This window comes from Mytilus edulis, chromosome 6 (genome assembly GCF_963676685.1).
Source record: "Mytilus edulis chromosome 6, xbMytEdul2.2, whole genome shotgun sequence".
NCBI lineage: Eukaryota > Metazoa > Mollusca > Bivalvia > Mytilida > Mytilidae > Mytilus > Mytilus edulis.
The window spans coordinates 92,424,405-92,496,493 of NC_092349.1; the positions used below are offsets into that span (position 1 = coordinate 92,424,405).

A 72,089-nucleotide genomic window follows, 5' to 3' on the forward strand; every position below is an offset into this window, starting at 1 on the left:
GCACTGAACTTACCGTCACAGTCATCTGCTGTCTTGCCTTCTGATACAAAGTCTCCGGAGGTTACCTTAATCCCAGATCTTGGAATAGTAACTGTCATACAAAAAGTAAGCCTTTCAGATGAGATTCCTGCTGAACACTAAAACAGGGTGTTTAAGAAGCATTCCCTGTCCTACGCTTAAAAAAAGGCGTTATAGAAGAGATTACCTGCTTCAAACCAAAAACAAGGTGTAATAGAAGAGACCCCTGTTGCTGATCAGCAACAAATTAATCCTCCGTCGGAGATAACTAGATTTTTTCTACGCAAAGATTTATTGTTCTCCCGGCTAACAAATTTTAATGACCAGGCAGAATCCTTCCATACATAGAAATCTAGCTTTATAAACGCCATAGACGAATTACAAGTTTCGGTCTCGGAACAAATAGACTTACTGATTAAGAAGCTAGAATTAGAAACTGGTAAACATGCCATGAGTATAATGGCATCAAATGCCAACAACCCTACAAGAGACCTACAGAGGTTATGGCAAAGATTGGATGAACGATATGGTACTCCAGAAATGTTGGAAGCCTCTCTCAGGAGTAAATTTGACACATTCCCAACCTTGACGAATAAGGACAACGCACGTCTCTATGAACTGTCTGACATTCTATCAGGAATAAAATACCACAAGGAAAATCCCAAGCTGGGATGTCTGCTAGCTTATTTTGATTAACCGACCGGAATGAAGCCTGTCATTGAAAAACTACCATTTGGACTTCAGGAAAAGTGGATTACAAGGGCGTCTAAGATGGCATCATACAAGTAATTACTTGTGCAAAATGTTTGTACAAGTAAAAACCCGAACAAAATAATATCATGTACACAACATATACACATTTCTAACGTCAAAAGACTTTAACATCTTATTTATTTGTGTTCTTATCAATTTTTAGCTCACCTGGCCCAAAGGGCCAAGTGAGCTTTTCCCAACACTTGGCGTCCGTCGTCCGTCGTCGTTAACTTTTACAAAAATCTTCGCCTCTGAAATTGTAGGGTCAAATTTAACCAAACATGGCCAAAATTATCATTAGGGTATCTAGTTTAAAAATTGTGTCCGGTAAGCCGGCCAACAAACCAAGATGGCCGACATGGCTAAAAATAGAACATAGGGGTAAAATGCAGTTTTTGGCTTATAACTCAAAAACCAAAGAATTTTGAACAAATCTGACAAAGGGTAAAATCAGGTCAAGATCTATCTGCCCTGAAAATTTGAGATGAATCAGACAACCCGTTGTTGGGTTGCTGCCCCTGAATTAGTAATTTTAAGGAAATATTGCTGTTTTTGGTTACTATCTTGAATATTATTATAGATAGAGATAAACTGTAAACAGCAAAAATGTGTTTTTTTTAACGTGGATAATATATTTTATTGCACTCTATTGCTGTTAACAATTTACTTAGTGTACAGCATTGCACTAAGTATCCCTGATATATAAGTTATTAGGTATCCAGGGAGAATATATAATAAAAGTAAATTGATGTTACATTACAATGTTACAATATTTTAAATGATTTCATGTTTACCGGAGAATTTCACTTCCGTCCGATAGTGGTTTTTAATATTAGATAAATGTGCATCGTTTTGGTGGCACGGTAGTATTTGCATTCCAGAATTGAGGTTGCTCCTTTGTGTACCCTACTAGAAAAATATAAAATAATTTTACATACAGATGAAAATGAATTTTTGAGAATTTTGTTAAATTTTGTATTCACTGCACAATAAAAGACCTAAAAGCACTAGTGGCCTTAGGTTTTTAAATATAGCAACAAAAGTAAACGGTCATGATACACATTCAAATTAATTTCTGAATAGTAAAATGAAAGTACTTCAGTTAACTGTGAATGTAGAATTTTTCGCAGTGTTAGAAGTGGGTGAAAATTCTAAAAATGCTATCATTATCCCCTATGGGTCAGGAAATACTATCATGCCACCTTAAACCATCATCATCTTTGTGATTTGGATAATATTTAATTCATAATAATTAGACAGTTTGTTACCTCAAGGTAAGTTGGTTAAAATTATCGTGATGTTTTGAATCATAATCGAAGTTTTAACTTATTTGAAAAAACTGTGGTATTTTATAGTGATACATATAAACACCTCAGGTAAACATGATTATACACAACATCAAAGTGTACAACACAAAGTTGGCAAAAATAAATAATCAAAAGGTAAAAGAAGGAGACAAAAAAAAGTGTGTATTATACAATATTGAATAATATATTATTATTTTTTTTTTAACATGTGTAAGTTGTTAAAGTACATTATTGTCACCTGACACGCTCAAGTCATGTGACTTAATACTTGGGTCATGTGACTTCATTGATATTTGTTATTATTTATGATCATTTACGAAGGTAAGGGTTTTTATGATCAAATTACTGTTTTTTCTTTTAATTACAGTATTGATTTCAACTATTTATTTTATTTCTGCCTTGAATATTTTGAAGATATCTATTTTTGTTCTCTTTGAGTCAGAAATGTAATATGATTTATAGATGGAAAAAAAATATTACAGTCAAAAGGTAGTTAATTTTATAGTAAGCTTCATCATTTATTTTATATCCTACTATAAGATTTTCCATATTAAGAATGCTTTCATTGAATCCTATAAATTTAAGAAGGTTCAATATTTTTGATATAAAATCACTGTTGTAACTGCAGGAAAAATAAAAGTGTTCATAATCTTCTTTTATACTGCAATGATTACACTTATTATCTGTGAGTATTTTCCATTTTACTAATAAATCATTGCATGGAAGTATGAAATGAATTAATTTCCATCTAAACATTTTCAATTTATTGTCAGGTAAGTAGTTAAAAATGAAGTTGAAACAGTTTTCTAGTTTGAAGTAAAGGTTTTTGGCAAACATTTTTTCCAACATTATAACTCCTATAGGTTTCTCCGGTTTGTTTTCATTTATAATAATGTTATAAATTTGTTTTGTACTAATTTTAGAATTGATTTCTTTATTTGCCATGATTTTTAGACTATTTATAGTTTTATTAATAATAACTTTAGTTGTAATTGAATTATCTTGATTTATTATTGTAAACCATTGATTTGGTATAGCTTTTTTAATGCAAGATATCTGCCTGATCCAATCTTGTTTATTTTTTAGTTTCGAAAGTATATATGTTTCTGAGATTAGACCTCTATTATCTATGATATCATTTATGAAATACAAATTGCTTTTTACCCATTCTTCAAAAAATAAACATTTTCCATTTAGTCTGATAAAATTATTTCCCCATTTAAATTGTTTTCTTATTTGTAGAAAGTCATGTGGGTATGTTGACCCACCTCCCTCAACACTAATCCAAGTTTTAATTAATTCTTGGTACAATTCTGACACACCCTTGAACATTGTTTTATCTAGATCATTTATATTTTTTAGATTCATTAGAAAAATGATCAAGTTATTACCAAATTTATTTAAATAGAATCTTGGTATAACTGTACTCTGCTGTAAGAGTTGATCTTTAATTTTATCTCTTTTACCATTCCATATAAAATTGTACAAGAGGGTTTTAAATTTTTGAAGCGAATCTTTTGGTATTACAGTATTTGATGCTTTATATGTTAAGTTTGGTAGAATTGAAGATTTTGTTACTACTATTCTCCCTAATATACTTAGTTTTCTTTTCTTTCAGTTTGCTATTATTTTTTCACATTTCAATATTTGTTTTTCAATATTACGATTTTGACATTCTGATTTATTGTGTCCAAAATAATTTCCCAAACTTTTGATAGGTTTATTACTCCAATTAATATTTTCATATTTTTCTTTGCAGTGCTTTAATTTGCCAAGCCATATTCCTTCAGTTTTAGTTCTATTAAGTTTAAGGCCAGAAAAGTTACCAAATGTTTCAATTAAATTTAATGCAATTGTAATGTCCTGTTTAGAATGTAGAAACAGAGAAGTATCGTCTGCTAGTTGGCATATTTTTAGTGTATTGGTGCTGCTTTCTAGCGTAATTTATAATCCTTTAATATTTCTATTTTCTCTAATTTGTATAGCCATTATTTCTACAGCAAGAACAAAAAGAAACGAATATAGCGGACAGCCTTGTTTAATACCACAGAATGCTTTAAAGCAGCTTGAAACCCAGCCATTATTAGTTATACATCCCTTACTATCTGAATACATTAGTTGAATCCATTTTAAAAAACTTTCTTTAAAACCATTTTTTTTTAGTGTTTCAAACATAAAGATCCACTTAAGAGAGTCAAAAGCTTTGCTAAAATCTAGAAATAAGACAGCTCCATCTATTTGATTTTCTGAATAGTAAATAGCATCTTGTATCTGTCTAATGTTGAAACCAATGTACCTATTTTTTAAATATCCTTTTTGATCAGAATGTACCAGTTTATGAAGTAGGGGTTTAAGTCTGTGTGCCAAGGCATATGCTAGAAGTTTAACATCATAATTCAAAAGTGTTATAGGTCGATAATTATCAAGCTACACTGTGTCAGTTTTATTTTATAAATGAGTGATATAACGCCTATTATTTGTGTGTTGGACAATTGTCCTTTAGAATAGCAATAGTTAAATGTTGATACTATTAAAGTTTTTAATTCTACCCAAAATATTCTGTAAAATTCAACATTTAGTCCATCTAATCCTGGGGCACGGTTTAATTTCATTTTAAATATAGCTACTGTGCATTCTTCTTCTGGATACTCTATTTAAATCTATTTTTAGTGAGACACAATAATGATCAGTATGTTGCAAAACTATAGGTCTTATATCGCATGAAATGGAGTTTTTGTACACTTCAGGTCCTATTAAAAAATAGTCAATTCTTGTTGCTTCAGATCTATCTTTTCTACACCAAGTGAACTGTTTTATGTTTGTTTTTCTCTCTCCAAACATCTATAACTTTTAATGATTTGATTAATTTGTTAAGATTACAGACTTTTTTTTTATTTTTTATTTGTTTAGATTTATTTTTTGAATCTATTTGAGCTAATATGTCATTGAAATCACCTCCCATGATTATTTGTCCTATGCTATGTTTATCCACCAATAATTTAATGTTTTTAAAAAAGTAATTTCTAGTGTGTGGGTTATTAGGTGCATATAAATTAACTGTAGTTAATATGTTGTCATTAACTTCCATATTTACAAGTAGAAATCTACCTTCTTCATCTTCAAAACTATCAATTAATTTCAAATTTAGTGTTTTTTTTTTATCCAAATTGATAACACCTCGTGAATTGCTTGTTCCGTTACTTAATATAATTTTTCCTTCAAATTCATTTTTTAATTGGGTTGACATATTATTTACAAAGTGAGTTTTAATATGATATCACATTTTTGTTGCTTTTACCATTCTATTAAACTTTTCCTTTTTCAGCTTTTTGTAGTCCTTTGCAATAAATAGAACAAATGTGAAGATTTTTCCAAATTTTCATACGATTGGTAAGTTTGTTTTATATTATTTTCGGAAAGTTGGGGAGTTTCGATTCTATTTTTAGAGACAGTTATCATGACCTGTTTCTGACCTTGATCGAAATCGATCACGTGGTATATATGTGTATAGTTTACAACGTGGATGTCGGAGATATTCTTGTTTAAATTTATATAAAGTGGTAGGCTTTTTACAGATCAGTTCGTTATTTAAGCATTCGTATAAATGACATTCATTTAATAAAGAGTACATCAACAATTCAATAATTGCACAACATTCTCTAATGGTACAAAAAATTATGTACATTATTTCATGTGTCAATATATGGGTCATCATGGTGACTTTGTTTACGACTTTGACATGCAATACAATGTGCACTTACATTCAAAGTTTGAGAAATAAAATTTACCGGAATAACAGTTTAAAAAGATAGAAATGTACAAAGACGAAAAGTTGTGTAGAATAAATATACAGATACATACAATAACATAAGTTAGCTGTCTAATTGAAAATAAATTCTGTAGTATATTACAGTAGTGAATGATAGTTGTTTTCCTATTTATTGTAATAATGATCTGACAATAAATGACAAAAAGAGAGTAAATTCTGTACCTGTCAGGAATATTATGAACAAAATCAGACTGAATTTATTTTGCTTTTAAGCTTTGTTTGAAATAGAATTTTTCTCTCTCTTTTAGGTTTCAAATTATTTGATGATGAATGGTGTGACCATTCCAGTGACAAGTAGTTGAATGACTTTGAGTATTTATCTTTATGGAAGATAACAAACAGTATGAGAAGATGCTGTCCAAATTTACATATAAACGTATGAAAAAACTAAAAATAGATATGTACAAATTCATGTTTTTTTTTATAGTTTCATTTTGGATTTTATATTAAACAGAATAAGTCTACATAGTATTCTGGTCTTTATCTCTGGCATGACGTCTAGGAAGCGGTTTTTGATCTTTTGTTTGCATTATTACGGGTTCCATCGTGTAATTGCTCAGTTGGTGTCACTGGTGACTTATCGATGCCACGGCCTGATGTTGATTTTCCTGGCGTATTGACTTGTTTATTTTCATTTTTTCTTGTTGAACGAGATTCTTGATTTGTGACTTGCATAAATTGCGTCATTTGAGGTTGACCCGTATTCCTGCTTTATTTGACTTGATCAGGTTTAGCTTGTTTGCAAAAATGTTCAGCAGAATAAGATTTACAAATAAGTCAAAATGGTCTGTTGACCCCTTAAGGAGTTATTGCCCTTTATAGTAAATTTTTATCCATTTTTCGTAAATCATGGTAATCTTTTACAAAAATCTTCTCCTCTGAAACTGCTGGGTCAAATTTCACCAACATGGCCAAAATCATCATTAGGGTATTTAGTTTAAAAATTGTGTCCGGTGACCTGGCCAACCAACCAAGATGGCCGCCATAGCTAAAAATAGAACATAGGGGTAAAATGCAGATTTGGGCTTATAACTCAAAAACCAAAGCATTTAGAGCAAATCTAACTGGATTCAATTTTTTATCAGGTCAAGATCTATCTGCCCTGAAATTTTCAAATGAATTGGAAAACCCGTTGTTGGGTTCCTGCCCCTGAATTGGTAATTTTAAGGAAATTTTGCTGTTTTTGGTTATTATCTTGAATATTAATAAGATAGAGATCAACTGTAAACAGCAATAATGTTCAGCAAAGTAAGATTACAAATAAGTCAATGAGACTGAAATGGTCAATTGACCCCTTTAGGAGTTATTGCCCTTTATAGTCATTTTTTAACCATTTTTCGTAAATCTTAATTATCTTTTACAAAAATCTTCTCCTCTGAAACTGATGAGCCAATTTTATCCAAACTTAGCCACAATCATCTTTGGGGTATCTAGTTTCAAAAATGTGTCCGGTGACCCGGCCATCAAATGAAGATGGCTGTTAGGGGTAAAAAAAGAACATAAGGGTAAAATGCAGTTTTTGGCTTATAACTCAAAAAACAAAGCATTTATAGCAAATCTGACAGAGGTAAACTTGTTAAGAAGGTCAAGATCTATCTGCCCTGAAATTTTCAAATGAATCGGACAACCCGTTGTTGGGTTGCTGCCCCTGAATTGGTAATTTTAAGGAAATTTTGCTGTTTTTGGTAATAATCTTGAATATTATTATAGATAGAGATAAACTGTAAACAGCAATAATGTTCAGCGAAGTAAGATTGACAAATAAGTTAATATGACTGAAATGGTCAATTGACCCCCTAAGGAGTTATTGTCCTTTTTAGTCAATTTTTAACAATTTTCATAAAATTTGTAAATTTTTATTAACATTTTCTACTGAAACTACTGGGCCAAGTTCATTTAGATAGAGATAATTGTAAGCAGCAAGACTGTTTAGTAAAGTAAGATGTACAAACACATCACCATCACCAAAACACAATTTTGTCATGAATCCATCTGCTTCCTTTGTTTTATATACACATATACCAAGGTGAGCGACACAGGCTTTTTAGAGCCTCTAGTTTTAGTTCTCATTGACGAAATGAATTATAACAAGTGAGATGGATTGTTATTTTGCACTAAGAAAAGTTCGCGTATGTATACGATCGGTTACTAGCCAAAAACGAAAGCCAAATCTCTGTGGCAACAAAACATCGGAATACCCTCACGGTCATCGCGATGTAAAAAAGCGTCCACGCGGCGAGCTGATTTTGTTCATAGAGATATCGATTTACCAATAGGAAAAGTCATTGATATCAAAAAAGAACTGTTTCCCTTCTCAATACTTTTTTCTATGTTAATAACGAATACATTTTCTGTTTGACAAGATTTGTGATTTATGTTGTATCTGAAGTTGTCCAATTTATAGTCTGAGGCTACTCAGTTGGTATCTTCAAAGTTAGGGACATCAGCATTTGGACATTTTAATTTGTTTGGATCATTGATTTTACCATTTGACCATTTATTGTAATTTGGAACTGTATTGGATTGGATTGTTTGAATGAATGTTTCTTTTAAGTAATGATATGTTTTGTTTATTTCGATATTACCAAGGTGGATATGCTATAGCATTGTGACCAGTATATTATAACCTAATAGGTCGGTAGACGTATTTGCAACCGCATTTAAATTCCGCCATTGCATCATCACTTCAAATAGAATTATAAAAAATAAGATGTGGTATGATTGCCAATAAGACAACTATCCACAAGAGACCAAAATAACACAGACATTAACACCTATAGGTCACCGTTCGGCCTTCAACAATGAGCAAAGCCCATACCGCATAGTCAGCTATAAAAGGCCCCGATAAGACAATGTAAAACAATTCAAATGAGAAAACTTGAACGAAAAACAAATATGTAACACATAAACAAACGACAACAACTGAATTACAGGCTCCTGACTTCGGACAAGCACATACATAAATAATGTGGCGGGAATAAACATGTTAGTTAGTCGGTTAAACCATGTGATTGAAAACATTAGACTGAACAGATTATTAACACTTTCAACTATCATTAGGGTCAAGAAACATTTTTGAAATGATAAGTTCACGTAAGCGTTAATTTTGTCACAGTTACGAAATTTAAGTGAAATTGATCCTAAAACACTAAACTGGTCATGATCTAAGTTTGTGAATTATGTTTGCAGATTTCTTAACATGCATTGTGACGTGTCATCGTAATCATTTTATATTAGAAAACTAAAGCAGTTATATTAGAAAAGTATTGCATTCATAAAATTTTGATATTAAAAAATCATCGCTATGATAAAAGACAAATATCGCATTGATATGTTAAAGTATAGCAGTATCGTTGACTTATAGGTGATTTTAAAATTGAATTAATCTCATTAGCATTCCACTGAAATTGCTACATGATATTAATAGAATGTGTACATCTACCAATGATAAATCGTGCAATTATGTTTCATTTATTCAATAATTCAATTTTCTCGTTTAAATACACCTTGCTTGTTATTACATAAAATTACTTATGAAAATTATACTCCAGACGTATGTTGTGTTTAATTTCACCCTGTTTTAAGAAAAAATCATTACTTTATACCGAGAAATCTGCCTTTCTTCGTACAAATGCTAACATTCGTCTGAAATTTCCCACAATGCAACTCGTTGATATAAGACAATATCGCTCGTTGATATAAGAAAAGTTTTTATCGAATCGCTCCTTCCATAGACTGGTACTGTATTGGTATGAATCAAATGTATGCCATTCAATTGAAGAATTTAAAAACACTGACCGTTTCCTAAGAGATATGTTTGCTTGCAAAAAAAAAAGAAGTTTCTAATTTTCTTTCGAAATTTTATCAAAGGTAACTAACACTAAAGAAATGTAAAACAAACGTGTACATCAATGCTTTTCTTTTTTTCAGATCTGAATATTTCAATTCCTCACAATGAGCTATACACATGATTTACCAATAAAAGAAACGTTCATCGTTCGCTATGGTTAATTTGTCCTTTTTCGACGGTGACGTTCCTTTGACCCTTTATTTTTATTATTAGTTTATTTCACAACGTGTTCGCTACGCATGTGGCTGTGGTTGCATGTTTAATTTTAATAAACATAATTTTTGTATAACTGGTATATTATTTAGTCAGGGATTTCGTTACCACAAAGTAATTAAAAATTTTACTTAATATTTCAATAAAGATATAATGCCATTTAATCATAGTACATCACATCGGTTTTCATACGAAAAAGCGCTCAAAAACAAATATTTCCTTTAGTAGTTGTGAGAAATAATACTGTTGAAGAAAAGATATCTTCGGTATTTATCAACAGTATTCCGTTTTATTTGTCGTTTTTTAAATATTTGAAAACTTCATGTCGCATGCCAACTAAATGAAAATCAGAATAAAAATTGGAATTATGTCAAAGAGACAACAACCCTACCAAAAAGCAGAAAATAGCCGAAGGCCACAAATGGGTCTTAAACGCAGCATGAAAATCACACCCCGGAGTCAGGCCTCAGTTTGCACCGAATTCAAATTGTGTATCAGTTCAGTGAAAATGGACGTCATACTTCAAATGATAATTAATTGAATATTTGAAGAAGCTGATTTCCAATTGTTCTTAATCTAAATATTAAAATATATATTTTTGAATTGTGCTGTTTCTATTTTTACAAGAAGGAATTTGTATGATTTATCTTTATCTTTTATCATACATTACAGACTGAGAATTTTTATTCTTATTTGGGGATTTCTTGATAATGATTCATGCGTTATGAAATTGTTTTAAGGTGGTATGGGAGTCTAAAATAGAAATGATAGAATTTATTCATACTTTGTCAAAATGTAGTATCTATTGATACATGTTCAAAAATATTATAAAAATGATAGGTCACCGTGCATTTTCTCAAGCTACAGGTTGTGACAAAATGACAAATTTTGTATGGATTATACAGGAAAAAACAACATTTTGTGAATAGAAAGTAAACAAAATGATAGAATTGTAAAATAAATTAGGAAAAGATTGCTTTCAGACAATGCTTTGAGAATATCAAAAGAAAAGATAGGGTCACCGTACGTTTTTTCCGGCTAAAAGACAAAATAGGAAAATTTCATGTAGAGTCCTTCAGAAAATGCACTGTTTTAGAGTTACCTCCCCTTAAATTGCCAATTTGAAAATATTTAAAAACAACCAAAAATAATTACACTTGTAAAAATATATTTATTTCTAAGTTATATTCTTATAAATTAGTTCTTTTAAATGAAAATTCACATTAAATATCTGCATTCCTGCGTCAAATTTTGCTAACTTGATAGAAAATATAGACCTTAGATTCTCTGTTTTTTACAATCCAAGATGGCGAAAGACACCCATACCACCTTAAGTAGAAGTTATAGGAGATTAAGTGAAAATACGAGGAATTATTGATGCAATTCCGTACAGAAAAAATGTAGAGAAGAGCTGTTTGTTTGATGTTTATCTACGTGAAAACGCTGCTAGAGATGGGTTATTGTATTTGGAAAGAATACGGACAGAATTTAGAGAAACAAATGCCTAACAATTAGACGTGCAAATTAGAACAGAAAATAGTGAATTGGCATCGATAAAAGGCAAAGTTGACTTTATGTGTATGGCTATCACGAACAACACTTTCACTATGTTCCAATAAGTCCAATGTGGTTTTGGAATCGTGTTTGATAAAGTCAAAGTCAGCATTTTAATCGTATTAGCTCAGTCTACACATGCCAGGTGCATTAGCATTAGGAAAACGTTTATAGAGGCTTTAAATAATGGAATTTGGATAGTAAACATACCATTGTTACGAACGAAATAAAATCAAACCACTCAAATATCGTTATGTTTTTTTTTTTAAAATTAGATCCTTTAATAAATGATTCTTTAGAAATTTACAAACCAACAATTTATTTAAAAAAAACGTGGACTCACAATGAATGACTGATCGGTGCGTGATAAACGTAAATCGAGACTCAAACGGCATCAATAAATTGGAAAAAGTAAAGAGATTCTAATTCTGTTCTCTATTACACACATATATATATATATATATATATCAGTCTAAAGATTTGCACAACGGTACTGATATAAGGTGTTATTATTTAATAACACCTTATATCAGTACCGTTGTGCAAATCTTTAGACTGATATAATTTTTTTTTTTTAATAGTAAATTTGCTGGTTGGTCCTTTTTATAGACTTTTATATATATATATATATATATATATATAAACGCCTAAAAAGTGTACATAACAACACCAATAACACAAAAAGGAACTATAAATGTAATTATTTATAAATATTTCGGATAACAGATATCCTTCGTCAGTCAGATTCTGATGTTAAATGAATCATCTTTAAGTCTTCTTAGATTAAACTTTTACTAAATCTTGAAATTTATACAATAAAAAAGGCAAACCGAACATCAGTTAAGACGCTTGCATCATTGCAAAAATATTTTGAATATGAAAAAAAAAAAAAAAAAAAAAAAAAAAAAAAAAAAAAATATCAGAATTTATTGACTTTCATCTCCGACCACACGTAGAAAATTTACCATCATATATTCAAGACACAACACATTATCTGAAAAAAATGGAATCTTTGAACCCTCTCCCACCTGAAACGATCCTTGTCTCGCTTGATGTTACCTCCCTCTATACTAATATCCCCCATGAGGATGGTATAGAAGCCTGTAGGGAAGTCTGGAACTCTCGTAACACCTTACATCCACCAACTGAATGTCTCATCCAGCTTCTTACTTTGGTATTAAAATGCAATAACTTCACATTCAATGGTGAGCACTTTCTCCAAGTTAATGGAACAGCAATGGGAACAAAGATGGCCCCGTCTTATGCCAATATTTTTATGGGGAAATTAGAACAGAGAATTCTCAATTCTTTTCTTTATCAACCCCTCTCTTGGTTCCGATTTATTGACGATATTGACATGAAGTGGGATAATACTGAACAAGAACTAGATTTGTTTATTCAACATGCCAACGATGCCCATCCCTCAATAAAATTCACATATGAAATCTCTGACTCTAAGATCACATTTCTTGACACTACAACGCAATTGAGGGATGGAAACATATTTACAGATCTGTATTGCAAGCCCACAGACAAACATCAATATCTGTCGCCTTCAAGTTGTCACCCTAAACATTGCACCAAGAGCATTCCCTACAGCCAGGCCATACGAATAAAAAGGATTTGCTCCACCAACGATGTTGCCAAAAAACGACTACAAGAACTTCGCGGTCACCTAAAACATCGGGGCTACAAAAGGAAAGACATTGATAAAGGTTTTTCTCGTGCTAGCAACATCAGCCGAGATGAACTTTTACAATATAAAGTCAAAAAGGTCAACAGGAGGGTGCCTTTTGTGTTGAATTACCATCCAAAATTTGACAACTTGTCTCACCTTATCCGCGAAAGTTGGAAAGATATCGAAAAACATCCTAAACTATCCAAGATCTTTCCCGAGCCACCTGTACTGGCTTTCCGCAGGCCAAAAAGCCTTAAAGACTTGCTGGTGAGAGCTGAGTTATGCTCTCAAGCAGGCTCTTCGTCAGTGGGCTCTTGTAAGGGTTGTGGAAACAAACGATGTCTGACTTGCAAACAAATACTGGATACCCAGACTTTTAACAGTCACTCCACTGGTACAGAATACACCATATTTTGCAATGTTAATTGCAAGACTACAAATGTTGTGTATCTCCTACAGTGTAAATGTGGTAAACAGTATGTTGGCGAGTCAGAACAGCCGTTTCACAAACGAATGAACGGTCATCGTAGCGACTACCAATGCAAGCCAGACCTCCCTCTTAGTCGTCATTTGAGATCCCCTGGCCACACTAAGGCAGATCTCAATCGACTGACCATTACTATCATTGACCACAACTCTGCTTGGTCTAGGGAGGATAGACTTACTCGGGAAAGATTTTGGATAAGAAAATTAACAACTTTGGCACCAAATGGGATAAATGAAAAGATGTAATTCGCCACCATGCAGTGCTTCACATCTGGGTTATATTACTTATTATTACAGTCCCCGTTTTTATTTCTATCCTTACTCATTTCTAAAATATATCTGTTGAATATAACAATCTAATTGCTTAATTTTTTGAGGGATGTACCAAGTACCAAGCCACGTCCAACTATTTTACTTTAGTCAAAATTTGTTATTTTTTTTAAACGGCCGTTTGATTTAAACATCGCAGACTCTAATGTAACTACACTACAGTTGTTAAATCTGAAATATTTAGAAATTTAGACCGTTCAGTGCTGTTTATTTAGAAATAAGACCGTTCAATGCTGTTTATTTGGAATTCTTATTAACGCAATCTTTCTTGTAAAATCATATTTATCGACACTGTTAAAGCTTTAGAAATGTGCTAGTTCATATCGCACATTATTATTTTTATTTAAAACATTTATTTGAACTCTCTGATGTAAATAGTCATATAACCTATTTCATATTCAAAATATTTTTGCAATGATGCAAGCGTCTTAACTGATGTTCGGTTTGCCTTTTTTATTGTATAAATTTCAAGATTTAGTAAAAGTTTAATCTAAGAAGACTTAAAGATGATTCATTTAACATCAGAATCTGACTGACGAAGGATATCTGTTATCCGAAATATTTATAAATAATTACATTTATAGTTCCTTTTTGTGTTATTGGTGTTGTTATGTACACTTTTTAGGCGTTTATATAATTTATTTTATTGTGTACATGTATCGTTACTTGTAACGATCCAGCGCCCTCGTGGGAAAAATCGTTGACTATTATTCAGACGTTTTATATATATATATATATATATATATGTATTAATTCACGCTTTACTTCGGTGGTGGATGAAGTGTTTTTGTAAGACATGATGTACAATACATCAAAGATGTAATGGTATGAGTGCCAATGAGAAAACTCTCCATCCAAGTCACAATTAAAAATAAACCATTATAAGTCAAAGTACGGTCTTCAACACAGAGCCGCAGCTTACACCGCACACCGACCAGGAAACTCCACACTAAAATTTACGACAAAAGTTACGATTTTGCGTTCCCTATTGTTAATGTTCCACAGATATGAAGATTTGGTTTTGAAGTCTGGTTGTACCTGTAGAAAACTTATTTCAAACGGAAAAGGACAACCTCATTTTAACGGAAATGTTGTAAACCATGTCCGGAATTTAGAAAGATCCTTGCAAAACTTATCGCTCCAGTAAATAAACTTATTCTAAAAAGTTAACAATTTAACACTGTAATAAGATTTTTGAACATTGTTTTTATTGGTATAGATATTTTGTTATCAGTAAATTAAAAGCCAATTAAATATTACTAATATTTTATTCACATATACACATTCATGGATCTACAACTTGTCGATACCTGTATCTTGGCATTACACAAGGTAATGTTTTTCTCTGACTGTTCATGACGTCTTTACATTAGATCCATACTGATTGATCATTTAGTCTTAGATGCATGATTGTTTTGTTGTTAGTGGCTTTTAAGTAGCTGTCAGTTAAGTGCGAGTACCCTCAGATATGTACCTTGTGTCTTTTTGTTTTTGGATTTACAAGTACCCGGCCACGTCCACTTGTGTTTGTAGTATTTGTATTTTTATCCATCTGATGAGTGAAGCCTTTTTATCTGATTTTTATAGTTCGTTCTTATATTATACTGTTACACAACTGTCCAAGGTAAGGGGGAGGGTTTGGATCCCAATTTCATGTTTAACCCCGTCACATTCTGCATGTATATGCCTGTCCTAAGTCAGGAGCCTGTAATTCAGTAGTGGTCGTTTGTTTATGTGTTACATATTTGTTTTCTTTCATGTTTTGTACATAAAATTCACCGGTATTTTTTCTCGTTTGAATTGTTTTACATTGTCATTTCAGGGCCTTTTATATCTGACTATGCGGTAAGGGCTTCGCTCATCGTTGAAGGCCGTACGGTGAACCAATGTTGTTAATTTCTGTGTCATTTGGTCTCTTGTGGAGATTTGCCTCATTGGCGATCATACCACATCCTCTTTATTATACTTTAAGCATTTTGTCAGTACATTTTGCCTTTACGTTTAGATACAACAACGGCTAAGATTGGAATATCAAACGACATAAACAAACTTTAATCTTGGGAAATGACAGCATTATATGCCGGTCAATGGGGAATTCTAATGCAATTTGTATGTTACAATTTTTTTCATTGGCTAACAGTTGCCGTCAAATCCACAGTTGACTAGGCGTAACTAAGGATGGACCTGCCATTTTAATTGTTGAATCAACAAATGTTCGATTACTACTATATAATCGAAAATAAAACAACACCTACCTTGAAATCACCGTTTTAATGCAATTTTTATCCGAATTTGAATCGTACAGGTAACGTAAAAATCTCCAGTTTGTAAGTTTTCATTTGTATGACGTCACGTTTAGCCATGACGTCTTTGCGCCAAAATCATTCATGATGTTTCGCGGATTTTTTTTATTTGACAACATTTAAACCTTTTTTTCAAGTTTTATCGTATTATTTCCTTTTGTAATGCACTAGAATCGGAATAACAGTACTGTAATTGAAGAGTTGCCACCGTCATTTTTGATTTGACGGTCGCAAATCTGTTTTACTGTCTCCGCTACGCGTCGCCAGTAAAACTGCATTTGCGACCATCAAATCTATAATTCACGGTGGCAACTCTTCAACTACATACTGTTATTCCTTAAATAGAAAGAAGCTTGTTGCAAGGCTTTCTTCTAAGTTACCGTATGGTTTCATGTTGAAATTAGATTTTTAGTGAGTGAATCTATGTAAACTATGTAAATATACCACAATAGTGAACCCGAATCTTTAACAATACAGGAAACACAAAACTTACCATTTGATACACAGAGCTTCACTGGATTACTTTTGAAAACGTATTCCATTTCAGAGAAACCGCTTTTCATACAACAACGATAATGAGTAGCAGCGTCCTCCCTGTATATATTTTTAATAGTCAAATGTGGGTTTTCCTTTGTGGATAGGCAATATTTTTTCTCTGCTGTATCAATACTTTGAAATTCTTTCCCCTTTTCCTTTTCCCAGTAAATTTCATATTCCTCTGGACAATTCGATATTTTACAATGAATTGAAGCCTCATCTCCAAAATCAACTTTTACATTTTTTATAAGAAACACTGGCTCTGTAAATGCAAAAGTGTATTTTGAAGTGAATTTATTACAACTGTGACTAGTTTACATTGTTAAGATTAAGGAGTGATGGTAGACCAACCTAGTTTTGATAACAAATTGCAGATCGTTTATTTATCCACACACAAAAAGTATTCTAATGTTAAACCGTAGTTGCTTGTGATTGGATACAAATTATTACCATGTCGTCATTAGACAACAAAACAAGAATGTGTCCCCAGTACACGGATGCCCCATCCGCACTATCATTTTCTATGTTCAGTGGACCATGAAAATAGGGGAAAATCTCTATTTTTGAATTACAATTAGAAAGATCATATCATAGGAATTATGTGTACTAAGTTTGTAGTTGATTGGACTTCAACTTCATCAAAAGCTACCGTGAACAAAAACTTTACCCTGAATCGGAACAGACGGACAAATGAATGGACGGACGAACGAAGAGACAAACTAACAAACAGACTGACGGACATACAGACCAGAAAACATCATGTCAATGAATGTGGCATAAAACACATACAAATTTGACAGTTAATGTTCTAACAATATTGTTTATAAGAATTCCTCTAATATATCAAAAATGTCGCCCTCTTCATGATCATAAAGATATTGCACAGAAAGAAAACACTTTTGACTAATTTTTAAAGACATTTAATAAGTGGGAAAAAATGGTTTCTTTTAAGATAAAAGAGTTAAGCGGTTTAAATAAATCAAATATTAAATTTTAGAATTTTGAACTCCAAACTCCTATGTAAAGTCCAGAACATCTTAGAATATTAAACGTTAGACTATATCCACTAACGAAACGAGTGGGAAACTACTGTCATAATTATGACTTTAAACAAGCATTTTCCGATAAAAATAGACAAAAGTCTGTTTAATATTTATATAAGCAAATGTCTGTTTGAAACTTAATTTAAAGGGCAATGTTTAAATGTATTCTGCTATCAGTACAAATGCCAGACAGTTATTTCCGCTAGGGGGTTACAATTTAAAAAAAGATTGCCTCCCTAAAACAAATATGCCATATGGGCTACTTAATCAACATTAATAGGATAGAGTTTACAAAAAATACACATTAGAATTTCTTATATTCAGTGAATATGTTTTACCTTTAAGTTCAACTTCTATTGGTGGGCTTACAATTTCTTCTTCCGTTTTATTTCCATTTTCTGCTACAAATACAACTTTACAAACATAAGAACCAATATCAGCTTTGCCTAGACCATATACATTCAACGATGGGTTGGAAACATTAACTGGTGCGTATTTCTTAGAACTAGACGTGTCCACAAAATTCTTATTTAAATACCAAGTGACACGTTTACTCCCATCAGGTATATGTACCTCTATTTCTAATGCAGATCCATATACCTGAGAATACTTTTCTTTTGATACCACTACCTCTGAAAAGGCAATAATCCCGAAATACATATACAATTAATCTGCAACAGTTAATAAATATACGTTCAAAAAATTGGTTGGTCATTGCATAATGTTATAAGCGCAAATGGCTTTATCACGGCTACAGATATATGGAACATACATTCAATAAAAGATGTGACTTTTTTGAAATTCAAAAGGTCAATTATCCATTAACTATAAATTGAAAACATATTATTATATATGTAGGACTCGGAGGTGCGATTTGAATGATGAAGAGCGATATAACGTCCGGAAGTGCGGTGGTCCTTTCGCTGATGTGCAATGGTCTATATAAAGCTTGATTGTTAGTTTACCAAACATTTCATATTTTCTGCAGTTGCAGTAAAAACATCGGTTAACAATAGTTTAAAAAAAAACCCAAGGATTATAATTTAGTACGCCAGACGCGCGTTTCGTCTACAAAAAACTCATCAGTGACGCTCATATCAAAATAGTTATAAAGCCAAACAAGTACAAAGTTGAAGAGCATTGAGGATCTAAAATTGTAAAAAGTTGTGTCAAATACGTCTAAGGTAATATATTCCTGGGACAAGAAAATCCTTAGTTTTTCGAAAAATTCAAAGTTTTGTAAACAGGAAATTTATAAAATTTATTAATAATTTTGATTCACAGCAGCCGTATTTCATACATGTATATTGTGGGTTTTTTTACCTATCAAGAAGTATTTGCATTTAAACATCTAAACTAGAGCAACATATGCGTGATATTTTAAGTCAAAGGTATTCCGATGCTGTTCAAAACGAACTGGTCATGGTGGAATTTCATTAACTTTGTTATAGACTCACAAGTTATCGATTCCTTGTCACGGTCTCGTTAACACTGGCATTATACAGTTTATTATAAATAACATTATTCCAAGTACTCGCATGTTAAACATGTTCAAAAGTAATGTTGATAATGTGCAATAACATTTCATATATCACCGTATAGAACGCCACATGCGGGTGTCGGCTATGTTTGACACGAGGTGGCAATTTCAAAGAAAAGAAAAACTATCAAAGTAAGTTCAAATATCAAATTTGAATTATGTTAGAAAACCATCTTGTATTTGGTTTAATTCCATGATAATACTTCAATTCTATATAAATATAATGTGACTCTGTACTTCTTCAGGGAAACATGTTTTCTCAATCTAATTACTACATAAAAAGAATGTGTGTTTGTTCGGGTAAATATGTTAGTTGATTCATATTCTTACTGTATTGTAAAATTATAAGTACTGATTGACTTAACATTTACAACATTTGGTTACTGATCGAGAGCTGTCTAATAGCAAAAATATCACCTCTCTTTTCTTATTCGGGATTGCATGAAATGGCTATAGAAAGAAGTATCAGCGTTAACATACACATTCAATAATAGGACGAACTAGGCATCCCATTTTTTAGAATTTTTTTACCTATCACGTTAACTACTATTGGTCGACTTTTGATTTCCTCCTCCATTCCTTTGTCTGTTTGATACACAACTTTACACACATAAGTACCGATATCGTTTTTGTCCAGATCATTTATTTCTAATGATGGTTTGGATGAAGTGACTAGTGCGTATTTTGTAGAACTGGATGTTTTCAACGTCTCCCCGTCACGAAACCAAGTAATACCTGTACCTCCATCTGGTATCTCTACTTCTAATTCAACTTTGGTTCCACATACTCGAGAGTATTTTTCTTTTGTAACTTTCACCTCTGAAAACGCAATTAATCCGACATGAATATATATTTTTTTTTATTAAAACCCATTATCAAGTATGCAATTATCACATGTTTGCTTACAAGTAAGTAAAGATTGTAACACTTCTCCAGACCCTGAATATGTAAAGCAAAATTGTATACGAATGAAAACACATCTGGCGAAAAAAATGATACAAAGTTATTGTTATTTTTTTATCTGGAGGAAAATACTTCTCTGTAATATATTTTCCATTGCCGTGAAATTTTATCTGGGAAGTTAAAATATTGATTAGTATAATAAAAAAAAACTTAATCTTTGCAAATACTATGGATTAATAATATTGTATTTCAATATAAGTTAAATAAGTGAATAAAAAACCATATAAATGTATTATAATGGAAAATAATTTCACAGATTATAATCCCAAAAAATATCCTGAAAAACTGAAATATTTAAAGTAAATGTCATTCTATTAAAAGACATATATCATGAAACATATGAAACAAAACCAGAATTAATTTCTCAGATCTAAATTGATAAATTATCTAATGAATAATTTAATATATAAAACAAGGTAGTAGACTGGTGGTAAAAGTGAGTTGTTTTCAAATCTCAATACGAATAAAATAGTAAAGGGAGAAATATAGTGTTTTGGTACTTGAAGCTAAAACTTTAATCTTTCTTTGCACTGCTTTTACTACTGTTACTATATGTTTTTTCTGTTTTATTATCACCATACTGTTTTTATTTTTTATATTTACTTATAAACAGCGTTTTTGACCAGTATACAATGTAATTTGACTGCACTTCTCAACGGAATCATATTCTTTCTTTCTAATTTATTTATAGAAATAATTTGTGTTTCTTCTTGTACCTATATCACGTGCTGCATTTTCTCACTGTATTGTAAAATAACAAGTTCGGATTGAAAAAACATAGCACAAACCCTGTTTTGGGTACCGGTACCGCCTCGTTTGTAGTTAAAGCAATTCACTCAGTCTGTTTATTGATTTATAGTTATCTGATTAATGAGAATGTATTAACTAAATTTAATCATTGGCCAACTACTTATGCTACTGCTGTACCTGTTTGTGTTTCCATTTTTATAGGAGAGTCAATGATCTTCCCTATTTGAACGGGACCTTAAGTTTGCACGTTCAGATCTCGTTTATTGATTAAAAGAGAAAAGTGAAGGTAAAAAATTTAACTAAAGGAGTAAAAAAAACTACTGAATAAAATGAAACCGGTCACATCGTAGACATCAGCGTCTCCTGAAATATTTGCATCATCAACTATGCGAATCATCACTTATATACATAATCAAAATGTCAATATCGGGAATGGAACACAATCGATATCGGCGAAGTGGTTTAGATAGTGCATCAAAACAACCACAACCACAGTTTACATAGCAAATACGTAAGGCCATATGCTATAGCTTGCGATAATATATTTTCTCAGTGAAAATGATTATCTTATTATTCATTTTGATATTTTTTTTAAATAATATAAAACAAAAATCATTTGATACATAAAAAACATGTTTAACAATGCACAATTAATATAAATTAGTGAGTTCTGTTTAACGGTTATATATTAAACAATCTCCTAAATGTCTTGGATGATCCTCTGCATTTAACTATACTTCATATGGTATTCAGACTGATGGCCGTTTTGTGACCTATGGCTCTGAGTTTCTGTGTCATTTGGTCTCTTGAGACGAGTTGTGTCATAGTCAATCGTACCAAATCTTCTGACTTACCATGCTTAAATATACAATGACTTGAGTGTCTTGTAGAATTCATGGCTGATTGTGGCCTCCAATAAACAGATAATTCATATTTGGGGTTTTCTGCTTAAAAGGGTGTATACAACCACGTATGGTGACCTTTATTTGCTAATATTTACGACACTTGATCACTGATTGAAATCTGTATAATTGGCAATCATATCACATATCCTAAATTATTCGGGATTGTATATTATGCCTATAGAAAATAGTATCAGCGTTAACATACACATTCAATAATAGGACGAACTAGGCATCCCATTTTTTCAGACTTTTTTTTACCTATCACTTTTACTACTATAGGTAGACTTTTGATTTCTTCCTTCTTTCCAGTGTCTGTTTGATACACAACTTTACACACATAAGTACCGATATCGTTTTTGTCCAGATCATTTATTTCTAATGATGGTTTGGATGAAGTGACTAGTGCGTATTTTGTAGAACTGGATGTTTTCAACGTCTCCCCGTCACGAAACCAAGTAATACCTGTACCTCCATCTGGTATCTCTACTTCTAATTCAACTTTGGTTCCACATACTCGAGAGTATTTTTCTTTTGTAACTTTCACCTCTGAAAACGCAATTAATCCGACATGAATATATATTTTTTTTTATTAAAACCCATTATCAAGTATGCAATTATCACATGTTTGCTTACAAGTAAGTAAAGATTGTAACACTTCTCCAGACCCTGAATATGTAAAGCAAAATTGTATACGAATGAAAACACATCTGGCGAAAAAAATGATACAAAGTTATTGTTATTTTTTTATCTGGAGGAAAATACTTCTCTGTAATATATTTTCCATTGCCGTGAAATTTTATCTGGGAAGTTAAAATATTGATTAGTATAATGAAAAAAAACTTAATCTTTGCAACTAATATGGACTAATAATATTGTATTTCAATATAAGTTAAATATTAAGTGAATAAAAAAACATATAAATGTATTATAATGGGAAATAATTTCACAGATTATAATCCCAAAAAATATCCTGAAAAACTGAAATATTTAAAGTAAATGTCATTCTATTAAAAGACATATATCATGAAACATATGAAACAAAACCAGAAGTAATTTCTTAGATCTAAATTGATAAATTATCTTATGATCAATTTAATATAAAAATAAGGTAGTGGACTGGAGGTAAAAGTGAGTTGTTTTCAAATCTCAGTACGAATAAAAAAGTAAAGGTAGAAATATAGTTGCATTACTACAGTAAACAGTATACAGTAATGGAGAAATCTGAGTGTAGTGATATTTTTAAACTTTCTAAATACACAGGATTATCGCATTGGAGCAAGTGACTATTCAAAAAAGAAAAATAAGAAACATGAATCAAAGCAAACCAAGATAACGGAACAAAAACAATTTCTCGTTTGAATTGTTTTACATTGTCTTATCAGAGCCTTTTATAGCTGACTATTCGGTATGGGCTTTGCTCATTATTGAAGGCCGTAAAATTGTTAATGTCTGTGTTTATTTGGTCTCTTGTAGACAGTTGTCTCATGTGCAATCATACCACATCTTCTTTTTTATAATTTCAACAGCTGAATAATATTTACCTGTGATATATATTTGTCTTATTAAATCAAAATTTAAGTCACCTTTTTATATAAATTTATATAAAAAAAGAATAAAGGAAAAATTTCACTATGAAATAGATAACGGAATATAATATCTGTACAATATAAATGGCTCATAATTACCTCCCTTTGATTGATACATTTTGCAAATATGTTCTACCTTGATGACACATTTATAATTATGGTCAGGTATACATCGATTGCGAATACCTTACATAGTAGACAATGGGATTCTATTTCACTAAGTTCTGTGAAATATTGAACGGAAAAAATCAACTGGTAAATACTATCCACATAAGACAGATAGAATTCACTCGCATGGAAGAAATCTACCTGTGAAATACCATGTCTGGAAAAATTTACGGTGACAAATATATAATCCCCAGGATAAAATATCACAGAGAAAGAAATAAACCGTCACAAATACACTCCGAGATTGTTGTGTTTTGGTACTTGAAGCTAAAACTTTAATTTTTCTTTGCACTGCTTTTACTACTGTTATTATATTTTCTTTTGTTTTATTACCACACTAGTGTTTTTATTCTTTAATTTTATGTTTCAGTCGCGTTGTTTACCAATATACAATGTAATTTGACTGTACTCTTCCACGGAAACATGTTCTTTCTCTCTAATTCCGTTATAGAAAGAGTTTGTGTTTGTTCTTGTACCTATATCACTTGCTGGATTTTCTCACTGTATTGTAAAATAACAAATTCGGATTGAAAAAAATTAGCATCCGCCTCATTTGTAGTTTGAGCAATTCCCTCAGTCTGTTTATTGATTTATTTTTATCTGATTAATAAGAATTTATTAAGTTCATTTTATCCTCGGCCAACTACTGCAGCACCTGTTTGTGTTTTTATTATCATAGGAGAGTCAATGATCTTCCCTATTTGTAAAAGATCTTTATTTTCCACGTCAGATCTCGTTTATTGATTAAAAGAGAAAAGTGAAGGTAAAAAATTTAACTAAAGGGTTAAAAAAAATACTGAATAAAATGAAATCGGTCACATCGTAGACATCAGCGTCTCCTGAAATATTTGCATCATCAACTATGCGAATCACCACTTATATACATAATAAAAATGTCAATATCGGGAATGGAACACAATCGGACAATTGGTTTAGATAGTGCATCTTAACAACCACAACCACAGTTTACATAGCAAATACGTAAGGCCATATGCATACGCTTACTATAGTATATTTTCTCAGTGAAAATGATTATCTTAGTATTCATTTCGATTTTTTTTTTAAATAATATAGAAAAAAAATCATTTGAAACATAAAAAAAACTCTTTAACACTGCACAATTAATATAAATTAGTGAGTTCTGTTTAACGGTTATATATTCAACATCCTCCTAAATGCATTGGATGACCCTCTGCATCTAACTATACTCCATATGGTATTTAGACTGATGGCCGTATTGTGACATAGGCTCTTAGTTTGTATGTCATTTGGTCTGTTGTGAGGAGTTGTCTCGTAGTCAATCATACCAAATCTTCTTACTTACCATGTCCTAAATATACAATGATTTGAGTGTCTCGGAGAGTTCATGGCTAATTGTGGTCTCCATTAAACAGATAATCCATATTTGGGGTTTTCTGCTTAAAAGGGTGTATACAATAGCGTATAGTGACCTTTATTTGCTAATATTTACGATACTTGATCACTGATTGCAAGCTGTATAATTGGCAATCATATCACATATCCTAAATTATTCAGGATTGTATATAATGCCTATAGAAAACGGTATAAGCGTTAACATACACATACAATAATAGAACGAACAAGGCATTCCATTTTTTCAGTAAAGTTTTTACCTATCACTTTAACTACTATTGGTCGACTTTTGATTTCCTCCTCCATTCCATTGTCTGTTTGATACACTCCTTTACACACATAAGTACCGATATCGTTTTTGTCCAGATCATTTATTTCTAATGATGGTTTGGATGAAGTGACTAGTGCGTATTTTGTAGAACTGGAAGTTTTCAATGTCTTCCCGTCACGAAACCAAGTAATACATGTACCTCCATCTGGTATTTCTACTTCTAATTCAACTTTGGTTCCACATACTCGAGAGTATTTTTCTTTAGCCACTTTTACCTCTGAAAACACAATCAATCCGACATAAATATATTGTTTCATTAAAACCCATTATTAAGTAGGTATGCAATTAAACTGTTGGCTATCACTATATAAGTAGTTAGCGATGAATAATTACAGGTCTCAAGAACCTGAATACACTCCACGATTGTAGGTGGGTACTTGTAGGTAAAAAATTTAGTTTTCTTTACACTGCTTTTACTACTGTCACTATTTTTGCTTCTGTTTTATTATCACAATAGTGTTTTTTTTACGTTTTGGCCGCGTTTTTGACCAAAATAATGTAACTCTGTACTTGTCAAGGTAAACCCTGTTTTCTCTCTCTTATTTCTGTATATGCAAAAATATTTGTCTGATCTGGTACGTATATAAATTGACTCATATTCTCACTGTATTTCAAGTTATGATTGACATCTTAGATACATAAATAGCAAAAACTGCTCAACCTGTTATTACATCTGGTGTTGCTTCGTTGGTAGTTCAAATCTAGTTAATTGATTGAGACAAATCGAGATGAATAATAAAAACCTGATGGAATCACATACACTAAATAAAAAAGAGATCGGTCGCATTGATCTCCTAAAAACCAAAATGGAAAACAAAAGTGTTTATTAGCGTCCATTCATTTGCGTGATGAAATGTTTAAAACAAAACAGAAGTGTTTTCGTTTTTCAATTTTCATTTTAGTGATCCAAAAAGAAGAAAAGATATGTGGATTTAACTTTGATACACATTCAATAAGAGAACAAACTAGGCATTCCAATTTTTTAGAATTTGTTTTACCTATCACGTTAACTACTATTGGTCGACTTTTGATTTCCTCCTCCATTCCTTTGTCTGTTTGAAACACAACTTTACACATATAAGTACCGATATCGTTTTTGTCCAGATCATTTATTTCTAATGATGGTTTGGATGAAGTGACTAGTGCGTATTTTGTAGGACTGGATGTTTTCAACGTCTTCCCGTCACGAAACCAAGTAACCCCTGTACTTCCATCTGTTATCTCTACTTCCAATTCAACTTTAGTTCCACATACTCGAGAGTATTTTTCTTTTGTCACTTCTACCTCTGAAAACAAAATCAATCCGACATGAATATATTGTTTATTAAAAGCCATTATCAAGTAAGTATGCAATTAAACTTTTGGCTATCACTATATAAGTAGTTAGCGATGAATAATTACAGGTCTCAAGAACATGAATACACTCCACGATTGCAGGTTGGTACTTGTAGGTAAAACATATATTTTTCTTTACACTGCTTTTACTACTGTCACTATTTTTTATTCTGTTTTATTATCACAATAGTGGGTTTTTTTTACGTTTTGGCCGCGTTTAGACCAAAATAATGTAACTCTGTACTTGTCAAGGTAAACCCTGTTTTCTCTCTCTTATTTCTGTATATGCAAAAATATTTGTCTGATCTGGTACGTATATAAATTGACTCATATTCTCACTGTATTTCAAGTTATGATTGACATCTTAGATACATAAATAGCAAAAACTGCTCAACCTGTTATTACATCTGGTGTTGCTTCGTTGGTAGATCAAATCTTGTTAATAGATTGAGACAAATCGAGATGAATAAAAAAAAATCTGATGAAATCACATGCACACTAAATAAAAATGAGATCGGTCGCATTGTCAGCATACGTTTCTACTAAAAAACATGCAGCATTTGCCATACGAATCGCCACTAAATCAAACTGTCTTACAGAACAAATTCGGCAAAGTCGTTTTGACCGTGCATCAAAAGAACCACAAACATAAATTACACGTAACTACAATCCCCTTCCCTTTCATGAATGTGACCTAACGAATTAGACCATTTACCGGATTTGTTATCACATAAGCAACACGACGGATGCAACATGTGGAGCAGGATCTGCTTACCCTTCCGGAGCACCTGAGATCACACCTAGTTTTTGGTGGGGTTCGTGTTGCTTATTCTTTAGTTTTATATTTTGTGTCGTGTATACTATTGTTTGTCTGTTTGACTTTTTCATTTTTAGCCATGGCGTTGTCAGTTTATTTTCAATTTATGAGTGTGATTGTCCCTTTGGTATCTTTCGTCCCTCTTTTACATAGAAATATGTTAGGCCTTAAAATCTAGCTTACGAAGGTACATTTTCTCAAGAGAAATACTTATTTGATTATTCATTTAGACATTTTTAATATATTATTAAAACAAATCATTAAGTGCAAAACACCTCTAAAACGGTTCGTGCACAATTGTGTCCATTCGTTTTTCGTTGTGTTATATCGAAAACAAAAAAATAAAGTGTAAAGTGTTTTCGTTTTTGGTTTTTTGATCGCCTGAAAACCAAAATGGAAAATAAAAGTGTTTATTAGCGTCCATTCATTTGCGTGATGAAATGTTAAAAACAAAACAGAAGTGTTTTCGTTTTTCAATTTTCATTTTAGTGATCAAAAAAGAAGAAAAGATATGTGGATTTAACTTTGACACACATTTAATAGGAGGACGAACTAGGCATTCCAATTTTTTAGAATTTTTTTTACCTATCACGTTAACTACTATTGGTAGACTTTTGATTTCCTCCTCCATTCCATTGTCTGTTTGATACACAACTTTACACACATAAGTACCGATATCGGTTTTGTCCAGATCATTTATTTCTAATGATGGTTTGGATGAAGTGACTAGTGCGTATTTTGTAGGACTGGATGTTTTCAACGTCTTCCCGTCACGAAACCAAGTAATACATGTACCTCCATCTGGTATTTCTACTTCTAATTCAACTTTAGTTCCACATACTCGAGAGTATTTTTCTTTTGTCACTTTCACCTCTGAAAACACAATCAATCCGACATGAATATATTGTTTTATTAAAACCCATTATTAAGTAGGTATGCAATTAAACTGTTGGCTATCACTATATTAGTAGTTAGCGATGAATAATTACAGGTCTCAAGAACCTGAATACACTCCACGATTGTAGGTTGGTACTTGTAGGTAAAACATATGTTTTTCTTTACACTACTTTTACTACTGTCACTATTTTTTATTCTGTTTTATTATCACAATAGTGGTTTTTTTTTACGTTTTGGCCGCGTTTAGACCAAAATAATGTAACTCTGTACTTGTCAAGGTAAACCCTGTTTTCTCTCTCTTATTTCTGTATATGCAAAAATATTTGTCTGATCTGGTACGTATATAAATTGACTCATATTCTCACTGTATTTCAAGTTATGATTGACATCTTAGATACATAAATAGCAAAAACTGCTCAACCTGTTATTACATCTGGTGTTGCTTCGTTGGTAGTTCAAATCTAGTTAATTGATTGAGACAAATCGAGATGAATAATAAAAACCTGATGGAATCACATACACTAAATAAAAAAGAGATCGGTCGCATTGATCTCCTAAAAACCAAAATGGAAAACAAAAGTGTTTATTAGCGTCCATTCATTTGCGTGATGAAATGTTTAAAACAAAACAGAAGTGTTTTCGTTTTTCAATTTTCATTTTAGTGATCCAAAAAGAAGAAAAGATATGTGGATTTAACTTTGATACACATTCAATAAGAGAACAAACTAGGCATTCCAATTTTTTAGAATTTGTTTTACCTATCACGTTAACTACTATTGGTCGACTTTTGATTTCCTCCTCCTTTCCTTTGTCTGTTTGATACACAACTTTACACATATAAGTACCGATATCGTTTTTGTCCAGATCATTTATTTCTAATGATGGTTTGGATGAAGTGACTAGTGCGTATTTTGTAGGACTGGATGTTTTCAACGTCTTCCCGTCACGTAACCAAGTAATACATGTACTTCCATCTGTTATCTCTACTTCTAATTCAACTTTAGTTCCACATACTCGAGAGTATTTTTCTTTTGTCACTTCTACCTCTGAAAACAAAATCAATCCGACATGAATATATTGTTTATTAAAACCCATTATCAAGTAAGTATGCAATTAAACTTTTGGCTATCACTATATAAGTAGTTAGCGATGAATAATTACAGGTCTCAAGAACATGAATACACTCCACGATTGCAGGTTGGTACTTGTAGGTAAAACATATATTTTTCTTTACACTGCTTTTACTACTGTCACTATTTTTTATTCTGTTTTATTATCACAATAGTGGGTTTTTTTTACGTTTTGGCCGCGTTTAGACCAAAATAATGTAACTCTGTACTTGTCAAGGTAAACCCTGTTTTCTCTCTCTTATTTCTGTATATGCAAAAATATTTGTCTGATCTGGTACGTATATAAATTGACTCATATTCTCACTGTATTTCAAGTTATGATTGACATCTTAGATACATAAATAGCAAAAACTGCTCAACCTGTTATTACATCTGGTGTTGCTTCGTTGGTAGATCAAATCTTGTTAATAGATTGAGACAAATCGAGATGAATAAAAAAAAATCTGATGAAATCACATGCACACTAAATAAAAATGAGATCGGTCGCATTGTCAGCATACGTTTCTACTAAAAAACATGCAGCATTTGCCATACGAATCGCCACTAAATCAAACTGTCTTACAGAACAAATTCGGCAAAGTCGTTTTGACCGTGCATCAAAAGAACCACAAACATAAATTACACGTAACTACAATCCCCTTCCCTTTCATGAATGTGACCTAACGAATTAGACCATTTACCGGATTTGTTATCACATAAGCAACACGACGGATGCAACATGTGGAGCAGGATCTGCTTACCCTTCCGGAGCACCTGAGATCACTCCTAGTTTTTGGTGGGGTTCGTGTTGCTTATTCTTTAGTTTTATATTTTGTGTCGTGTATACTATTGTTTGTCTGTTTGACTTTTTCATTTTTAGCCATGGCGTTGTCAGTTTATTTTCAATTTATGAGTGTGATTGTCCCTTTGGTATCTTTCGTCCCTCTTTTACATAGAAATATGTTAGGCCTTAAAATCTAGCTTACGAAGGTACATTTTCTCAAGAGAAATACTTATTTGATTATTCATTTAGACATTTTTAATATATTATTAAAACAAATCATTAAGTGCAAAACACCTCTAAAACGGTTCGTGCACAATTGTGTCCATTCGTTTTTCGTTGTGTTATATCGAAAACAAAAAAATAAAGTGTAAAGTGTTTTCGTTTTTGGTTTTTTGATCGCCTAAAAACCAAAATGGAAAACAAAAGTGTTTATTAGCGTCCATTCATTTGCGTGATGAAATGTTAAAAACAAAACAGAAGTGTTTTCGTTTTTCAATTTTCATTTTAGTGATCAAAAAAGAAGAAAAGATATGTGGATTTAACTTTGACACACATTTAATAGGAGGACGAACTAGGCATTCCAATTTTTTAGAATTTTTTTTACCTATCACGTTAACTACTATTGGTAGACTTTTGATTTCCTCCTCCATTCCATTGTCTGTTTGATACACAACTTTACACACATAAGTACCGATATCGGTTTTGTCCAGATCATTTATTTCTAATGATGGTTTGGATGAAGTGACTAGTGCGTATTTTGTAGGACTGGATGTTTTCAACGTCTTCCCGTCACGAAACCAAGTAATACATGTACCTCCATCTGGTATTTCTACTTCTAATTCAACTTTAGTTCCACATACTCGAGAGTATTTTTCTTTTGTCACTTTCACCTCTGAAAACACAATCAATCCGACATGAATATATTGTTTTATTAAAACCCATTATTAAGTAGGTATGCAATTAAACTGTTGGCTATCACTATATTAGTAGTTAGCGATGAATAATTACAGGTCTCAAGAACCTGAATACACTCCACGATTGTAGGTTGGTACTTGTAGGTAAAACATATGTTTTTCTTTACACTACTTTTACTACTGTCACTATTTTTTATTCTGTTTTATTATCACAATAGTGGTTTTTTTTTTACGTTTTGGCCGCGTTTTGACCAAAATAATGTAACTCTGTACTTGTCAAGGTAAACCCTGTTTTCTCTCTCTTATTTCTGTATATGCAAAAATATTTGTCTGATCTGGTACGTATATAAATTGACTCATATTCTCACTGTATTTCAAGTTATGACTGACATCTTAGATACATAAATAGCAAAAACTGCTCAACCTGTTATTACATCTGGTGTTGCTTCGTTGGTAGATCAAATCTTGTTAATAGATTGAGACAAATTGAGATGAATAAAAAAAAAAATGATGGAATCACATGCACACTAAATAAAAACGAGATCGGCCGAATTGTCAGCATACGTGTCTACTGAAAAACATGCAGCATTTGCCATACGAATCGCCACTAAATCAAACTGTCTTACAGAACAAATTCGGCAAAGTCGTTTTGACCGTGCATCAAAAGAACCACAAACATAAATTACACGTAACTACAATCCCCTTCCCTTTCATGAATGTGACCTAACGAATTAGATCATTTACCGGATTTGTTATCACATAAGCAACACGACGGATGCAACATGTGGAGCAGAAACTGCTTACCCTTCCGGAGCACCTGAGATCACTCCTAGTTTTTGGTGGGGTTCGTGTTTCTTATTCTTTAGTTTTCTATTTTGTGTCATGTGTACTGTAATTGTTTGTCTGTTTGTCTTTTTCATTTTTAGCCATGACATTGTCAGTTTATTTTCAATTTATGAGTTTGATTGTCCCTTTGGAATCTTTCGTCCCTAGTTTACATAGAAATATGTTAGGCCTTAAAATCTAGCTTCCGAAGATACATTTTCTAAAGAGAAATACTTATTTGATTATTTATTAAGACATTTTTAATATATTATTAAAACAAATCATTAAGTGCAAAACACCTCTAAAACGGTCCGTGCACAATTGTGTCCATTCGTTTTTCGTTGTGTTATATCAAAAACAAAAAATAAAATATAAAGTGTTTTCATTTTTTGTTTTTTGATTTCCTAAAAAAAAAATGGAAAACAGAAGTGTTTATTAGCGTCCATTCATTTGCGTGATGAAATGTTAAAAAAACAGAAGTGTTTTTGTTTTTCAATTTTCAGTTTAGTGATAAAAAAGAAGAAAAGATATGTGGACTTAACTTTGATACACATTCAATAAGAGAACAAACTAGGCATTCCAATTTTTTAGAATTTGTTTTACCTATCACGTTAACTACTATTGGTAGACTTTTGATTTCCTCCTCCATTCCATTGTCTGTTTGATACACAACTTTACACACATAAGTACCGATATCGGTTTTGTCCAGATCATTTATTTCTAATGATGGTTTGGATGAAGTGACTAGTGCGTATTTTGTAGGACTGGATGTTTTCAACGTCTTCCCGTCACGAAACCATGTGACACCTGTATTTCCATCTGTTATCTCTACTTCTAATTCAACTTTAGTTCCACATACTCGAGAGTATTTTTCTTTTGTCACTTTCACCTCTGAAAACACAATCAATCCGACATGAATATATTGTTTTATTAAAACCCATTATTAAGTAGGTATGCAATTAAACTTGGCTATCACTATATTAGTAGTTAGCGATGAATAATTACAGGTCTCAAGAACCTGAATACACTCCACGATTGTAGGTTGGTACTTGTAGGTAAAACATATGTTTTTCTTTACACTACTTTTACTACTGTCACTATTTTTTATTCTGTTTTATTATCACAATAGTGGGTTTTTTTGGTTTTTTTTACGTTTTGGCCGCGTTTTTGACCAAAATACTGTAACTCTGTACTTGTCCAGGGAAACACTGTTTTTTCTCTCTTATTTCTGTATATGCAAAAATATTTGTCTGATCTGGTACGTATATAAATTGACTCATATTCTCACTGTATTTCAAGTTATGATTGACATCTTAGATACATAAATAGCGAAAACTGCTCAACCTGTTATTACACCTGGTGTTGCTTCGTTGGTAGTTTAAATCTAGTTAATAGATTGAGACAAATCGAGATGAATAATAAAAAAACTGATGGAATCACATACCCCGCAAATAAAAACGAGATCGGTTGCATTGTCAGCATACGTGCACGTGTCTACTGAAAATCATGCAGCATTTGCCATACGAATCGCCACTAAATCAAACTGTTTTACAGAACAAATTCGGCAAAGTCGTTTTGACCGTGCATCAAAAGAACCACAAACATAAATTACACGTAACTACAATCCCCTTCCCTTTCATGAATGTGACCAAACGAATTAGACCATTTACCGGATTTGTTATCACATAAACAACATGACGGATGCAACATGTGGAGCAGGATCTGCGTACCCTTCCGGAGCACCTGATATCACGCCTAGTTTTTGATAGGGTTCGTGTTGCTTATTCTTTAGTTTTATATTTTGTGTCATGTGTACTGTAATTGTTTGTCTGTTTGTCTATTTCATTTTTAGCCATGGCATTGTCAGTTTATTTACGATTTGTGAGTTTTGTTGTCCCTTTGGTATCTTTCGTCCCTCTTTTACATGTAAAGGCCTTAAAATCTAGCTTACGAAGGTACATTTTCTCAAGAGAAATACTTATTTGATTATTCATTAAGACATTTTTAATATATTATTTAAACAAATTATTTAGTGCAAAACACCTCTAAAACGGTCCTAGCACAATTGTGTCCATTCGTTTTTCGTTGTGTTATATCAAAAACAAAAAATAAAATATAAAGTGTTTTCATTTTTTGTTTTTTGATTTCCTAAAAACCAAAATGGAAAACAAAAGTGTTTATTAGCGTCTATTCATTTTCGTGATGAAATGTTGAAAACAAAACAGAAGTGTTTTCGTTTTTCAATTTTCATTTTAGTGATCAAAAAAGAAGAAAAAATATGTGGATTTAACTTTGATACACATTCAATAAGAGGACGAACTAGGCATTCCAACTTTTTTTTTTTTTTTACCTATCACGTTAACTACTATTGGTAGACTTTTGATTTCCTCCTCCATTCCATTGTCTGTTTGATAAACAACTTTACACACATAAGTACCGATATCGTTTTTGTCCAGATCATTTATTTCTAATGATGGTTTGGATGAAGTGGCTGGAACGTATTTTGTAGGACTGGATGTTTTCAACGTCTTCCCGTCACGTAACCAAGTAACCCCTGTACTTCCATCTGTTATCTCTACTTCCAATTCAACTTTAGTTCCACATACTCGAGAGTATTTTTCTTTTGTCACTCTCACCTCTGAAAACACAATCAATCCGACATGAATATCTTGTTTTATTAAAACCCATTATTAAGTAAATGTGCAATTTAACTTTTGGCTATCACTATATATGTAGTAAGCGATGAATAATTACAGGTCTCAAGAACCTGAATACACTCCACAATTGTAGGTGGGTACTTGTAGGTAAAAAAAAATTTTTACACTGCTTTTACTACTGTCACTATTTTTTCTTCTGTTTTATTATCAGAATAGTGTTTTTTTTTGTTTTTTTACGTTTTGGCCGCGTTTTTGACCAAAATAATGTTACTCTGTACTTGTCCAGGGAAACACTGTTTTCTCTCTCTTATTTCTGTATATGCAAAAATATTTGTCTGATCTAGTACGTATCTAAATTGACTCATATTCTCACTTTATTTCAAGTTATGATTGAAATCTCAGATACATGAATAGCAAAAACTGCTTTACCTGTTTTTACATCTGGTGTTGCTTTGTTGGTAGTTCATGCAATTCCCCCAGACTCCCGCCCCCTTATTTTTATCTTTATAAATAGAATGTAGTAATTACTTTAAAACGTTAACCAACTACTGTTGTACCTGTTTGTGTTTTTATTTGCTAGTAAAGTTAGTGCATCTCCCATAATTTCAAAGATATGTGGATTTAACTTTGATCTCTGTTCATATTTAGTTTGAATTATTTTTTGTTTTATATAGAACAATGTTCTTTTTCTTTCTAGTTTGAAAACCATCGTAATTATTATAAATATTTGCTTACAGTTTTTTTTATCATTCCCGTAGTTTCCCCAAATAATGGTACGTCTTATAGTAGACAAAGTAGACCCCCTGAACTCTACAACGAAATTTGTTTTACAAGCACACGTATAAAAATTGCGGTTTTTATCCAACGCAATTATACATTTGAATGTTGTTTTTAATTTAAAATTGTATACAAATATTATATATATCACAAAAATAAAGGAGGTTGATAAAAGAAAACTATTCACTTCGTCAAAGTTCACACAGCGGTTATAAGACCAATTATAATATTTTAATCGGAGACATAAAAAAGAATTTATCAATCATAACAAAAAGTGACACTGTGCTTGATCTTGTAACTAAAAGTTTTGAAAGGTTAGATGAATAAAAATGATGATTATAAGACCCACCAGCCAAAATTATACAACAATTCAGGCCGAGAATATGTATACGTTATTTAGATTAATTCAAATAGAGTTTTCGCAAGCCATCGGCAGCAGTCTAGAAGAAGATGAGTATCCCAAAGTTCGGCACATTATTGTACGTCCCGTGTTACTTGATTCATATAAAAATTTCCAATATGTGATTTGATTGCTCCATTTTTTTAAATTTTTTTTTGTTTAGTCGCAATTTACAAAACATAAGATTGTGTGACTAATTGGGTTAGATGCGTTTCTTTTTATGTTGTGTCAATAATTAGTGAATTATTTTCTTGCTTTTGACTTTACTTGATGGCAATAAAGATAGTAAGACAATAACAATCAAAACCAAGTAGTAAACAAAGACTCGCAAAACCAAAGGACATTTACATCAACAGTTATAAATAATAAATAAGAAACAACACGAACTCCACTAAAAACCGGGAGTGAAATTATCATTCATAGTCGTGAACTTGATTTTTGTTCAAGCAGTAAATAACGAAATATTATTGTTGGCAAATGTTGGTCAGCAACAGTAAAAAGCAAAAGCACAGGCTTTTGAGAAACATGTGCATGCATCCCTTTTCTTCGTTTTATCAGGGGGGTCTATCAAATCGGAGAGGCTAATCTTCTCTGGGTTTATATCATTTGTTTGATCAAAAAGTTAAATTGGCCTTGACATTGATAATTAAAGATGGCGAAATATATTGTCACATTTTTGCATATTCTCCTGAATTCAAAATGGATTTGGCAGAATTTTTAGGAATTTTGATCCCAAATGCTCTTAAACTTTGTATACTTTATTTGGCCTTATTTACTTTTTTTGGAGTTGAGCGTCACTGATGAGTTTTTTTGTAGACGAAACGCGCGTATATACAAAATTTAGTCCTGGTATCTATGATGAGTTTATTTACAACCACTGGGTCGATGCCACTGCTGGTTGAGATTTATTTCCCAGAGGGTATCACAAGCCCAGTAGTCAGCACTTTTTGTGCCGACATGAATTATCATTGATATGGTTATATTTATAAATAAACTGTTTACAAAAATTTAGAATTTTTGAAATACTAAGGCTTATCTTTCTCAGGCACAAATTACCGTAGCTGGATTTGGCAAAACTTTAGGAATTTTGGTCCTCAATGCTCTTCAACTTTGTAGTTTATTTGGCCTTTTTTACTTTTTTTGATTCAAGCGTCACTGATTAGTCTTTTTGTAGAAGAAACGCGCGTCTGGCGTATATACAAAATTTACTCCTGGTATCTTTGATGAGTTTGATTATACTATTCAGTCCTACAGTACAAGCAGAGATGGAGTAATCGCGAACTCTTTCCACTGATTTTGGAGTATAGCGGTGTCCCCACGCGAAACACAGGTAAAACTCCCAATTTCCTCCCAAAATTATCTCCCAACACCGCGTGGCTCTTAATTGATTTTTTACTCATCGGATGTTTTTAAAATTAACGATGCTTGACAACACATAAAGGCAACAGTAGTATATAGATATAGGAAGATGTGGTATGAGTGCCATTGAGACAAAACTCAATCCAAGTCAAACATTTTAAAAGTAAACCATTCAGTTTAGTATGGCGTTCATAATCACCGAACTAGTATATATATTTGTTTAGGTGCAGGAAAGCTGAAGGACGCCTCCGGGTGCGGGTATTTCTCGCTGCATTGAAGACATGTTGGTGACCTTCTGATGTTGTCTGCTCTATGGTCGGATTGTTGTTTCTTTCACACATTCCCAATTTCCATTCTCAATTTTTATCATTATAGGTCAAAGTACGGTCATCAAACGGAGCCTTGGCTCAAACCGAACAGTAAGCTATACATGTATAAAGGGCTTCACAAATGTCTAGTGTGAAACCATTCCAACAGGAAAACCAACGTTCTAATTAATATAAAAAAAAAGAGAAACGAGAAACACTTATGAACCCCAATAACAAACAACAACCACTCAACATCAGGTTCCTGACTTAGACAGATGCCAATACATGCAGTGGGTTTATTGATATGGTCCACTGTCAACATTTGGCGAAATAGTAGACCATGAAATTAACAGTCACCCAAAGCAAGAATTGAATGTTAAATAAGTCGCTTATCTAAAGGCATAATTTTACTGAAATCTCACAATTTCCACGTAATTCCAGACGAAGTCAATGCAAGTAAAAAAAAATATATCACAACCATTACAAATTCTATATCCATAAATATATGTGCTAAAATAGTCACAACAATGCAATTGCATGTTCATTGGAGCCTCGAACTTTTTTCTATTCTGTCATCTATCAACTAAGAAATACACAAGACATTTACCTAAATAAGACGTAATAATCAAGAAATCAAACAAATTTATCAATATCTCAACAATAAAAGACGCGGTTTTTAAGAAACAATTTAATTTTTTTGGTTTAATTCAATAAAACTCAATAGAAAACTTATTTGCATAACTGTTTCAAACTATATGCTAGAAACACGGAAAATGTATTATAAAACAAAACTTTCATATCACATAACATAACTGGACATAAGGAGAAGACTTTTTGATATCCGGAGGGGTCATAAGGATAGTTTGCGGATTGACTGTCTGTTTCCATTTTACTCTGTTATTACATGCTAATTTTCTTTATGCAGCATAAACGTGCAAAAATTAATTTTCATTGTTTCCTGTCTCATGTAAGGTTTCTCATTTTCAGCGCTCACCAAGCCATGAAACTATTCCTCATGACTGTTCTCTTCGCCCGCCACCCTATTCCCGAGAAAAAATAAATTAATCTGATTGTTGCCCAATAATAAAAAGAATTTTTAATGACAGATTGACAGTTAACCGTCCTTTCAACCAATAACATCTTCAATTTGTCGACCGATTGAATTTCTAACTAATATACATATTCGCATGGATAATGAAATTTCATATATGCACAAACGATTTGAAATACATACAAGTGGAATTTGTCTGTACAATGGGGATTAATTATCGGCTTATTGTGGTAAATTTTCAACATGTATATTATGATCAACAGACAAACATATGTGTTAGTACATAATAATTTAACGAAGCGTAAAGAGTAACAAAATAAAGGCACATACACAGATGATCTTTTTGTTTTCTATATAGCATATATATCTACAACTTCCATGCCTTCAAGTGTTATGTGTAGTTTAAACGATTCTATTTTCAAAAAATGTATGTTTGCAAAAATAAATGGTACCGGATATTTAAATTTATAACGATTGGTAAATTTTTAATTAATTAAAAATACTTAATTCCATCTCGGAAGCCATCGACATTACTCGTTACCTATTTGTACAAACATTTATCGTTCGTATTGTAATCAAATTTGATTGGTTAATAGAAATACCTGTTCACTTCAGGTTAATTTATATACCCTGGTCTTTTCGAATAGTTTTCTGGTCACGTTAAATTTATAAATTCATGGTTTGGAGTACTTCTATGTTGGTTAGTGCTCTATGCATTGTGGTGTCCATACTATTAGTTACTCAGTTGGAAGTTGACAGGAGATTGAATATTCATTTTCTACCAACCTGAATGATGCAGTTGTAATGCCATACGATACGCAAAAGGTTCAACGCATTAACTTCAACTCATTACATAAAACTGGTACTGGTCGGGTAAATCTTTAATAAAGCAAATCTTTGATATAAATGACATAAGGTCCGACAAAAAATTATTAAAGGCTGCACATGAACAATTAAAGGGGTATCAGTTAGTATCCGATTCAGGTCAAACTAGTAGTTTCATTTCGGGAGACTCCGATAGTGTAAGTTCTGTTTTATCAAAAAAGAAAAGGAAAACCCGCAGTAAAAAACACAAACAAAAGTCAAGGAGTTCTGATATTTTTTCTGAAAGTTCTATTTCCGATTGCAAAGATTTAAGTTCCGAATCGGACAGTTATACAAGGAGCATGAAAAGAAATACAGAAAAAACTAGAGAAAGTCGGGATAAGTGGCATCATCTAGACAAAACACAAAGTATCCACATGACTGTCCGCAGTCAAAATTACAATTAGAGTATACTAACAAAAAAGTAAAGTTGGAGGATTTGAAATTCAATCAATTTGTAGCGGGGGAGAAGGAAATAAATGTATCCTGTAAAAGCGACAAAGAAAAGAATGGTCGATGAACTTTAATAAAGAAAATTTCGCATAATTATGAATTGTATGATGGAAAGCTTTGTTATGGTTCTATGACGCCTGGATACGTCGGGTTACATCTATTCTGATGATACTGCAGACATTTAGACTCCTTTATTGGCCAGTTCTGTCAGATCTAGACAGAATAAAACAGGTAATAAATCTTCTAGCATTGTAAAAGCACCTTCTGATTTGTTCTGCTCTGACTTTCAATAGACAAGAGAACATCATATATACAAGTATACATAGGTTATGCTCAATTCATTGACACTAAATATAATAATACATGCATGCTAAAATATAGCAAAATGTCAATTTAAAAATTACCATAATATTCAACTAAAAAAGACAAACATAAATCATAAGTATCGTGTAAGTATTTTTCAAAATATTGCTAAGTTTTTTTTAAAGTTCTACCTGACAGAATGTTAAAAGCTGAGTAATTTGTACTCAGTTAGATTTGCAGTATAATATTGGGGTATACATTTTCTTCTAAGCAGTTTTATTACCTGTTTTTGACATTTGAATAGATAATGAAACTCATCTCCTGTATCATTTCCGCAGAGATGATGAATTCGCGTATTTTTTTGGTATTCCAGACCATCTTCCAGTTTCTACAGGAAATTTTAAATTTGAGCATCTGAATTTTTCTATATAAATCCTATCACACAGCTTCAACTTTATCAAATAAGTTTCCAAACGAAATTCCTGTTTGTAATCTGAATGAAATGAACCTCTTGAAGAGTTATTCATTTGTGAAAACCAATGTTGGATAAATTGATCATTCAGTTTTGGTGAAATAATGATCTTTAAACCCAGTTCATCCAATGAAAGCTGATCTCGCCATATAAAACTAATTCCATTTTCGTCAAATATAGATTTTACGTACGTAATCCATATAAATTTGTTGGGGTATTGAAAATGTAATTTGAGCATTAATTTATGCATAATTGAAGATAACTTGTTAGTCTCCAATGATAATCTGTTCCAAAACAGCACCATTTTACGTTTAATAAAAGTTTCCAAACGGAATCTTCCGAGTTCTCCATACACCATATAATTTGGTGTATTGCTTCTTAATTTCAAAATGTTTTTGCAAAATTGAAGGTGTATTTTCTAAATGCTATCTTTACTTTCAAATCCCCATACCTCTGAAGCATATAATAAAACAGGACTAACCAATGAGTCAAAACGTTTTAGCTGCAAATCGACGGGAATACATATATTTTTTTTATTTTTCGGTATAAAGCATACAAGGACTTCTGTGCCTGATCATGAAGTTTTTTTCGTGCTGTACAAAAGCTACCGTTGTAATTGAAAAGTACCCCAAGGTAGCAGTAGGAATCAACTATTTCAATGTTTTCTCCATATATCACAAAGTTCGGATTTCTTTTGAATTTCGATTAACTAAAAGTCACTGCTTTAGTTTTGCTTGTGTTAATCTTTAGTTTCCCTTTTTTACAATATTCTTCAAAACATACAAGGTTTTTTTGGTAATCCTGCTTCACTTTCAGAAAAAGGATTTTTTTTCTAGTGCTCATGATAAGGTCATTTAGAGGATCACAAGGTACGTGCAACATGTTTGTGCGTCTTAGCTTGTCTATTGAAAGATTTAAAGCAACTGCCACATGCTGAGTTAGATCTATCGTGTCCTCATCATAAGTCATGACTACATGGCAGTACAATTGAGAATGTTTCTGCTCTAGATTGTTTAGATAGTAATAAAGCTTTGGCTAAGTTAACTTTGAAGAAAAATATTACATTTGTTAAAATTTATGAGCAATTTGTTCCAGAAACCAGGAACTATTCATAAAAGTAAATATTTCTGTAAAGATAGATTACATTTAAGTTATTTTGGCGTTTCAGTTATAAGAAATAAAATTGAGAAAGGAAATGGGGAATGTGTCAAAGCGACAACAACCCGACCATAGAGCAGACCACAGCCGAAGGCCACCAATGGGTCTTCAATGTAGCGAAAATTCCTGCACCCGTTGGTGTCCTTCAACTGGCCCCTAAAAAATAAGTATACTAGTACAGTGATAATGGACGTCCTACTAAACTCCGAATTTAACACAAGAAGCTAAAATTAAAAATCATACAAGACTAACAAATGCCACAGGCTCCTGACTTGGGAGAGGCGCAAAATTGCATCGGGGTTAAACTTGTTTATGAGATCTCCAACTTCCCCCTATACATGTACCTCTAGCCAATGTAACAAATTTTTTATAGGTGTAGTTAATCATTTGAATTTATAGAATATTGTATTTACATGTATTTTTTGGTGAAGTAACTTCGTGAAGAACGCTGGGCTAGACCATTACTTCTACATCTGGTTTACCTGTAAACCTGTATAAGTTTGCAGGATTCCAGTAATTGTTGTTTGTATAATCAGGTATGTTTATATTATAATGTAGTTTTTTTCTTTAACACTGAACACTCTATAGTGGCCGTTAGTTTGGTGCATTTATATATTTTGAAAATTAATAGTTATCAATAATATGGACTTTAAATTAGAAATTATTTATGACATTTATTCTGTTTGTATATCCTATTTATTATCAATAATTCATGACTTTCATTTTTGAGAACTTTAATTGTCTACTTTCATTTTACCTTCACTTTGAAGTTCCGTTCACTTTCACTTTCACTTTTACCTTTATTGATATCCTTTTTTCTGTTTTGAATTGTGAACCACAATGACATTGGACCAATGTTAAACTTATAAAGCTGTAGCTTTATCATCCTTTTATGGCAAACGACTATGTAAGTTAAATATTTATTACTTAGGTTTATATTTTGTATGTGTATATTTATCTTTTATGCAAATAAGCTAATTATGAAGTTCTATGGCAAAGTATTTACATTCATTTTTCCTATGATGTTTTGAGTAAGGAACCCCGTTTGAGCTATATTTCTAGTGTTCATGCTAAGGCATTTGTCAAGCTTGAATATAACATAGTACATGCATCTAGTTCATTTGATATTGAAGTGGTTCAATGCTGTTTTTGTATCTACTATACTTGATCAACTATGTAAATTTTAAGCAAGAAAATTACACTTCTACATTGTTGTATTTTTGGTTCAATATGATAGCCTTTCCAAATGTTATAAATTGTTTTCATTCTTGTTGCAGATTTTTACCTGCATACACAGTTGTGTATATACATTCATGCCAGAATAAGGAATACACTTGAATATGAGCAATGGTGTTTTAGTTAACTGTGTGGTTACTATATGCTGAATACTTTAGCGGAATAGGAAAAGGATAGTGTAATTTTATGTCTGAAACGCGTGAGAAGCGTGACCGAATGTTTCAACCAAAGGACAAACCATGTTTGACGACCAGAGTAACGAACTGCGCGAAAAAGGTTAGAAGATTTGGTCTAAAACTGAATATCTTCTGATAACTGTTCCTTCTAGCAACACATTAGAAACAATAAGACAGTTAAATACAGATATTGACAGTCACTATAGAAACTTTTGTCGTCGGTCCGAAGAATACAAAAGTTTCATAGATCTATAGCTGATACAAATGAATCACAACAGTTGATAAGTGATTATAATGAATATTTTGTAACGTGCGTTGCAACATACAGAAAACTGAACTCTGAAATTAGGAAAAGGAAAGCTGACATAGTTGAACAATTATCACAAGTAAGTTGTTCAAATTGAAGTTCAAAAGCAAGTAGAAAGCGGGCAAAGGCAGAAGCCGAGAAAGTAAGACTTGAATTTGTTAGAAAGGAAGGCGAACTTATGAAACAAAAGGCAGCCATAGAAGTTGACATAAACATTGTGAAATAGTAGAGTAAAGTAGCATCAGCTTAAACTGAGGTGCGTATACTTGAACAAGGTGATCAGGAACAAGATTTGAATTCTGAAGTGTGCGATAAGAAGGATGACATAAGTAATTATGTTCATAATGTACATTTAAGAACCGGTTACGTCATTGTTAAATCAACAACCAAACATTCCTTTTGGTTGATCCATCTGCTTTTCAAGCATTCAGTGCACCTGGAGGTGTTCCGCAGATTCCGAGTGTTGTAAATACAGTTTTTGAAAGTGTTTCTCAAATTCCGAGTGTTGTAAATATAGTTTTCACATCACTATCTAGTCAACCAATTGTCCAACCGTCTTTATCACAAAATCCTGTACAAACAAACGCTAAATTTACAAACTATCTTCTATATGATGCCATGACACACATTAATCGATTTATGTACAGAAAGAATTTCTTCTGTTGTGATTCACATACTTTGACGAAAAACCAGAATCGTATGAATCATGAAGAGCATCGTTCCAAAGTGTAATCAAAGAGCTTGGTGTAACATCCTTTGAGGAAATGGATTTATTGCTCAAATGGTTCGGAACAGAATCTTCGAAATTTGCAAAATTCATCCGTGCTGCTAATGCCCATGATCCGCCTAAAGGTCTACAGAGAATATAGAAAGATACGGTCGGCCTGAAATGGTTGAAAGCGCACTGAAACGTAAGTTCAACGCATTTCAAACAATTACAAGAAAAGACTGTGTAAAACTATATGACGGTTGGACATATTAACTAAATTTGAATCTTCTCTGTTAAATCCAAAGTACACAACACTGCTACTACAATTCCTCCTCTGGTATAAATTCGATTTTTGCCAAGTTATCTCACTTCCTGCAAGAGAAATGGACTACTCATGCGTCGTCGTACAAGCAATCTGATAGCATAGCTTTTCCTCCATCCAGTCTTTTCGTAAGTTATATTCGAGACATGTGTGAAATTCGAAATGATCCTGTCTTTTCGTACAATATTGTCAATGCCACTGTTAGTTCTAAACAACGTCCTTCTGTAAAGTTCATGGGACTAGACGTTTCTTCCGAAAGTTCATTTTGGTGCCCACTTCACAAGGCAGAACATAAACTAAACGACTGTCGTGGATTTAGAAATGTCCAATACAAGATCGTCAGAAGTTTCTACGCGAAAAGAGAATATGTTTTAAATGCTGTGAAACAAATGAACATTTTGCCTCCAACTGTACAGTATGTGGAAGCAAACGCCATGCGACACCAATGTATATAGACCGATATAACTAAAAATCGCACACATGCCGATAATGCAAAGCCTCTCACAGCTGCTGGTGGGGAGCTTAGTGAGGACAATGAAACTGTCAAATGTACCACTTTTTGTGGTGAGATCCGGGTTGGTCGGTTCTGCAGAAAGACCGTTTCAGTAGATTTATACTTTCCAAACACACCGAAGAAGTCGACGAGAGGCTATGCTGCCATTGGTCGAGATATACCTGATATTCATCATATGCAAGAACAAATTACTGGAGATAAAGGTGAACCTTTCGTTAAAAGATTACCACTAGGATGGGCGGTAATAGGAGAAGTGTGCTTGGGCAAAGTACATGCTCCAAACAAAATCAGTGTACGTAAAATTTATGTTCTCAACGATGGACGATGCACACGTTCCCACTTTGCGATAACAAAATAAAATAAGTGATCTCAAAGATGCATGACATTTTTGTCAGGACAGCAAATGACAACAAAGTAGGACTTTCTGTTGAAGATTTCGTAAAAATGCTATGGATATAACCGAAGAGCAAATGTTCCACGAGTTCAGAGTGTCAAATCATCACAGAGACTACCTTAAATTTTTTCGGTACCAAGATAATGACTTTTCAAAACCTCTCATCGAATATTGTATGACATCTCACGTGTTGGTAACACTTCTTCCCCTTTTGTGGCTTCTTACAGCCTTCGACAAGCTGTTGCAACTTCATAGGAAGACGTGCGTGCAATCGTATGTAATGATTTTTATATGGACGATGGTCTCCCTTCATTTACCAACAAAGAACAAGCAATCGATCTTGTTTAGAAAACTCAAAACGATCTAAAGACAAATGAATGAATGAATGATACTTTTTTTGTAAAGCAGTAGTTACATGCTATAGCAACACAAACATATTCACATTGTGACACACAATAAACAACAGAGAACAATATAATAAGATATTACAATCGACAAATGATCAGCTTATTAGATTTAATCTAATCTGCCAGGCACATTTCAAATAATTACATAATTTTCCAACTAAAGATCTAGATTTTGTTTGATACAAATACATAAGTTTCGTCACATTTGGCCACGGAACAGTAATATTTTGGTAAAAACTGCAGCCGTACATGTCTATAAACAGGACACACTAAAGTAAAATGGTTCTCATCTTCAACACTTTTCATATAACAGCAAGTACATAATCTGTTTTCTCTTAGTATATTTGTAAAACACCCCACCTCAAAATTTAACGTCATAGTACCACTACGTAGCTTTGTGAAAAAATGTGAATTATAGTTATAATCTATGTAATCTTCAAAACAAAAATATAATTTTAAAATTCTGTACATAGTAAATTTCTCACAATCCTGTATAGATGCAAACCAGCTTTTAGTATATTGATCTGTTAACCTAGTTTAAGTTTAAACATATTTATTCCATCTAATGATATATGTATACCAGACTACTGGTACCATACAAAGTTTAAACCAATACTAAACAATAGGTCACGAACATTAGAAACCCAATTAGTTTTACCAGTATTTGCATCTCTGAGTAACAATATATCGATTTCATACACAATAAGTGGTTTATGAGTTACAATTTTTAACCAGTATTTTAAAACTTTTTGTTTTCTAATTACATTCTTAAATTGACATATAAGATTTCACAAGATTGTGTCGAATGATATTAAGTCATGAAAGCTTTCCCCATTGATGACCTAGGTGAAGACGCAACAAAGTCTAGGTATAACATGGAATCTTTATTCCGATAATTTTGTGTTTCGTGTAAATGACGATATCAAACCTTTAACTTAAAGAGGGCTCATATCTTCAACCAACAGTTTGTTTGATCCTTTGGGTTTCGTATCACATATTGTGATTAGCAGTAAAATTCTTCTCCGTGAAATAGATACATCTGGAACTGACTGGGATGAACCGTTACATTCTGAACATGCTGATAGATGCAACCGTTGGCTAGAGTCTTTGAGATTTTTGGCAATTTGAAATTCCACGAATGATAACTCCTGTATCAATGTCGACAGCGCACCATCTTGAGATTCATATTTTTTGTGATGCTTCCGAACAAGCAATTTCTTCAGTAGCCTATTTGAAATCCGTTAATGAAAAAGGAAATGATTCTTTAGGTTTTCCAATGAGAAAAACAAAACTAGCACCTCTAAAAGGTCACACTATTCCTAGATTTGAACTTTGTGCTGCTGTTTGAGGCGCCGAATTAGGTGAAGTCATATGCGACAACATGAATCTTTTACCGGAGACTTGCTATTTCTACACGGATAGTCAAGTAGTCCTAGGATATATAAGCAATACCAAAAGACGATTTTTTTTACTTACGTCACAAATTGTGTTGAAAAAATACAAACGCCAAATACGTGTCAGTGGTCCTACGTATATATATCAACTGATCTGAATCCAGCTGATGCCGGAACTAGATTTTCAAGCTGACCAGATATGATTCTTGTTAATTGTTGGATAACCAGTCCGACATGTTTCATAGCACATGATGTGATTCAGGACAATTCTTATCCGTTAGTAACACCAACGGAGGACAAGGAAATTCGTCCTTTAGTTTTCATCTGAGAAAACAGTATTTCGAAGTCCAGAGATCGATTGTAATCGTTTACGAATTTTCAAGTTTCAAAGCTCTCATTAGGGCAGTATTGATTTTGAGACATTTTGTCCATACATGAAAATCAACATTCTAGGCAAAAAGTGTCTAAAGACAAAGATAATCCAAAATTGTAAAAGGAGACCAAATCTTTTATAATTCGTCAAATTCATGAATGAGATTTTTAAAAATGAAATTTATAATTGCAACGAACACAAACCAATTTCAAAAGAACGTTCAATGTTGAAACAAGATCAGTTTGTTGATGAGCACGGAGTAAGAGGTAGACTCAAACATTCAGATTTGACACTTGGTGAGAAACATCCGATACTTATTCCTGGTAGTCATCACTTCGCCAAACTTATTGTCTTACATTATCACGAGCAAATAAGACATCAAGGGTGTCATTTAACGGAAGGCAGTATCAAAAGTGCAGGATTTTGGATAATTGGTCTTAAGCGTCTAGTTAAAACTGTTATTTTCGAATGTGTATTGTGTCGTAGATTTCGCAGCAACCTTATGACTCAGAAAATGTCTGATTTACCTGAGGATCGACTGAAATGATTTCCACATTTTACCTATGTTGGAATGCATTGTTTTGGTTCTTGGGACAAAATCTCGTGGAGGAAATGTCAACTCGAAACGCTGGGCTGTACTATTTATTATTGACTATCTATATAAAAAAGGAGATGTGGTATGATTGCCAATGAGACAACTATCCACAAAAGACCAAAATGACACAAACATTAACAATTAAAGGTCACCGTACGGCCTTCAACAATGAGCTTGATTCACTGTGTGTTTTGTCGCCAAATGCTCTGCTGACTACCAAAACTGTTGACTGTAATGAAGACTTTTATCATTTGAATATTCGTGATGTATACACTACTCAATGGAAATTCGTTCAAGTACCAGCTGAACAGTTTTGGACTCAGTGGCGTCGCGAGTACTTACAGTCTTTGCAATCTCAACGAAAGTGGCAACAAACGCAAGAGAACATTAAAGAAGGCGATACTGTTATTCTCAAAGATGGTGATCAGCACAGAAACTATTGACCAATAGGACTTATTGAACATATTTTTCCTAGTAAAGACAACCTAGTTAGGAAAGTGTTTGGTTTGGCCACAGATTACTTTTAAAATGTTTATATCATTGAAAAAGCTCTAAATTATCTCCCTTTGGTGCAAAAATTTCATTTTTGACTTTTAAATTGAAATATCTTTATTAAGTCATCGATGATCTACATTTTTTATAATTGTTTTCAAACAAGCTGTACATAAACTAAATAATTGTAAAATTTAAACGATTTCTGTAATTTCCTTTTTTTTTATTTCGATATTACCAATATTTCTCCTATTAGTTCAACAGAAAAAAAGGATATTAACAAAAATGGATGCTTCTTTCGGAGGCAGATTATGAGCTCACATGAACGGCGACCCCATATTTCTATTTTATATTTCTATTAGGTATAAGATAAAGTTTAATCATAGAAAAAAATAGCAAAATCCTATATTAGAAAAAAAACTTGATTTAGACCTGTTAGCCCCCTTAAACTAATTTTTGAGGGTTTATATGTATTGAAGGCCATATTTTTCTTTTTTTAAGTGTGGTTATAGTTCATATCAGACGGGGAATATTCTGTTTATATATTATATCTATTATCAGTAACTCTTTCATTTTTGAGAACTTTAATTATTTACTTTCATTTTACCTTTATGTGGTTGTATTTTCACTTGAAAAGTTACTTTCACTTTCACTTCACTTTTATTTTTGTTGATATCCTGTTTCCGGTTTTGAATTGTGAACCTCAATGACATTGGACCAATTTCAAACTTACTCAAGCTGTAGCTTTATTGTCCGTTTATGGCGAGCTACTATGTAAGTTAAATATTAATTACTAAGGTTTATATTTGTGTGTACATATTTATTTTTGATGTAAATAAGTTAATTATGAAGTTCTAGAGCAAAGTATTAACATTAATTTTTCCTATGATATTTAGAGTTAGGAACCCCGTCTGAGCTATATTTCTAGCTTAATCATTTGTCAATTTTGAATATTACATAGTACATTCATGTAGTTAATTTGATATTGAAGTGGTTAAATGCTGTTTTTGTATCTACTACACTTGCTCAACTATGTAAATTTTAAGCAAGAAAATAACACTTCTGTTGTTGTATTTTTGGATCAATATGAGAGCCTTTCCAAATATTAGATGTTTTTTTCAATCTTGTTGCAGCTTTTTACCTGCATACACAGTTGTCTATATACATTCATGCCAGAATTAGGAATACACTTTAATATGAGCAATGGTGTTTTAGTTAACTGTATGGTAACTATCTGCTGAGTACCTTAGCGGAATACATATATATGATCGTAAACTTTTATTTATGTCAAAATATTATTTTCATTACTTTTGTGTTGAGTTTTGTTTTATTACATCCAAATGGGAGTGGAGGGAATAGGTAATTTTTTAATTAATTAAAAATACTTAATTCCATCTCGGATGTCTTCGACATTACTCGTTACCTTTCGACATAACTCGTTACTTGTTGTACAAAAAATATCGTTCGTTATTTAATCGCATTTGATTGGTTAATAAAAATACCTGTTTAATTCAGGTAAATTTCATATTCCCTGGTCATTTCGAATAGTTTTACTGGTCAATTCAACACGTTAAATTTACCCACCCTCCAACCCATTTTATTTTGTAATATTTGATTATTTTTGTACCTGCGTTATACCTTATTAAATCGATGAAGTAAGTCTTTTTTTAGATAATGCTGATTGATGAATTTGATGTCCGTTTGGGAGGTTTTTGGTGCATTTATATATTTCGGAAATTGATATTTATTAATAATATGGACTTTAAATGAGAAATTATTTTTGACATATGTATGATTGTAAATTTTTATTTATGCCAAAATATCATTATCATTCCTTATGTGTTCAGTTTTGTTTTATTACATCGAAATGTGAGTGGAGGGAATTAAAAATTGAAAAAAAAACCATGCTTTTACTATTGTAAAGGTCGTGCGTTTTGTTAATTTTAGCCTTTAAGCTCCGGTCACAACAGATAATACGATGTTTTGTTGTGTAAGATCTATAAATTAGTTGTCGTTACACTTTCGTGCAAAATATCAAAACAATATTTCGAGTGATCACATCAGCTACGACATATTCACGATGGATCCACCATGGGTACAAGACAGAACAAAAATGTGATTGTGCTGTCGTTGTCGCAAGTCGGTCGTGTGCAATCGTGAGTTGTTTGGGGCTATTTTTCAGATGTCATGGGATGCGCGTGTTACTGTTGTGTCACTGTTGTGTTCACTGTCGAACGACTGTCGCACAACAGTCGTGGGTCACTCGCGCGTTTGACTCCGAAATATTAGTATATAAAGAAGGTCCGATTTATTGCGTGCCATTTGGCCTTTGCTTTCAATATTGTTCAGTGTCAAATGTGTTCGGGCCAAATAAACTACGTTTTTCATATAAGTTAATTTATACGATACTTGTTTAGAAAATTCAAACCAGGATGCCCCCGAAAAGAAAAATTAACAAACGAAAGGTTTTAGCAGTAAACGTGAAAGATGTTGACCAGGCGGTGGACCCCCTTGTACAAGTGGAAACTGCTTAAGACGACCCTGCTGATAATGTCGTCACTGAAAAGGGTAGGAGTCTACGGACATTCCCGCCGAATTGTATTTTTCTGTATACAACGAAAATATTTTGCACAACAAACGTACAAGCTTCCACTTTCGTACGACTGATAATCAATGTTATACGAGCATCGTGCAACATTTGGTATTCTTGAAATATTTGTGCGACTGTATCACGAGTGTCTTGCGACAGTCTTGCGACAGTCACGAGATTGTCGTTCGATTGTTTTTTTTATTAATAAAATGCTTTATTTTGGTACCCACGAACAATGTGTTTATCGCACAGCAGTCGCATGACTGTGGTAAACGACTCTCATTACAGCCACAAGACAGTGACAAGACAAAAAAAAAATCGTAGAACAAAACTGGTGCATTGTCTAATTTTTGTCCGAGATACACGACAGCGCAACGATGCTGAACATATTGTGCGACTGTCGTACGAAGATCACAGATGACCCGAGATTTTACCAAATTTCATGTCGTGGCGCTGCATAAATGTGTCGTGGGTTCGTTGTGACCAGTGCTTAAGAAATATACTATATTAAAAACAAAATATATAAGAGACATATAGTTATCAAAGGTACCAGGATTATGATTTAGTACGCCAACCGCGCGTTTCGTGTACATAAGACTCAACACTGACGCTCATTTCAAAATAGTTATAAAGTCAAACAAATAAAAAGTTAAAGAGCATTGAGGATCCAAAATTCCAAAAAGTTGTGCCAAATACGGCTAATGTAATCTATGCATGGGATGAAAAAATCCTTAGTTTTTCGAAAAATTCAAAGTTTTATTAACACGAAATTTATAAAAATTACCACATAATTGATATTCATATCAACACCGAAGTGCTGACTACTGAGCTGGTGATATCCTCGGGGACGAAACGTCCACCAGCAGAGGCATCGACCCAGTGGTGTAAATAGTTATCAAAGGTACCAGGATTATACTTTAGTACGCAATATTATCATAATACAGCTTTTATCGTCTTAATAATAAGTTAGTGACAGTATTGAACGTATATATCTATCACGTCGAACTTGAAGTACAGGATTTTACAGATGCTGTTAAGATTGCTTCATATCTTGATCTATTTCGGCTGTTGTCTGCTCTATGGTCGGGTTGTTGTCGCTTCAACTCTTTCCCCATTTCCATTCTTAATGTTTCATCGAAAATTGACAAAAATAGTCGGTTGAAAACAAACTTTTAGGACAAAAGAGATTTCGTCTTCTAAATTATGTTCCGTCCTCGTTTTGTACGATATGAATTACCGAATTAGACTTGAAAAATAGGTTAACTACATTAGCAACATGCATATGACAGATGTCACGTGTAGAGCAATGTATGTTTACCGTACCGGAGCATCTCAGATCTCTTTTGGTTTTCTTACTGCTAGTTTCCAAGGAAGCAAATGTTTTCTGAATGACATAATCGATGAATTAACAGTTTAAATTTACAAATGTGTAGTAGTTGTACTGAGAAATATTAGAATTTGATGAAATTGGGGTTTGGTGGACGTGTTCCTCAACATGTCCCACATAGTTCTGAGTTAGCTGACTATATCAAAAACGTCTATATTATCAAATTCAAAATAACATAACAATATACAGCCTCATAAATTTGGTGAGTGTTGCGGGTAGGTTAATGCAGTTTCAAATCAATGTTTGGTGATTTTCAACGGAATCTTATCTATTACGTCATTTTCAAAACTATGCGAATTCTGATTGGCTAAATCGGACGTTGGAAGAATTTGTAATGGATTGTTGATTTTTTGGCTACACTGAGGTCAAGGATTTATCAGCTTGTTGTTTTTCGACAACGGCATTGCGACGTTAAGAATATCTTCATCCATCACTAATGTTCCTTTGAACACTTACAGTTTCAAGTAAGAAAATCGCCAAAAACTAAGATTCATCAACGTTAAATTTTACCTTGTCATTCACAAAAAAAACACTGTTGTGTTTCCGAGTATAACTTATTGCTGATAGATACATTGGATGGTCGTTCCTGTAGTCAGGAACGCCCGATTGCTCTTCAAATATGATAAGGTCGTCTGTAAGCGATTAGTTCAGTACCGGAAGCGGAGGATCTCGGGGTAGTTTTTCAAACATCTCTCAATAGTCTGTCTGATGACCTAAAACTAACCCTACGATAACTACAATACCAAGTAGAAAAAGAAGGGGCCTTCATACCCAAGGCCGATGTGTGATAATCAGTCTGTTCAATTTTCCGAGTAAAATATTTAAACAGTTTGTTTCTTTAATTGCTCAATTGATTATGGAGAAGGTGTAACAAAAAGATCATTTAAATAAAGATCAGCAACAATTTCCCGATGCGTGAACTTTTTATTTTTGTTCACAAATTTACTTCTCTTTGAAAGTCGCTTGTACGTTTGTAGATAATGCCGGACCCGAAAACTTGTACAACACGTTAACTTTGACCCAAAAGTGCTAGCGTGAAGAAATGATGAATTTGTAAGTCAAATTAACGTACAGAAAGTTGAATATTATTCTTTTTTTAAAGAAAACTGCTACTAGTTCGGCGGCTTTGTGAAAAAATTGTGCGCATCCTGCTACAAGCATGAAATTTGGCATAGACCTTCCTCAAATATTTCTCTTTTATTTCAGATAGGGAGACATTTGAAAAAATGTCTCACTTTCAGTAAAATTCAAAATGGCGGACAGTATACTTAAATTAGCCCAATATCGAAGGCTAGTATGTGAAAAGGTGTTATTAACATGCTACTATCATAATAATTGGTACAAACCTTTGGTATGTACTACTTTTGGATGTATGATATAGATAAGATCTCTTCAAAAACCCTACGTCCAGAAAAATCCAACATGGCGGACAAAGTACTAAAATAAGTTTTTTTTTAGTTAGGGTAATTGAAATGTGTTTTAAAGTATTGCTACTATCATTATATTGTGCAGGAACCTTTCTTTGGTGCCTCTCATGGATACAATGTATCAGACATATGTCTTTAAAACCCTTACTTCCGATGATATCCATTATGGCGGACCTAGAAATATTGATATTTTTTCATTTTAAAATTTAACTTTTTTTCAAATGTAAAGAAAATTGTTTTTTTTAGCTGGTCATTTAACTTTTGTCTTTCAGTCATCTTCAAAACCACTAATGCTATTCAGCTATATATGTTTCAATACAAAGTTATCACTTTAGTAAAAAAAACAATATGCCGTTAATTACAAAGATGAGTCCTCAATCCATATCTTCGATGTAGAGCTTTGAATAGATTGATTAAAACAAAATTAAATCACTTAAGTTCTTAAACATATGTAGAATGACTAATTTATGGCCGCAAATACATGTTTATTCACAATTGGAGAGCGTATTTTCCAAACTTACAAAGATCATGGTATTGTTTCTTTCATCAATAATGTACATGCTTCTGATAAGACGAAGAGACCTCACAAAGAGTTGTCCAAAAGGGTTCCAGGATCATATATTTCCCTTCTCCATTCATAAGCGTCTGGACTAGTTAGCATAGGAACCAATACCAAGCTTGTTACTCATTCGCACCCGCCATGGTATATTGCACGTTTTACTTGCTGAAAAAGACTAGACCGAGTCATGGGAATAGCTTCAATAAGTATGTCCTCTTCAAAAAAAGATGTTTCCTTGCTTCGTTAACCCCATCTGATTAGTTTGTTCGATCTCACAACGAAACCACGTATCGTTCTATCAATGACATTGTCAAATCCATATCTATTGATGTTGGCTGATCAATCATCATTCTAAATTATAGAGTCACATCTTCAAACACCATCCATGGAACCAACGCTGATCCTTTTCCAGCAAACGTGTAATCCCTCAATGCCTAGTGTATTTGAAAGCTCGTGGATATATATATATATCTGAAACTTTTCCCACTTCCAAATGCAAACCAAAGTTCGTCTGCCCCTATGTCACTGAATAGCGAAACAGCACTGACAGCAACATCAGTATCGACTGTTCGAGTAATGACTCAATTAAGTCTGTGTTTCACTGCATCAGACACATGCATCTTGATTCAAGTGTCAGCCTCTTCATTGTTCGCATTGTTTAAAATAACCAAAAGTATTCTTCTTTTTATTAAAAGGATACTATTTAATTTGAAATCAGTTATTTTAAATAACTCCAAACAAGTCGTCTAATTAGAATTTAGATATAATAAGATTTAAAATACTTTAACTTTTATGTTTGTGGAATAAGAAAGCAGTTATTACTTTATTTTGATACAAACTATTAACCGCCCAATGATTTCAGTACTTTTTGTACATGAGGATTGGCTATTCTTCATAAAATATGCTTACTTTAAGGAAAAAGATTCCAAATTTTGGTACGTGTTGCCTTAAATGCAAATATTTCTTCATTTTACTGAAAATTACTGACCGCCATTTGATTTTTGTACTTGATAAAGTTCAGAATAGTTTTTTTTTATAGAATTAAAAGAATGTCAGAAAAATCATACTTAAATCTTGTTCGCATTGTTTAAAATAACCAAAAGTATTCGTCTTTTTATTAAAATGATTTGATTTTATTTGAAATCAATTATTTTTACCATCTTGGGACAAGTCTTCTAATTAGAATTGAGATAAATGAGAATTAAAATACTTAAAGTTTAATTTCTGTAGAATAGGAATGCAGTTATTGCTTTAAAATTATGATACAAATTATTATCTGCCATATGATTTCAGTACTTTTGATTCATCAAGATTGGTTGTTCTTCATAAATTATGTTAATTTGAACAACAAGATATTAAATTTGTGTACGCGTAGTTAATGCAAATATTTCTTATCACATTGGAAAATATTGTAAATTCAAATGCAATCAGTTGTTATAAATGAATTTTATATGTATTTAGTATAAAATGTGAATAATTCAAGAATGTATCTGCTTAAAGTTTTGTTTTTGTTGAATTAACATGCAATTATTTCTTCATTTTGATAGAATATATTGACCGCCACTGGATTTGTGTACTTTTTATTGTTGGGGAATGTTTATTTCGTTATTAAGACAAAAGAGACTATCAGAAAAATAAAATGTAATGTTGTTTGCCTTGTTCAAAATTATTCATATTTCTTGTTGGCAAAAATCATTCATTGTGGACTATATTTGACAAGACAAAAGCCGAAGTTCAGAAAGCTATTATTAAAGCTAGAATAGTTCCAGGAACATTTATACGCAATTCTGATCGAGTGATATTTAATCAATCACCTTCTCCAGTTTGCCAACTATGTAATCTTTCAGAACCAATTAAGGCCTATGTTACTCAACAAACAACAGATGAAGTCTGACACAGTGTTTTTCAATCCAAACCAAACATTATGAGGCTAATTATGCTGCAGGCATTTTTCACAAACACTAAGAGACAGCAAGATAATGAACACGATAGAAGCCAAAACTAGGGAGATGTGCTATAAACTTTATATCAAGCGCTTAAAGTTGATTGAGGCAATGGATGGTTGACGGTCTGAAACAAACAGTTTTTATTCCGTATAAGTTGTGTTTTAATGTTTATAAATGACACTCGGATTTTATGTGTAATTAGAAGAGTTTTACTGTGTATTCTAACCGTTGGATAATAACTTTTAAAATATATCCACCATATATTTTAAATATGTAAATAGTACTTTTACTTGGAGATAATCCTTGGTGTTCTTTATGAAGGAAGCTTATACGAAGAGAAGAAGTTTAAAAATCAGCATTTTTTTGTAATTTGTTTTTTAAAGGCTTCGATTGTGACAGGAATAGAGAAAGTTTATGATAGTGATAAGTTTTTTTTAAAGAATTTTATGATGATAAGGATACAAAAAATTTAAAATATTGAAAATAGTAGACGAAAATTTTCAATAACTGATCCTTTCATTTCGTGTTCCCGAGTATTTTGGAAAATAATAAAATCAAAATCGCGATATAGACACCTTTTTAGAAATCGCCGGGCTTGAAAATATATAACCTAAATAAAACGAAAAAAAAAAATTCTTTAATGATGATTTTTCAATTTAGATTTTATTTTATTTTACATTTCTTTTCATTTCAATTCATAAACTTTGCTAAATATTTTATAAAAAATGTATCAGTTGTACTTTATCGTTCGTATGTCACGAGTAGCCATTTTAATTAAATCAAACGAAATTAAGATTCCGTAATTTGTATTAGTTTATCATGTGACGTATTAATGTTTAATCCGTCAGCTAAGTCGATCGGTATTATCCATCCGATCAGTCAATTACTTTTACTTTAAGTCTGACGGATTGCTGACGTGAGTTTGACGCGAACTTGACTGATCAAAGGTACCAAGATTATAATTCAGTACGCCAGACGCGCGTTTCGTCTACATAATACTCATCAGTGACGTTCAGATCAAAACAGCAATAACGCCAAACAAGTACAAAGTTGAAGAGCATTGATGGCCCGAAATTCCAAAACGGTGTGTCAAATATGGCTAAGGTAATATATTTATCAAAGGTACCAGGATTATAATTAATACGCCAGACGCGAGTTTCGTCTACATAAGACTCATCAGTGACGCTCAGATCAAAATGTTTTTCGAACAATTCAAAGTTTTGTAACAGGAAATTTATAAAAATGACCACCTAATTGATATTCATGTCAACACCGAAGTGCTGACTACTGGGCTGGTGATACCCCCGAGGACGAAACATCCACCAGCAGTGGCATCGACCCAGTGGTGTAAATACTTATCAAAGTACCAGGATTATAATTTAATACGCCAGACTCGCGTTTCGTCTACATAAGACTCATCAGTGACGCTAAGATCAAAATAGTTGTAAAGCCAAACAAGTACAAAGTGGAAGAGCATTGAGGACTCAAAAATTCCAAAAAGTTGTTCCAAATACGGCTAAGGTAATCTATTCCTGGGATAAGAAAATCCTTAGTTTTTCTAACAGGAAATTTATAAAAATGACCACATAATTGATATTCATGTCAACACCGAAGTGCTGACTACTGGGCTGACTACGCCAGACGCGCGTTTCAAAAGTTTTTTTTCACATATACATTATATAATTATGTCTCTTTATAAAAGTTATTAAGTATATTCGGCAATTTTAAATTTAAGTTCAAGGAATATGCATTATATTATGCAAATTTTGCCTCCAGTGGAATAAAAAAAAATAAAAGATATATGGGACTTAAACAATAATTCCTTTAAAACTTCTTTTGATATTTTTAACCGTCTTAAAGATAAAAGGAATTGGATTGCACAATATAGCCGCCTTAAATCTTCGTTAACACCTCAACAAATTGATGGTTTAAAAACTGACTCTAGCATGCAAAGTCTCTCTGATAGACCTATAAAAATAATACATTCTTGTCAATTTATATAAAAAGGAGTTGTCGTTAATGCTAAAAAAAATATGCCTTAAAGATATTAGATACTTCTATGAGAATACAACAGCTCCAAAAAGCCGTTTTAAGTGGATTTTACATTTTGGGAATGAGCTACCATGGGAATACATTTGGGAAACCTTGAATAAGAATTTACCTAACAGGAAAACTAAACAACTTCAATGGAAGTTACTACATAATATAATTTACACTGAAGAAAAATTACAAAAAATGAATCAATCAAACGGGAAGTGTCACTATTGCAATGAAAAAGAATCACTTTTTAAACTTTTTATTTATTGTAAACTGGTGGAAGACGTTTGAGAAAATATGGGAATTTTGTTCAAAATTAAATATCGAAAAATTACAAGAATCCGAAACAAGTATAATTTTTTGGGTCAATAATGCAGATGCATCTTATACCCAAATTTTAGATACGGTACTTCTAATCACGAAATGGGTTATCTGGAAAATTAGAAATATCGCAAAATATCAAAATAAAGGGATAAGTAAATCGGTGATTTTAAATATGATAAAACAACAAATGCAATTTTTGCTCAAATATTTTAAACCGAATACGAAAAACGAAGACTTTTCTTTTATGTGTGACATATTTTGTATATAAATATACATTTTGTGTGGTCAGGTCAGTGCAATGACCTCTTTGATACTGATTGAATAATAATATGTACACTGCTCTCAACTCCCTACATGTAATTTCTATTATGTATGTAATTCAGGTATATCATCTAATTGTAACAAGACATGTTGCATCAACAGGTTCATTTTATAAATAAAAATTTACTCACCATATCTTTGAAATAAAACCTTTTTGGAAATCAAAAATCATTAAATAATCCATTTTTTTTGTGACGGAACTACTGTAACACATCCCTTTAACAAATCGCACGTGGTAAATGATCACTCGACCAGAATTTAAATTTAATTGAAATTAACATAACAAAAGACTTGATGTACGGTAACATTGAAATTGCTTAATAAATAAAGGTAGCTTTTGTGAGAAATAAATAAAGATACAAAACATACTTTATTTAAAAAATTATATATGGTGAGAGGTAAAGATATATAGATCGATAATGATTGCAGGTACATGTACATTCGTACAAGGATAGATAATATTTTTAAAGGTTGATGTTAATAATTTATAGTGGGAGTTTTTTTCTCATTTGCTTTTTCCCCGACAAATGACTGTAAAAATTGGGGCCCCTTAGTTGCTCCCCTGGGCAACTGAGGGTTGATGTAACAGGCGATTGATAATAAAATATGTTTTATATTTAAAAAAAAAAGTTACTTAGTATGCAATCAAAATGATAATTCCCCTGAATAGTGACTAAAGACTAATTACACTTCTTCAGCACCTCAATACACTCCATGAGTGAAGTGTGGGTACTGGTAGTTCAATATTTTTCTACTGTTTCTGTTTTATTTCATTTTTGTTTTTTTCTCAATTGATTGATGCATTTCGAATAACGGTATACTACTGTTGCCTTTTTTCTGTCATTCATTGTGTTTTTATTTTCTCATTTTTGTTTTGGCTGCCTTTTTTACCAATACAACAAGTCTCTATTCTTCCTAAGGGAAGCATTATTTTTCTCTATTAATTCTTAATATACGTTTTTTATATATAAAATAATTGTTTTAGTGAAATTAAAGATTGACATGCTTGATGCATGCATAGAAAAACCATCAACCTGTAATTGCATTTGAATGGTATCTTTTCGTTTGGAGTAATACATTGAGTACTCTTTTCTCAAAATGTGTATATTAATAGGTTTACCATATGTGATAAAAAAAAGATTGACAATCTAGTCTGCAAGTAGATAATAGAAATGTTTTATCCAAAACACAAGTCAACATTTCAATACCATTGCCGATCATTTAAGATTCGAAACAACAGAATCAGCTATTAATAGTAAGAGATGAAAATAAATAGGTAAAAATCAAACAACAACACTTCATTTGTCACACATAAAAAAGAAGAAACCAGGAAGAATGCTACAAAGTTAACTTACCTCCAGTAAGAAGTGCCCTTTTTTCTTTTCCTGTACCTACACAAATAACATTAATTATCAGATATTTCACATTTTTGTTTTTGCAAGTCATTCAATGCAGAAGCCTTCTACTTCGTGCAAACTATTTAGTTACTACTTTTTTCAAAATCAAAGCATTGTTAGCAATCTTCACCAGAAAATATAATTTTACAATACAAAAGATTTCAGACTTCAAGCCATTTTTATAATCGTTTTCTTCAATGCAGGTAGTTAGAAAAATATCTTGGCAAATATTCAAAGGGTATGAAATGTGTGTATAAAAAAGAATATGTGTTATGATTTAAATTGAGACAACTCTCCAGAAGAGACCAAACTGACACAGAAATCAACAACTATAGGTCACCGTACGGTCTTCAACAATGAGCAAAGCCAATACCGCATAGTCAGCTATACTAAGCCCCGAAATGAAAATTTGGTACAATTCAAAACAAGAAAACTTACGACCTAATTTATATTTAAAAAATGAACGAAAACATATATGTATCACATAAACAAACGACAAACACTGAAGAACAAGCTCCTGACTTGTGACAGGCACATATATACAGAATGTGGCGGGGTTAACCATGTTATCGGGATCCCAACCCTCCGCCTAACCTGAGACAGTGGTATAACAGTACAACATAAGAACGAGCTATAAAAATTGTCGAAAAAGGCTTAACTCATCAGAAGGATAAAAAAGTAGTTTACAATAAATGATTGTAGACAGCATTCCTAAAAATATTGATTAATAGTAAACTTTAATATATAGTTGTCTCATTTGCATACTCATTACTTAATTTTGTTACTGCACAATAAGGCTAAACGCGGCGTCTAATACCAATCAATCAATCAATAATAACTGTAAAAGAAAGTAAAATCACAAAAATACTGAACTTTGAGGAAAATCAATTCGGAAATTCAATAATCACTTGGCAAAATCAAAGAACAAAACGCATCAAAAACGAATGAACAAAAACTGTCATATTCCTGACTTGGTACAGGCATTTTCAAATGTAGAAAATGGTGGATTAAACCTGGTTCTATAGCGCTAACCCTCTCACTTTAAAATGACAGTCTCATCAAATTCCGTTTATTTACATTGATGCGTTAAACAAACAGACACAATAAACAAAATAGTCAAAACATGGGTACATCAGTCATCATCGTATAACAATTTCAAACGGAACAATTTAACAGAAAACAAACAAGTACCAATAGTATACACTTTTGAATTTAGGTACTTAGAACTAATGATAAGTCGAAAGATATAAAATCATGGTATTTTTAGGGCCCTTTATTTAGCTTGCTGTGCGGTGTGAGCCAAGTCTCCGTGTTGAAGACCGTACCAAAACCTATAATGGTTTACTTTTATATTAGTTAAACAACGTTGGGTTGATTCTAAAATCGGGACGGTCACGCAAATAAGGTAGTTACAACAGGCAAGGCTGCGTATTAATGCATTCTATATGAAACACCACAGCCAGCTGATGTGGTTATAATCGCACGATTTAAACTTCATTTTTTATTGATCTCATGTGGTGCCAATGATTTTCATTTTCTCACCCAAAATATTTCCCGAGTAATTTTCTCCTCCAACGACAAAAATCAAAAACCTATGTCAATTAAATATGTACAACATCTATGCAAGTGGTTTAAAAGAGATTAGTTTCATATTATATATGTAGGACTCAAATCTATGGCGGGTTCCAAATCTATGGCAGATTCCTAATCTATGGCAAATGTGACGTTATAAACGCCAAACAACTCATACCTATGGCAGATTTTTGTTACTCGAAATCTACGGCAGATCTTGGGAAGAGGGAGATCCGTATAACGTCACAATTGAATATAACGCCATATTACATCTTCGCCGCCGCTAACGATGGCGGGACTCATAGATTTGAACACCATTCAAGATGAAGATATTTCTATAAAAAAAAATTTGCGGTTGGTTAAAAGGAAGATATGAATTATCATCCCGAAGATGGACCAAATGTGCTGTACTTTTTATGGCGCCGCTATTTTCAGTACCATATATTTTAGAATTTTAGGATTTTTTTGGGTCTTTTTAGCTTGCTGTGATCCAAGGCTCCGTGTTGCAGGCCGTACCTTAACCTATACTGGTTTACATTTATAAATTAAAATATACATCTTCCTATGTCTAATTAGCAGTAGTTTACTGTCTCCGGCTGGCAAAGTAACTTAGTTTATAATGTGATATTTAAAATTACCGGATACAAAGATTTGAATTGTCATTAAACAAAAAAGATATATTTACGATATTGCTAAAATAAATATTATTTTAAAATTCAAACTGTTCATTTTTATTTGTTACTTTTTTTCTTTTTTTATATATATAAAAAGCGGCATTCTTGTTTGTTAGAGGTCTTATTAGTTGGTTTAATTAATTGGTTAAACAGGTACCATGCACACTGACAGATTAAAAAATCGTTATTTTTCACAGAACACATCATTTAATCCTGAAGTCTGTAATAAAGCAAATGCATTTATCATTTATGATTTTTTGTTGTTGACCATTATGGAATGTTTACTTCACAAATGTTTATAGACATGATCCCGTTGTCGTGTTTTTCCCATTGCTTAAGACAAGTCATTGGTCGAAAATGTACTGCATTGTTTTCCATTTGCACAAAACTTGCCATAGATTTGGAAACAACATAAATCCGCCATAGATTTTGAATAACATAAATCCGCCATAGATTTTGAATAACATAAATCCGCCATAGATTAGGAAATTACAAAACTTGCCATAGATTTGGGATGACATGACGTCACATTTACCACAGATTAGGAATCTGCCATAGATTTGGAACCCACCATGGATTTGAGTTCTACATATATATATAAGTACGTCTGAGTCAGTGACAACTCTTTTACATATCTAACATTGTTGGGTTGATGTTTAGACGAGTTGTATATATATATATATATATATATATACAACTCGTCTAAACATCAACCCAACAATGTTAGATCTGTAAATTTGCTTTCGCAAATTTTTGGTTCTTCCCTCGCCGGGATTCGAACCCATGCTACATTGATATCGTGACACCAAATCGCCTGCACTGCAGCCGTCCCGCTAGACCACACGACTACCTGGGCTCTCAAAAAAGAGCTTTCGGTGGGCATGTGTTACCTTTCCACGTCAGTTTTAATCTAGCGGCGTACTATAGTACATGATATATAAGGCATGAAGATGTTAATACTACAGATCAGCTAAATTATCTATAGTAAAGGATCCTACAAATTAATGTAAGATACAGTCACAGAAAATAATTATGTTCATAAGTACGTCTGAGTCAGTGACAACCCTACAACAGATGTATCCATCGGATCGCCATCAATATATCAATTTTATTTGGCAATCGCCAATGGCCGTCAGCAGGGTTAAAGAACATTAGTTGTTCGACCTGTTAGTCAAATGCGTTTTGTTTAAATATACTTTTTCACTTTTTTGGTCTTTTGGAAAATGTTGTTTAGGCTGTATTTAGACCCTTCTACAACGAAATTTGTTTTACATGCACACGTCTAAAAAGTGCGCTTTTTATACAGCGCAATCATAGGTTTGAATGTAGTTTTCAATTTAGACTCGTTTATATTTTTTCGTTTGGGCTTGTAACATATTTTCCCTCCGGTTTATATGATCCGTTCATCCTGTATTGACTTAAAATTCAAGAGTCTATCTAAAAATGAGGGTACTTTTTCTAACAAGAGTGCACACACTGAAATGTTTCGCCTTCTTTACTAATCATTGATATTATGTTGATAGTCCTAAGTATAAAGCTTTATTACAACTGTCACATAAACGTTACATTAACCAAGATAACTAAACAAAGACCAATGAACCATGAAAATAGGGTCAAGGTCAGATGAACCATGCCAGGCTGACATATACAGCTAACAATGCTTCCATAAAACAAATATAGTTGACCTAATACTTATAGTTTAATAAAAATAGACCAAAACACAAAAACTTAACACTGAGCAATAAACTGTGAAAATGAAGTCAGGGTCAAATAAAACCTGCGCGACTAATATATAGATCATAAAATATTTCCATACACTTAATATAGTTGACCTATGGCGTATAGTATTTGATAAAAAGACCAAAACTGAAATACTTTGACCACTGAACCATGAAAATGAGGTCAAGGTCAGATAACATATGTCCGCTAGACATGTTCACCTTACAACAATTCCATACAACAAATATAGTAGACCTATTGCTTAAAGTATGAGAAAAACAGACCAAAACACAAAAACTTATCTATAACCACTGAACCATAAAAATGAGGTCAAGGTCAGATGACACATGTCAGTTGGAAATGTACACCATACAGTCCTTCCATGCACCGAATATACTAGCCCTATTGCTTATAGTATCTGAGATATGGACTTGACCACCAAAACTTAACCTTGTTCACTGAGCCATAAAATGAGGTCGGGGTCAAGTGAAAACTGTCTAACGGGCATGAGGACCTTGCAAGGTACGCACATACCAAATAGAGTTATCCCATTACTTACAATAAGAGAGAATTCAACATTACAAAAAATCAAGTGGTCACTGAACCATGAAAATGAGGTCAAGGACATTGGACATATGACTGACGAAAACTTCGTAACATGAGGCATCTATATACAAAGTATGAAGCATCCAGGTCTTCCACCTTCTAAAATATAAAACTTTTAAGAAGTGAGCTAACAACGCCGCCGCCGCCGCCGGATCACTATCCCTATGTCGAGCTTTCTGCAACAAAAGTTGCAAGCTCGACAAAAAATGAGGGTACTTTTTCTAAAAATGAGGGTTCTTTTTATATGGCCTTCCAAATACCGTGTCGACCCCTAACATAACTAAAGAGACATTTATTGTCGAAATCCGGATCTGGTGTGCAAAAAAATATTGACACCTTATGTCTGTGGCATAACATCGTGGCCACAAGTTAATTGTTTTCTGTTTAGTATTAAATTTATATTAAGATCCATTTTGTTACATCTTGTGATCAATTTTATTTGGCAATCGCCAATGGCAGTCAGCAGGGTTAAAGAACATCAGTTGTTCGACCTGTTTGTCAAATGCGTTTTGTTAAAATATACTTTTTCACTTTTTGGGTCTTTTGGAAAATGTTGTTTGTGCTGTATTTAGACCCTTCTACAACGAAATTTGTTTTACATGAACATGTATAAAAATTGCAATTTTTATCCAACGCAATCATAGGTTTGAACGTAGTATACAGTTTAGACTCGTATATATATATATTTGTTAGCGGCAATAAGTGAAATTAGGCATTGAGCTTAAATCCTAGACAATAAGCTAACGCCTAGGCAGTAAGTCTAATGCCTAAATGATGTTAGGCATTAGTCTTAAATCCTAGGATTTAAGCTTAAATCCTGAAAAATGTGTGCAGGCATTAAGCTTAATGCCTAAAATATAAATGCGAGTAAATAAAAGACTTTTATTCATTTAAATAGAAATATATTTATTATATAATAACATTATGAGAACTGGAGCCTGTTTATCGAAACTATTCTTAGATCGGTCTTACAAGATATTCGTAAGACAGAAATTAGAATGAAGTATGGAACAACCTACGACATGTCTCAGCATGCACATCGAAGCTATCTGTTGATTATTTTAGCTAGGATGTTCTAACCGCTGTCCTAACTATTTATGTAAAAGAAAAAAGAAAATGAAAAATTGAAATATTGTATCCAATTTAACCAACAACTATAATTCAAAAACCGATTCATTATTAGAAAATAATTATAAGTTTTAAATTTAAGGGTAATAAATAATTTTGATATAATTATATTTGTACATTTAAACTCTTTGTTAAAATAGTAAAAAAAAATATATCTTTTTTTTATATTAGAATTGAACAAACTAATCGTAAATAGTTAAAATTAAATATATAATCGTGCATCTTTCATAGAAATACTGAGTACTTCAAATATTGTATTTTATTACTGCAATAAACAGTTTGAATATGAGCAAAAGAAAAAAATATAATTTTACTGATGAAAAACTACAGGGCCCAGTTTCATCCTAAATATAAAAAAGAAGATGTGGTATGATTGCCAATGAGACAACTGTTCACAAGAGACCGGAAATATAATATTTTATTTTATTAAAATTTACGTATCCAAAATGGTGTGTGCTAAAAATCATATCTTAATTTTGTCTACTTTTGACCAATTCAAACCAGCTCGACTAGTGGAGTGTACAAATTTTCAAATAAATATTATAACTTTTCTATAGAATCTCCCCCCACCATTTTATTTTTTGTAATAGCTTTAAAACATGAAAAAAGTATGAGTTTTTAACTTTTAAAATTACTAAATAAACTGACTTTTGAAGATCTGTTAAATGAATGTATATTTATACATGTATTATTAGAAGTATAATTCAGAAACGATTTTAGATCAAAAAGAAATCACCAAATATTCATTAATTCCGGAATTTACTTATTGCCTAAAATTATGTTCGGCAATAGGAAAAATAATCATCATCAGATTTCAGGAAATAAGCTTAATGCCTGAAAATTTCAGGCAATAACTTAATGCCTAGGCGTTAGCTTATTGCCTAGGATTAAAGCTAAATGCCTAATTTCACTTATTGCCGCTAACATATATATATATATATATATATATATATATAAGTACGTCTGAGTCAGTGACAACTCTACAACAGATGTATCCATCGGATCGCCATCAATGATGGTGATACATGGCTGTGAACATAATGTCTAAACATCAACCCAACAATGTTAGATCTGTAAATTTGCTTTTGCAAATTTTTGGTTCTCCTTCGCCGGGATTCGAACCCATGCTACTGTGATATCGTCACACCAAATCGCCTGCACTGCAGCCGTCCCGCTAGACCACACGACCACCTGGGCTCTACAAATATAGAGCTTTCGCTGGCCTTGTGTTACCTTTCCACGTGTATCATTGATGGCGATCCGATGGATACAATCAACAGCATTTACCGCCGGTACTTTGCTATGAACGTATGATTTTTTTTTTACAAAAGCGCGCCATTTTTCGGCTGACGTCGGCCGACGCAAAATAGTCCAATTTTCGGCGTAGGACTACTGAGCGCTGCCGAATCACATTTTATCCACAAAGGCACATCCGGTTGTCCTACTGCGTCAAATAAACTATACGACAATTCCGGAAGTAACATATTTTGAACCGTAAGTAGAAAATTATCTCCCTTATTAATATCTGTTTGTATAAAAACCTTTTGGAATCAGCGTACAATGAGCTGTCATTTGATGCTGAAATTAATATTTTAAAACCAAATTTCAATATTTTCATAACAAAATAGAGCTTACTGGTTAAAAGACCTTTAATTGTTAAACAATTGGTTTTTAATTAGGTCTTTCCACTTTTCTGTGGAAAGACCTATTGTTTTTCTTCTGATTATTTTTTTTTTTTTTTTTTCTTCCGCCTAATTTTGTTCTTGCGGTAAACATTTGTTTCGCAATATGTCGCTTAGATATTTGGTATATGATATCGAACAGTTTATGCGCTTTTGAAATTTACCCTGCGTAAACGAATACTTTTCTTTGTAGGAGTTATCCCCCCAAACACTGTTTTCCTTGTTAGCGCAACTCCTTCGCAACCGTAAAATTTTATGACAAATTTATTTTACAAAATTGCTCGTTATATCCTTCGCATGATTTGTCCTATTTTGACCGAAGTGATATGAACGCTCCATATGAGAGTTATTTCCCCTTATGCATTTGATATAAGTGATATGCATTTCTATCTTGTAAACCATAAGTGCTAGAGACCAAGGATCTTTTGATTTGAGGTCCTTGGTCCAAAAAAATAAAAATTAGGTCAAGGTCAAAGGTCAAGGTCATATTCTAATTTTTGAATTTGGCTAATTCCACTAATTTCCAGAAACCGTATAAGATATCGACAAATTATTTTTTCTTAATTGTTAGTTGCGCCTTGTCGTAACACGTAAATTTTGATTGCAAGGGTACGTTGAACGTAAAAGTGAGTTTTCTCCCCTCTTGTATTTAAAAATACGCGTATGGTGATATAACTGATTAACCGAATATAATTAAGACCTATGGTCTTTTGATTTGAGGTCCTTGGTTTATGACCTTGAAATTGATCCCAAGGTCATAGATTAATTTGACGTTCTAGTTTTTGACCTTTGCTTTCAGCTCATATGTATACATGATATAGCCATGAGACTTTTGGCGAAAGGTATCAAACCATTTAACCTTGAAAAAAACAACCGGAAGTGACCTTATGTAAACAGGAAGTAGCTATTTTTTGTACTTTATTAATTAAAAAGTATATAGAACCAGATCTTTTTGGAATCAGTGTCAATTAAATATTCAAATATTATCGGAAGAAACATTTTTCAAACCGGAAGTAACAAATTATCTCCCTTATTTAAAAAATATTGTATAGAAACCATATATTTCTGGAATCAGCGTACTATAACCTATCAGTTGACGATTGAAATGACATTTTAAACTTAATTTTACAACTTCCATATTAAAATACATTGTTTTCAGTGGAAAGACCTTCAATTGTTCTCTGAACAATTGGTTTTTAATTTACTTTTTTTTTCTTCTGCCGACTTAGATGCTTTTTTGTTTTTTAACATATTGAATGGATTTTTGGCAAATGATGTTGTACAGAAATGGGGGTTTCAAAACTCACCCTGAGTGACCGAACACTTATTCTTATAGGAGTTATCTCCCTGCATCCCCTTTTTCCTGTTATCGCTATATCTCTAAAACGGTAAAAGATTTTAACAAACTGTTTTCATCAAATTGTTCGTCTACTCTTAAGAATGATTTGGTTCATTTGGACTGGAGTGATCTAATGGGAGTTATTTCCCTTTTGAAATTTAAAATAGGCGATATAATGGATGATTAATTCACACATTATAAGTCGTAGAGGTCTTAAGTCTTTTGATATGGAGTCCTTGGTCCATTTGAAGGAAATTGAGGTCAATGTCAAAGATCAAGGTTATGTTCATTATTTTGAATTTTGCTTGTCATTCAAAAGAAACTGTAACAGTTAATGATATGATGTGTTTGCCACATAACTGTTTTCAATAAGGCGCAACTTCAACCCATTTAAGTCGGAGTGTTTTGGTCAACCCTCTCCCCTTTTGTATTTGAAGTCGGTATTTCTCCACAACCATACAAGTGATTGATCTGGGGTCTTTTGATTTGAGATCACTGACCTATGACCTTGAAATTAAGGTCAAGGTCAAAGGTCAATTTGATGTTCTAAATTTTGACCTTTGCTAAAAAAACTTTCTTGTTCATTATAAGACAATTAAGTCTTCTGCATATACCTATTAATCTAATTATTTTTATATCAGTTTGAAGTACCAAATTACATCAACAAGGAGTGACATTTACTAGCATCGTTTTTTTAAATTTCATTTTTAGTGTAGAGACGGAAAGAATTGAAGAATTGGTTTTTAATTAATTACGTATTGTTTTCAGCTGAGACTACTACATATATAACAGTTATAGAAGTCTCAGTTTTTGGCAATATTGTAACAATATTCTTTAGCATTTGAATTTTTCTTTTTTTTGTTCATGATTAATATTTTTAGATTGATAATATAATTGCATAATTTTTAAAGCGCCATTTATATGACATATTAATATTTATTTAACTTGCATTCCGATTTGATTGGCAAATAACTGTTTAACCACTTGACGCCATATTAATATTATATATGATTATTTCGGAAAAAGGAGGTGGATATTTAATCATCGGCTCTCAAGAAGTTTTATTGTAGATAAAAAAAAAGACGGGAAAATACCTCTAATAAGTAAAACTTTAAGATTGGTATTCTTTAAATTGTATAACTTTGATATTCTTTCTTTCTCCCCAATTTTTTAATTATATCGAGAATCACGTTTTAATGCCAGATCTTTTATTATTTGTTCTGTTAAATCAAAGACATGTAGTATATATATTCTATTTTCCGGAATAAACGTATTCACAATGATAAAGTAATAAGGGATAATTTATAGTTGGCATGTTGTGTATACACCTATCTATTGGTTAACACTATATATATTGCCCACTAGCTGTCCTTATGTGTTTTTTGTTGTTTGATTCCTGTCTCGTTGTCGTTAGCATCTCCTACAGTTTTAGTTCCGTTTGATGCACGTTTAATTTTGTTTAAAACAAACCATATTTGATAGAGTCATTCAATATATATTTCCCTTAAGACTTTGCTCAGAGGAAAGTAATAGAATAGGTTTGTATATAGATTTTAGAGCAAAACTAACAATAAAAGAAACAGTTTCACTTTTCAATTGATAACTCCCCAAATTTTTATTTCAAACTATTAATTTTTAAGATGTGTTTCATCTTAACGAAGTCTAAATGGTTAACAACTTACTAGTTTATTGTTTCCCTATTTGGCACACACCTAAATATAAACCTCATTGAAAATACAATTCAATTGGTTGAAGTAAATTCTTTTGAGCACAAAACAAATATTTTTTTTTTAAATATGAAGAACAATAATATTTATTTTTTTATACTTTGAAACACAGAGTTAATACTTTAAAATAAATGGTGCACAAGAAATCCTTAAATCGTCCTAGGAATGAGGAGTTCTTTTCTTCATAGAAACGTTTGAAATAGTTTACCCTGGACATTAAACAACTTAAAATCAATCAACTAAAATATATCCAAGGGATTAGTATTATGTATGTTCATGTAAATACACATATTTGCGACCAAGCTTAGCAAAAGGTCGTGCAGCATAATCAGTCAATCAAACTTTATTAGATTAACTCTTTAAGGAACGATCGTTTTCATTGGTCAATTCAAACCTTCGACCTCACATCTGCGAAAATAGAACACACGTACTATGACGTTGAATGGACTGATCAATATTTACGTAGCTGGTCAAGATCGTTTAAAGCTTGTATTTGCGTACATGCTTGTGTTCTTGATTATGCAATCACAAGTCTAGCTTTTATAAATGTGCATGTGAAATTTCATTGGTTTTATAATTTTCTGCCATTGACAGTAAAATTTTATACTTTAAAATCTTAACACTTTTGTCATCGAAATATGTAATTCAAATTTGTCCTCTGGATCAAGGGACGACATCAAAAGTTCAATGAAAATTAAAAAAAAAAAATCCATCCACATATTTTTTTCATTGAC

General features: G+C 32.3%; 1 protein-coding gene across 1 annotated transcript; it reads right to left on the reverse strand.

Annotated features, from left to right (window-relative positions):
- Window positions 1–12,589: 12,589 nt before the first annotated feature.
- On the reverse strand, window positions 12,590–35,221 carry LOC139526764 (obscurin-like). The gene is made up of 13 exons (XM_071321932.1): window positions 35,128–35,221; window positions 34,550–34,837; window positions 32,803–33,090; window positions 31,065–31,352; window positions 29,326–29,613; window positions 28,256–28,543; window positions 26,517–26,804; window positions 25,448–25,735; window positions 22,318–22,605; window positions 19,973–20,260; window positions 18,240–18,533; window positions 16,815–17,120; window positions 12,590–12,693 (listed from the first exon to the last, which is right to left on the reverse strand). The coding sequence occupies exons 1-13, from the start codon at window positions 35,219–35,221 to the stop codon at window positions 12,590–12,592; spliced, it is 3,390 nt and encodes a 1,129-aa protein (XP_071178033.1).
- Between the last annotated feature and the right edge of the window lie 36,868 nt (window positions 35,222–72,089).

Coding starts and splice junctions, on each gene's coding strand:
- LOC139526764 (XM_071321932.1), bottom strand. CDS start 35,221: ATGAGTCAATTTAGATACGTACTAGATCAGACAAATATTTTTGCATAT. Junction 29,614..31,064: donor AATAGTAGTTAACGTGATAG/GTAAAAAAAATT, acceptor TTTTGTTTTCAG/AGGTAGAAGTGACAAAAGAA. Junction 12,694..16,814: donor GAAGCTCTGTGTATCAAATG/GTAAGTTTTGTG, acceptor TTAATACCAAAG/TAAGAAGCTGGATGAGACAT.